Raw genomic sequence first — 72,089 nt, forward strand, 5'->3', positions numbered from 1 at the left:
TGTGCTCTCCACAGTCTGGATGGCTCAGAGATGTTCACAGAGTTATATGGAGAAGAGAAGAGGGAGGAAGGAGACAGAAGTGGCCAGGAGGATAAAAGGGGGGAATCAAAAGGAGAGAGACAGATCCAGCCAGTAATCAGTTCCTTAAGAGTTCTCCACCATCTGGAACACACAGAGATTCACAGAGTTGGGTAGAGAAGAGAAAGAGGAGGGAGGAGACAGAAGCGACCTGGTGGAGAAAAAGGAGAGTCCAAAGGGGGAGAGAGAGTCAAGCCAGTAATCTTGCTCCCAAGTGAAAATGGGTACTGAAGATTGGGCTCTTAAAGGTACAAAATTGATAACAAATACCAGAAAACAAAGATTAAAACTCTAGAGTAGAGGTTGGATTTTCAAAAATACAATATTAAAGAAAAGAAGGAAAAAATATATATTTATTATATATATAATATATATTTATTATATATATATTATATATATAAAGTTTGTTTTTAAAAAATGGGGTCTTTTTTTTGCAAAGTAATAGTAGGGTATAAAAATGAAAATTAAAGGAGTAATAGAGGACTTAAAAATTTAAAAAAACAGTTAAAAAATGATCATAAAAATAGTAAAAATAATAGAGGACTTACTCTGGTGGTATTGTGGGCAGTGTGGGGTCAGTTCATTTTCAGATAGTTCCTTGGTCCAGCTTATATTTCTCAAGATGTATAGGCTCCTTCCTATGTAGTCAGTACTAACTACAGGGTTTTAATCTATTGCACCTGTCACTTCCAAGGTGGTTCCCTCTGTTTTAGCTTCTTCTGTTTGCTGGTCTCTTCAGTGTCTGATTTCCTCCCTAACACAATGGGGGTGGTGGTGGACACTTTTTTTAGTCTCTCTTGTTCAGTCGCGCTGTGGGGAGGGAGGGACGCTGCAAACAAATAACACTGGCATGTGCTCGCAGTGTCTCAGCCACTCTGGGCCTGCCCCTGCTCATGTCGCAGGTGACCTCCCTGCCCACACTGCTCAGGCTCTAGGTTGCTCTACAGGGAACCGTCCAAGATCAGCCCTGGGCTGCCTGCACCTCCCAGGTCTAAGCCGCTCAGGTTCAGGCACTCTGGTAGTCCTCAGACGTGCAGACTCGGTTGGCCCTGTGTTTTGTGCCCTTCCCAGGTCCGAGCAGCTCAGGTGATGAGGTGTTTGGCGAGCACAGTTGCTGCGAATTTTGTCTCCCCCATCCCTGCCACTTGGTTTTCTGGTTGTACAACTGGGGCACTTTCTCAGGGGGATGTTGACTATCCAGAACCCAAGAAATCTTAGTTAGTGAAGAAGCCTGCTTGCAGTTTGGTAGATAACATCTCTCTGCGGCTGCGATTGCCCCCTTCAGGCTCTAGCTGCCTGTCACTGGAGGGGGGGATGGTCTGCAGCTGGCTGTCTCTGTTCAGTCCTTTGTTCTGTGCGCGGACCTGGTGGTGTCTTAGGTTAGGGCTGGCTTTTGCTTGGTAGCTATTCCATAGTCTGGTTTGCTAGCCCAAGTTAGTTCGCTCAGATTGCCCTTGGGGCATTCAGGCTTGGTACTTACTCTAAGCAATGCATCCCACGCCTCCCTGCCCAGCCCCCGCTTGCTAGTGGTGGCAGGTGTCTGCGTTGCTTCTCCTCTGGGGGAGTTACCGTTGGGCTCGTAATCTGTGGGTTTTAATTATTTATTTATGTCTCCTCCCTGTTATGTTGCCCTATGTGTTTCCAAGGCTCGCCACAGACTCAGCAGTGAGAGTGTTTCCTTGTGTTTGGAAACTTCTCTCTTTTTAAGACTCCCTTCCCTGGATGGAGCTCCATCCCTACCTTTTTTGTCTCTTTTTTTGTCTTTTATATTTTTTCCTACCTCCTTTCAAAGACAATGGGCTGCTTTTCTGGGTGCCTGATGTCCTCTGATGGCATTCAGAAGTTTTGTGGAATTTACTCAGCGTTTAAATATTCTTTTGATGAATTTGTGGGGGAGAAAGTGGTCTGCCTGTCCTATTCCTCCATCATCTTAGGACTGCTCACAAAATTATTTTCAATAGCCAAATATGGAAACAACCTAAGTGCCCATCAATGAATGAATGGATAAAGAAGAAGACATATATGTATATAAAATGTAATGCTACACAGTTATACAAAAATGTTGAAATCTTGAAGGAGAAGACTAAGATGGCAGAGTAAGAGGATGTGAAGCCCACCATGCCCACAAACACATCAAAAATAATCTACACGTGACATATACACACAACTGAGTTTAAAATAGATAACTAATACTGTATAGCACAGGGAACTCTATTCAATATTCTGTAATGGCTTACATGGGAAAAGAAGCTAAAAAGAGCAGATATACCTACATGTATTACAGATTCACTTCTCTGTACCCCTGAAACTAACCCAGCAATGTAAATCAATTATAGCACAGTAAAAAAACTGTAAAAAGTAGTTGCAGAAATAAAAACGTGTGATAAAGTTCAACATCCATTCATGATATAACAATCCTCATCAAAGTGGGTATAGAGGGAACATATCTCAACAAAATAATGGCATTTATGACATAAACACAACCAAAGTCATATTCTACAGTGACAAGTTGAAAGCGCTTTCTATAAATTTAGGAACAAAACAAGGATGTCTACTCTCTCTACTTCCAATATTCACTCCTAATACTTCAAAATACTTTCATTTCCCACAGAAATAGAATTAATATTCCTAAAATTCAGGGCTTCCCTGGTGGCTCAGATGGTAAAGAATCAGCCTGCAATGGTAATTGCAGGCTGGTATTGCAGGTTCATCAACCCCTGAGTCAGGAAGATCCTCTGGAGAAGGGAATGGCTACCCACTCCAGTATTCATGTCTAGGGAATCCCATGGATAGAGGATCCCTGGCAGGCTACAGTACATGGGGTCACAAAGAGATGGACACAACTGAGGGACTAACACACATACATGCCTAAAATTCATATGGAACCACAAAAGAACCTGAATAGCCAAAGCAATTGCAAAACAAAATCAAACAACCAACCAACCAAACAACCCCCTCCCCTCCATGACAACAAAGCTGGGCTTATCATTCTCCTAAACTTCAGACTATACTGCAAAGCTACAGTCATCAAAATGGCATGGTACAGACACAAACAATCAATGGAGCAGAATAGAGAGCCATGAAATAAACCACACACTTATGGCCAATTAACCCATGACAAAGAAGGTAAGAATAATAATAAAAAACAAAAAAGAGTCTTTCAACAAGTGGTGCTAGTAAAACTGGACAGCTATATAAAAAGAATTAGATTAAAATATTTCTCACACCATATGCAAAAATAAACAGAAACGAATTAAAGACAAATGTAAGACTGGAAACCATAAAAATCATAGACAATAACTAGGTAGAACAGTCTTTGAGCTAAATAATAGCAATATCTTTGAGATCAGTCTCCTAAAGCAAAGGAAATGAAAGCAAAAATAAACAAATATGACCTAATTAGACTTGAAAACTTTTGCAAAGCACAGAAAGCCACTGAGAGCTTATTGATACAACAGTCAAAATAAGCAAATGTGAAGGCAGTTGTAAAAAGCTGCTACTTCTTATTTTGGGCATTTACATCAATATTTGAGACAGCATTCATGCTCATTCTATTTTTCAAGTAATTTCAAAAGACTATATTAAAATGTGATCCTACTGAGGTTACTTTCCAGGAAACCAGGGAAAATTGTAATAAAATAAGTACTTGTGGAGAAAAATAGGTAAGCCTGAATTACAGACTGGGCAAGAATTCAACCTCTCTTGTCGGTTGCCCTTTGATCATAATAATGAAAGAGATCTCTGATTATAGTGAGGATTTATAATTAATGATATTCAAATGTACATTCATTGATTCTTTAATTTTTATAGATAATTTTAGAAAAAAGTGAGATATTTAACTTAGAGCTATGGAAAGATGCATGAGTGGGAATTACTGTAAATGTTCAAGGTGAAACAGGAATATAATACAGCACATCTCCTAGTTATAAATGAGTTCCTTTCCAAGAGTGTATTCTTCAGTCCAATTTGTTCACAAGTCCAACAAAGTTGGCCTAGGTACCCAACTAGCACTATCAGTTACATAGTACTGTCATCAGTTTCCCTGGAGAAATGGCAACCCACTTCAGTATTCTTGCCTGGGAAATCCCATAGAGAGAAGAACCTGGTGGGCTATAGTCCATTGGGTCACAAAGAGTTGAACATGACTGAGTGACTAAACCACAGCCATCACCGTAATAGGTTTACACTACTTTTCACACAAATAACACATAAAAAATAAGTACAAAACATAAAGAAAACCTTTTTAATTTTACTGTATAGTGCCTTGAAAAGTACAGTGGTAGAGTACAGCAGCTGGCATATAGGGGTTGGCATTGAGTGAACAGACAAAATTATTGAATGGAGGAGTGAGAGGAGATGGGAGAGGGCAGAGATGAAGGATCATTAACGGTAGGAGATGGAAGCTGAAATTTCACTCATGCCTGATGTTGATGGCACAGGTTCTGGTTCCTTGCTGGATTCATTAGATCTACCCTCTTGAAAAAACTTTTCAGTAGCTCCTGGGATACTCTGATACCTTAGTTGGTAAATAATCCAACTGCAATGCAAGAGACCCTGGTTCAGTTCTTGGGTCAGGAAGTTCCCCAGGAGACAGGATAGGCTACCCATTCTAGTATTCTCTGCCTTCCCTGGTGGCTCAGATGGTTAAAAAAAAAATCCACCTGCAATGCAGGAGACGTGGGTTCGATCCCTGGGTTGGGAAGATCCCCTGGAGGAGGGCCTGGTGACCCATTCCAGTATTCTTGCCTGGAGATTTCCATGGACAGAGGAGCCTGGTGGCTACAGTCCATGTGGTCACAAAGAGTTGGACATGAATGAGTTACTAAGCACTTGAAAAAACAATTTACTGATGTCCTGATGTAGCTTTTTATACTATCAGAGATGACATGGCAGCACTGGATTGCATTCTTAACAGCTGCTGCAACCTTCGTGTACCATTCTGCAATCAGGTTCTATGCCTCAAAAACTCATTCGTTGTTGTTCAGTTACCCAGTCATGTCCACTTCTGTGAGACACCATGGATTGCAGCACACCAAGCTTTCCCATCCATCACCATCTCCCAGTTTGCTCAGACTCATGTCTATTGAGTCAGTGATGCCATCCAACCATCTCATCTTCTGTTGCCCCTTCTCCTGCCCTCAATCTTTCCCAGCATCAGGATCTTTTCCAATGAGTGGACTCTTCTCATCAAGTGCCCTCTCAAATCAAGAAATTCCCTGGTTCTTTCCTGTGGTCTGGATCTCTCCTATTCTTCAGTTACATCTTCTTCCTCTTGTCTCTTATTAGTTTTGCTGGTCTTCCAATTGCTTCATTTCACCTCGCTCCAGTGTCTCAGTTATTTTTGTTTCCATCATTGTTACTTAGTGCTTTTTAGCTGTACCAGCAATATCACCACTGCTTTTATGCTTTCTTCCAGACATTGTGGGCTTGAAATAAATATAGAGTACTACTGTACCCTAAATAATACTCTACACACACACACACACACACACACACACACACACACACACACAATACGTCACCTAAAAGATCTTTTGGGCAAAAAGACCATGTGTGTGTGTATATATATACACATTTATACATATATCTATATAGAGAGAGAGACACACAAGTTGACATTGGAACAAGAGAGTTAAAAGCTCTAACTTTTCATAGTCAGAAATCCTCCTGTAACCTGACAGTTATTTTTCTATATCACTGATAAAAACCAATTGTAATAAAAATAATATAAATTCCCTTGGTTGTTAATTGTATTTTTAAATGATTAATGCAACTCAAAACTATTACTTCAGGGAAATAGGAGAAAATTTTCTTGGGATGACATGTGTCATTTAATAAGTAATTATGGTTAATAAATCTATGATGTCCCATCAATTAATAGAATCTCCGAACGTTTTGACTGAAAGGTAGGTAAAGTTTGAAGTAGGAAAATACAAAAACTGCCTATGCATAAGACTAAGGAAAAAACTTAATAAGGAGAGTTCCTAAAATTTCATAAAGATGCTGAATCCAAAGATAAAAAGAAAAATGGAAATCCCAGGAAACAAATAGGAGAAAATTTTATTCCACAATGATCAAAGAATCACAATTTCTGGTTTTGAGGCTTTGAGTTATGCAATCCAGGGGACTAGGGTATTTGGTCTTTTAAACTTGGCATAAAGTAGAATCTCTTCAGAGCTCCTTTAATATCTTCATTTCTCAGACTGTAGATGAAGGGGTTCAGCAGGGGTGTGACCACAGTGTACATCACTGAGGCAATTGTACTTGAATGTGAGGTGTGGGTAGCACCAGAGCTAAGATAAACTCCTAAGGCTGTAAAATAAAACAGGGAGACAACCAAGAGGTGGGACACACAGGTGGAAAATGCTTTATATTTCCCTTGAGCTGATGTGATTTTACATATGCAGGAAACTATTTTAGAATAAGAGTAAAGGATACCAGCAAAAGGACCACCACCCATCAGGACAGCTGAAAAATACATCACTATGTTATTAAGAAAGTTGTCAGAACTGGCAAGTTGAACTACCTGAGTGAGTTCACAGAAAAAGTGGGGAATTTGTACAACGGGATAGAAGGACAACTGCAGCACCATTAAGCTGTGTAACAAGGAATGCAAGGCAATCAGCACCCAGGATATCAGAACCAGCAGTCCACAGAGCCGGGGGCTCATGATGACCACGTAGTGCAGGGGGTGGCAGATGGCCACATACCGATCATAGGCCATCACTGTCAAGAGAATGTCATCTAATTCCGCAAAGAGAATGTAAAAATACATCTGGGTGATACAGCCTTCATAGGTGATAACTTGGCTCTGTGTCTGGATGTTCCACAGCATCTTTGGGATGGTAGTGGAGGTGAAACAGATGTCTACAAAGGACAGGTTGGAGAGGAAGAAGTACATGGGGGTGTGGAGGTGGGAGTCCAAGCTGACAGCCAAGATGATGAGCAGGTTTCCAAACACAGTGATCAGGTACATGGAGAGAAAAAGCCCAAATATGAAAGACTGTATTTCTGCTTCCTTTGAAAGTCCCAGAAGAAGAAATTGTGAAATTTGTGTATTGTTACTTGGTTCCATGGGGCGGAGGTGACTATCAGGAAAAAGGAAAATAATGACAATTTTCACTCATACTAATTCACATAACTGAAATACTGCAATTTCTATTTAGCCCTCAAGAAGTTGGTGTTAATATTTTATTTGCAGATAAGTTCTCTTTTGGAGATGGCAATGGCAACCATGTGTGTATGTTGAGCCACTTCAGTTGTGTCCAACTCTGTGCGACCTCAAGGACCATAGCACACCAACCTCCACTGTCTATGGGATTTCCCAAGAAAGAATTCTGGTGTGGGTTGCCATGCCCTCCTCCAGCAGTTATTTCCAACACAGGGATTGATCCTGCATCTCATGAACAGGTACTGCATTGCAGGCAGATTCTAAACCACTGAGTCACTGCAGAAGCCCCTTGAAGATATACTTCATTTCATTTATGACTAGGAATTTTTGTCCCATTCTCATCACATTTGCTAAGAGGTCATATATTCTAGAGTATTAATGTGATATTCCATCTATCTTTTGAGAAAAACATATTTAGTGCTAACCATGTTCCAAGAACATGGAGACAAGAAGTAGAAAATGCTGAAAAGCAAACCTCTAGCAATGCAAGGATGGTGAATGAGGTTATGCTAATAAAATATGGTAGAATATGTCAGAATGTGATAGATGCTATGATGAAACAAAGCCAGGTATAAAAGAAAGTGGTAGGAGGTGTTATTTTGCCCTGAGTGTTCAGGAAAGTCCAGCAAACTAGGTGATGTTTGAACAAATTCTTAAAGAAAGAGAGACAAGGAGCTAGTGTGATGTCAGAATTATGTGCCTGAAAGAGTGACTTGCCACTGCTAAAGACCTGAGGAAGAAAGATGCTTGTTCCACATGTTCAATAGCAAACACAAAAGCCAGTGGGGCAGAGGGATAAGCAGGAGGGGGAGTGATTAGAGATGGTGTCAGGGATGCTGAGGAACAAGGTGGCCTTCCTGCTACAGCTGAACCTTCCGTCCAGAGAATCTCTCTTTCCATGTGGTTCCTTACACATTATCAATTTAGCTATAAAACCATCCTATGAATTATATCCAATTCACTTCTTGGTTCAATCTGTTGCTCTGATCTGTGTCTATGTCATTTAGCATATGGGTGCAGGTGCCTCTGCTGTTGAGAACTGTTCTCCCTTTCAAGACAAGAGCATGCACACACACACACCATGTTCTATGCTGTGTCACCATCATACATTGGTCACCCAGATTCACCCTCTTTAGGCTGTGAGTGGTTACAGCTCAGCTGGTCAGGTCAAATAATTATTCTCCAAAAGAATATATAATTTTTACTGTGAAATTCCAGTTCATAAACTTCTCATGGAACAATAAATGTGGGGTTCATTTTTTGTATAGTCAATTTCTGCTTGGTATTTAGTGAAAAATAAAATGTATGAGTGAAGGAAACAGAAAGAAATGAAATGGATATATAGACATTAGGGAAAAAATATCCAATATACTCAGTAACCCCTGAGAAAATGCAATAAACAAGGTTTCCTTGCTGCATCAACATTCCAACTCCAGTGACATCTCCTTGATGTCTGGAAACATAATCAAGAAAAATATCTTTGGTCCAAGAACATTAAAATAATGAAAGATGTATGACATGGAACATCTTACAGTTTGAATATCCCAAAAGGAAAAGAAAAAATTGGAATATAAGCTACCAATTCAGTATCAGAGATAGACAAAATACAACAGAAGTTGGATATGTTTTATATGAAGCATATAAAGCAGAAGATTTCTTTTTCTTGAGGACTTCCCCCTATTTGTTTCCTCTTGTTCATAAATAAGATCCTTATACTTATTTTCTACTTTTACTGGATGCATTTTATGCCTTCTATTCTTTTTTTTAATTTTTTTTTAATTTTTATTTTTACTTTATTTTACTTTACAATACTGCATTGGTTTTGCCATACATTGACATGAATCCACCATGGGTGTACATGTGTTCCCTTTAAAGGGATTTTCTTGGTGGCCCAGAAAGTAAAGAATCTGCTTGTCAATGTGGGACACAGAGGTTCAATCCCTGGGTCTAAAAGATCCCCTGGAGAAGGAAATGGCAACTCACTCCAGAATTCTTGCCTGGGAAATCCCATGGACAGAGGAGCCAGGTGGGTTACAGTCCATGGGGACACAAGAGTTGGAGCAACTTAGCAACTAAACCACTAACATCATTCCTTCTGAGTTTCTACTATTACCATTTAATTGTCAAGATTGACACTTGCATTTTCAAGTGCAATGTTCACTTTGTTTTAGACCATAAATAAATACATTAATATTAGGAAAACCGGAAAACAGCCACAATGACCTCTGGCCCCTGGGCTATGCAAGATTGGTCCTCAGGTGACCTCAGGTCTACATTACGGGCTTCCATCATCACTGACACTCTCCTGCAGGGTCTGTGGTGTTCTCAGACTCACCTGCCTGCAGATTGAGAGAGAAAGCTTTTTCTGTAGAAGTCAAAATTCCTCCCTAAATGATTACTGATGCAGACAGAAAATTTGTCCCCAAATAAGAAAACAGGAAGTGATAAAAATCAAGCATTGGTTCCCAGACAGATGCAGAACTTCAAAGGCAAGAACCAGGTGATCCCCAATCAAAGTGGCAGAGGCTGAGCGACTACAGCAGAGGAGGTATTTGCAGCTTCCTGTGTCAGCTCATTAGGCGTGTTTCCTCTGGTTACTCCAACCTCTAACTACATGATTTCCCATAAGGACACTTTTCTGGACAGAATGGATTTTCCCCTCTGCTAATTCTCTGTACCTAAGACACTGCATTATAAGTTAGGTGAATTTTTTTTATTACCCCTCCCTCTTAATTCTCTTGCTTCTAAATCCCTAAGGTTCTCAGCATGTCATCACATCCCGGAGAAGAAAAATAATAGCAAATGAAGCAACTGACAAAGAATTAATCTCAAAAATATACAAGCAACACTTGCAGCTCAATTCCAGAAAAATAAATAGCCCAATCAAAAAATGGGCCAAAGAACCAAACAGACATTTCTCCAAAGAAGACATACAGGTGGCTAACAAACACATGAATAGATGCTAAACATCACTCATTATCAGAGAAATGCAAATCAAAATCAAATGAGGTACCATCTGATGCCAGTCAGAATGGCTGCTATCCAAAAGTCTACAAGCAATAAATGCTGGAGAGGGTGTGGAGAAAAGGGGACCCTGTTACACTGTTGGTGGGGAGGCAAACTAGTACAGGCACTATGGAGGACAGTATGTAGATTCCTTAAAAAACTGGAAACCGAACTGCCATACGACCCAACAATCTGACTGCTGGGCACACACACCGAGGAAACCAGAATTGAAAGAGACACGTGTACCGCAATGTTCATCACAGCACTATTTATAATAGCCAGTACATGGAAGCAACCTAGATGTCCATCAGCAGACGAATGGATAAGAAAGCTGTGGTACATATACACAATGGAGTATTACTCAGCCATTTGGGGATGACCCAGAGAGATGTTATGGGGAGGGAGGTGGGAGGGGGGTTCATGTTTGGGAACGGATGTAAGAATTAAAGATTTTAAAATTAAAAAATTTTTAAAAAAATAAAAAGAATATATTTCAATCAGTTCTAATGAGGTGGTTGAAACTGGAGCCGATTATACAAGTGAAGTAAGCCAGAAAGAAAAACACCAATACAGTAAACTAATGCATATATATGGAATTTAGAAAGATGGTAATGATAACCCTGTATGTGAAACAGCAAAAGAGACACAGATGTATAGAACTGTCTTCTGCACTCTTTGGGAGAGGGCGAGGGTGGAATGATTTGGGAGAATGACATTGAAACATGTATAATATCATATGTGAAACAAATCGCCAGTCCAGGTTTGATGCATGATATAGGATGCTTGGGGCTGGTGCACTGGGATGACCCAGAGGGATGGTATGGGGAGGGAGGCGGGAGGGGGGTTCAGGATGGGGAACACGTGTACACCCGAGGCAGATTCATGTTAATGTATGGCAAAACCAATACAATATTGTAAAGCAATTAGCCTCCAATTAAAATAAATAAATTTATATTAAAACAACCAAAATTTTCTTTAAACTGTAACATTCAGGATTTGTCTTGACTAGGTCCCTTGGGTCTTTAATACTTTGATTTGGGGCAGGGACAGAACCACTGAAATCTCGAAACATTGCTATTATCCTCTTCAAAAAAGGGGATGACTTTGCTACTTTGGAATAAAACCTTGGTCAATATACTCCTTGGATGCATGATAGTTTCTCCAAGTCAATTAGAAATCTCCCAGTTATATCAGAAGTTAAGAGCTATCCTTTACCCCCTCACTACTAAATGTTTGTACTGATAAGAGAGATATTTATATGTTGATATGTACCATGAACTATCAGAGTATTATATGTGTGTGTGTGTGTGTGTGTGTGTACTGTGCCCAGTTACATCTGATTCTTTGTGACCCCATGGACTGTAGCCTGCCAGGCTTCCTCTGTCTGTAGGATTTGCCAATCAAGAATACTGGAGTGGGTTGCCTTTCCATTCCCCTGGGATCTTCCCAATGAAGAGGTCAAACCCACATGTTCTGCATTGCAGGCAGACCCACTAGGTAGATCAGGCAGTAAAGAATCTGCCTGCATACACGAGATGCAGTATATATACATATACACATACATATACATATATATGTATATATAGAGAGAGATAGATAAAGATATAATGTGTGTGTGTATGTGTGTGTGTGTGTGTGTGTGCCACAACCTGAGATGAGTGGATGCTTGGGAACCTGGCTGTGAATCACAGCAGAGGCTCAGGCATGAAGCAATGTCTTAACAGGGCCACGACCTCTGCCATTACTGGCGCTTACATGGGCTTCACATCAGAAGCAACCCCAATCACTGACTACAGCCGTGTGCCACAGCTCACACCACTATCCATACCAGAAGTCCATGCAAGTCCCTGCTCCCTGGATTTGCACCTCATACCATAATAAGAACAGTAGCCATACTGTAGCGACAAAAGAGCTTCAGACCCAAGGATGCTTCTGAGCAGGGGAGGGACAACTGTTGGCAGTGCTTACAAAGACAGTGCATCAGAGGCAGTCTGCATCTCAAGCTCTGCCCAGGCCAACAGGTCCATGCCCCACCACATGTAGAGTGCCTCACACTAGCACTTCTTGCTCCAGCACTGCTCCCCTCTGGGTCGACCGAGCTGGTGCGGGAGTGGGGAAGCACACACGTAGGGGGAACAAGGTCAGCTCAGACCTGACCCTCAGGGCTTCTGCTCTAGCAACTTGGGAGCTGCCTCCCTCCCATTAGGCCAGTAATGGCCACAAGTCAAAGATGAAGCCATATCTCATACCTGATTCAAGCCCTAAAAACATGCCTAAAAAACAGGTAATGAAAGAGAAAGAAACAGTTTGCCAGATTTCGAATCAATGCATTAGTAAAGATGATATGAAACTCCATTTTCTCAAGCTAAAATGATTCAAGGAATCTTCCAAATGAAGTTTTATTTCCAGTATTCACCCTGTGCATTTTGTTAATAAGTGGAAGACCATAAAATATTTAATTCTCTGAAAAAAAAAGACTGATGAAACAGTGATCATTTTAATTGGGAACTATAAAATATAAACTAGTTAGAACTGAACACTACAATAAAGGAAATAGCCAACAACTAGAAGTAATTAATAGTATACCAGGTAATACAGAAGAATGCATAGGTTAACTGAAATATAGAATAATGGAAATGACTCTGTTAGAAAAGAAAAAAAAATAAAAATGAGAATATTTTGAGGGATGTTTGACTATATTAAGAACACCAACACTGGCATAACTGGAGTGTCCAGGAAGGAAAAGACAGAAGGAGAGATAGTCAAAAGGTATTTGAAAAAATTATGCCCGAAAACCTTCTCAAAGATGAATAAAAAACCAGAATCAGGTACCAGAAGATAAAAGTGTCCCCCAAAATGACAGCAACAAGAACCACACCAAGATCCATCCATGAAAACTGCAATATTAAATATATGGGTTTCTAAAGGAAGCAAAAGAAAAGAAGCATTATATTAAAAAGGTACCCTATAAGTCTATCAAATGATTTCCTTTTTTTTTTTTCTTTCTATTTGTAGAAACATTACGTGTCAGATGGGAGAAATCTGATATATTTAAAGTGATGAGTGGGAAAAACCTGCAAACTAGGGCATACTACCCAGCAAGACTATCATTTAGAATTGAAGGAGAGATAAGAACCTTTTCAGACAAGCAAGGACTGTAACAATTTATTAATTCTAAGCCTCAGTTCAGTTCAGTCACTCAGTCGTGTCCGCCTCTTTGCGACCCCAAGAATCGCAGCACGCCAGGCCTCCCTGTCCATCACATCTCCCCGAGTTCACTCAGACTCATGTCCATCGAGTCAGTGATGCCATACAGCCATCTCAGCCTCTGTCGTCCCCTCCTCCTCCTGCTCCCAATCTCTCCCAGCATCAGAGTCTTTTCCAATGAGTCAACTCTTCGCATGACGTGGCCAAAGTACTGGAGCTTCAGCTTTAGCATCATTCCTTCCAAAGAAATCCCAGGGCTGATCTCCTTCAGAATGGACTGGTTGGATATCCTTGCAGTCCAAGGGACCCTCGAGAGTCTTCTCCAACACCACGGATCAAAAGCATCAATTCTTCGGCACTCAGCCTTCTTCACAGACCAACTCTCACATCCATATATGACCACAGGGAAAACCATAGCCTTGACTAGACGGACCTTAGTTGGCAAAGTAATGTCTCTGCTTTTGAATATACTATTCAGGTTGGTCATAACTTTTCTTCCAAGGAGTAAGAGTCTTTAATTTCATGGCTGCAGTCACCATCTGCAGTGATTTTGGAGCCCCAAAAAATAAAGTCTGACACTGTTTCTACTGTTTCCTCATCTATTTCCCTTGAAGTGATGGGACCAGATGCCATGATCTTCATTTTCTGAATGTTGAGCTTTAAGCCAACTTTTCACTCTCCTCTTTCAATTTCATCAAGAGGCTTTTGAGTTCCTCTTCACTTTCTGCCTTAAGGGTGGTGTCATCTGCATATCTGAGGTTATTGATACTTCTCCCACCAATCTTGATTCCAGCTTGTGTTTCTTTCAGCCCAGAGTTTCTCATGATGTACTCTGCATAGAAGTTAAATAAGCAGGGTGACAATATACAGCCTTGACATACTTCTTCTCCTATTTGGAACCAGTCTGTTGTTCCATGTCCAGTTCTAACTGTTGCTTCCTGACCTGCATACAGATTTCTCAAGAGGCAGGTTAGGTGGTCTGGTATTCCCATCTCTTTCAGAATTTTCCACAGTTTATTGTGATCCACACAGTCAAAGGCTTTGGCATAGTCAAGAAAGCAGAAATAGATGTTTTTTCTGGACTCTCTTGCTTTTTCCATGATCCAGCGGATGTTGGCAATTTGGTCTCTGGTGCCTCTGCTTTTTCTAAAACCAGCTTGAACATAAGGAAATTCACCGATCACGTATTGCTAAAGCCTGGCTTGGAGAATTTTGAGCATTACTTTACTAGCATGTGAGGTGAGTGCAATTGTGCAGTAGTTTTAGCATCCTTTGGCATTGCCTTTCTTTGGAATTGGAATGAAAACTGACCTTTTCCAGTCTTCTGGCCACTGCTGAGTTTTCCAAATTTGCTGGCATATTGAATGCAACACTATCAAAGCATCATCTTTCAGGACTTGAAACAGCTCAACTGGAATTCCATCACCTCCACTAGCTTTGTTCGTAGTGATGCTTTCTAAGGCCCACTTGACTTCACATTCCAAGTGTCTGGCTCTAGATTAGTGATCACATCATCATGATTATCTGGGTCGTGAAGATCTATTTTGTACAGTTCTTCTGTGTATTCTTGCCACCTCTTCTTAATATCTTCTGCTTCTGGTAGGTCCAGACCATTTCTGTCCTTTATCGAGCCCATCTTTGTATGAAATGTTCTCGACAAGAAATGATGTAGAATCTTCTCTAAGGGAAAGAAAAAGGTATAACAAGTGGGAAGTAACTATACAAAAGGCAAAATCCCACTAATTAAGGCAAACTTGTAGAAAGACTGCAAATCAAATCACTTAAGCTAGAATGAAAATTTAATAGACAAAAAGAATTTCTAAAGTCAAGTATAGCTACAATAAGAATTAAAGGGATAAATAGTGAAGTGTTAAATATGACAACAAACACAAATGTAGCTCGGGAAATGAAAATATAGTGAATATTTGAAAGTGCAGGAACTTAAAAGACAGCCTGTTTTAAAAAGAAAATACAGCTGTAAGCCATCATATAAAACCCATTGTTTAACATACATCAAAAAAACTACACTAGATACACAAAAACTAGAGAGAAAGAAACACAAGCATTATTACTTTGCTGTCCAATCACTCAGTCATGTCTGACTTGTTGCTACCCCATGGACTGCAGCACACTAGGATTCCCTGTCCTTCAACATCTCCCGGAGCTTGCTCAAACCATACCACTCAATAAAACATCAAATCTAAAGAAACACAAAGAAGGAAAAAATAAGAACTACAGACAAGAAACAAAGAACATACTGGCAATAAGCACACCTGTGGATAATCTCCATCAGTGTCGGCAAACTAAATATTCTAATAAAAAAAACATGATTCTTAACAAATTATTCATCAATCTATGATACCCCACCAAAGAAATGAAATTTCCAAACATATTTTTCTTGAAAGGTATGTAAATTGTGGAGTAGGAACAAATAAAAATTTCCTGTGTATAACACTGAGAATAAAGCTTAATAAAGAAAGTGCCAAAATTGTATAAATATGCTGAATCCAAAGAAGGAAAGAAAAATGGAAATTCCAGAAAATACATACAAGGAGCAAATTTTATTTCACAATGATCAAAGAATCACATTTCTGGTTCTGAGGCTTTGAGATATGCAATCCAGGGAAATATTATAATTGGTCTTTTATACTTGGTGTCAAATATAAACTCTTCAGAGCCCCCTTTATATCTAGATTTCTCAGACTGTAGATGAAGGGGTTCAGCAGGGGTGTGACCACAGTGTGCATCACCGAGGCAACTGTACTTGAATGTGAGGTGTGGGTAGCACCAGAGCTAAGGTAAACTCCTAAGGTTGTAAAATAAAATAGAAAGACAACCAAGAGGTAGGACACACAAGTGGAAAATGGTTTGTATTTTCCTTGAGCTGATGTGATTTTACATATGCAGGAAACTATTTTAGAGTAAGAGTAAAGGATACCAGCAAAAGGACCACCACCCATCAGGACAGCTGAAAAATGCATCATATGTTATTAAGAAAGTTGTCAGAACTGGCATGTTGTACCACCTGACTGAGTTCACAGAAAAAGTGGGGGATTTGCACAACTGTACAGAAGGACAATCAAACAACATTAAGCTGTGTAGCAAGGAACACAAGGCAATCAACATACAGGATATCAGAACCAGCAGTCCACAGAGCCGGAGGCTCATGATGACCATATAGTGCAGGGGGTGGCAGATGGCCACATACTGATCATAGGCCATCACACTCAGGAGAATGTCATCTAATCCTGCAAACAGCATACAAAAATACATCTGGGTGATGCAGCCTTCATAGGTGATACCTTTGATCTGTGTCTGGATGTTCCACAGCATCTTTGGGATGGTGGTGGAAATGAAACAGAGGTCTACAAAGGACAGGTTGGAGAGAAAGTCATGGGGGTGTGAATGTGGGAGTTTGAGCTGACAGTGAAGTTGATGATTAGCTTCCCAAGCACAGTGACCAGGTATATGGAGAGGAAAAGCCCAAGTATGAGGGGCTGTAGTTGGCTTCCTTTGAAATTCCCAAAAGAAGAAATTCTGAAATCTGTGTATTGTTACTTGGTTCCACGGGGTGTAGTCGACTACCAGGAAAAAGGAAATAATGACAGTTTTCACTCCTACTGGTATAATTCACATAGCTGAAATATTGTAGTTTATATTTAGCCCTCAAGGAGTTGGTGTAATATTTTATTTTAAGATAAGTTCTCTTTGAGCATATGTGTGTATGTTTAGCAGTTTCAGTCTTGTCCAACTTTGTGCGACCCCAAAGACCATAGCACACCAGCCTCCACTGTCCATGGGATTTCCCAAGAAAGAGTTCTGGAGTGGGTTGCCTTGCTCTCCTCCAGGGGTTCTTCCCAAAACTGGGATTGAACCCATGTCTCTTCAATGGCTGCTGCATTGAAGGCAGATTTTAAATCGCTGAGTTAAGAAGCCCCTTTGAGGGTATATTTCATTTCATTTCTGACTAGGAATTTCTGTCCCATTCTTATCACAGTTGCTAAGAGGTCATATATTCTAGAGTTTTAATGTGATATTCCTTCATTCACTTGAGAAATATTTAGTGCTAATCATGATCCAAGCACATGGAGGAAAGAAATATAAAGTGCTGAAAAGTAAATTTCTCTCAATCCAAGGATAGTGAATGAAGATATTCAAATAAAATATATGTCAGAAAGAAGAATATGTCATATGCTGTATCTCATACCTGACTCAAGCCCAAGCCCTCCATGCCTCCTAACAAGATGATTGCAATCAGTACACCCCAAAGAAAGGCATGAATTGTAATAACATCAGATCTAGCTCTTCCAGTAAAGCCACTGGGCACACATCAACTGTATATGACTGTTCCCACAGAAAGACACCACTCTAAGACAGTGAGAGTTAACTGTGGCAAATAATTTCAGAAAACAGACAAAGGTAAGTAAAATGAAAATACAAAGGAATTTGTCCCAACTTAAATATCAAGATATCATGCCTAAAAAACAGCTAATGAGAGAGGAAAAAAAACAGTTTTCCAGATTTGGAATCAATGCATTAGTAAAGATATAAAACTCCATTTTCTCAAGCTAAAATGATTCAAGAAATCTTCCAAAAGAGGTTTTATTTCCAGTATTCACCCTGTGCATTTTGTTAATAACTGGAAGACCATGAAATATTTAATTTTGTGTAAAAATGACTGTTGAATCAGTTATAATTTTAATAGGGAACTATAAAATAAAAGTTAGCTTGAACTGAACATTACATTAAATGAAATGAACAACTAGAAGTAATTAATAGTTATCCAGGTGATACAGAAGAATGCATAAGCTAAATGACATATAGAATCATGGAAATGATTCAGTCAGAAAAGGAAAAAAAAATTAAAAATGAGAATAATTTGAGAGATGTTTGACTATCTTAAGAACACCAACAGTAGCACAATTGCAGTGTCCAGGAAGGAAAAGACAGATAAAAAGGTAGTCAAAACATATCTGATAAACTTATGCTTGAAAAGTTCCCAAACCTGAGTAAAAAAGCAAATTCAGGTATCAGAAAAAAAAGAGTCCCCCCAAAATGACAGCAATAAAACCTGCACCAAGATACAGCAATTAAAACCACAAAGTTAAAGATATGGTTTTCTAAAGCCAGCAAAATAAAACAGTGTCGTGTAAGATGGAAGCACATAAATCTATCAACTGATTCATTTTATTTATTTATTTATTGCATAAACTTTGTATGATATAATGGGGAGGCGTTATATATTTCTTTTTTTTCTTTTTTTAATATAAATGTATTTATTTTAATTGGAGGCTAATTACTTTACAATATTGTATTGGTTTTGCCATACATCAACATGAATCCGCCATGGGTGTACACGTGTTCCCCATCCTGAACCCCTCTCTCACATCCCTCCCCGTACCATCCCCCTGGGTCATCCCAGTGCACCAGCCCCGAGCATCCTGTATCATGCATCAAACCTGGACTGGCGATTTGTTTCACATATGATATTACATATGTTTCAATGCCATTCTCCCAAATCATCCCACCCTCACCCTCACCCACAGAGTCCAAAAGACTCTTCTATACGTCTGCGTCTCTTTTGCTGTTGAGAGGGAAAAACGTGCAAACTAGGGCATTCTACTCAGGAAGATTAACATTCAGAATTGAAGGAGAGATAAGGAATTTTTCAGCCAATCAAAGACTAATAGAATTTATCAATTCTAAACATACTCTACATGGAATATTATAGGACCTTCTCAAAGAAGGAAGAAAAAAGACATAACAAGTGTGGAGAAACTATAAGAAAGAGAAAATCGTGCTAGTAAAGGCAAACGTGTAGAAAGGCTGAGGATCAAATCACTTAAGCTAGTATGAAAACTTAATAGACAAAATAATTCGAAAATCAAGTATAGCTACAATAAGAATTAAAGGGGTAAATAGGGAGGTTTCAAATGTGACTTCAAAGGCACAAAATGTGGGGCAGGGACTGAAAATGTAGTGCTATTAATATGTGTATGAACTTAAAAGACAACTTGTTTTTAAAAGTAGACATCATTGTATGTCATCATATGAAGACCCTTTGTTTATCATATATCAAAAATCTAAATAAGATAAAATCTAGAGAGAAAGGAACACAAGCATATCACTAAATAAATCATCAAATCATAAGAAACACAATAAAGAAAAAGAATGACACTACAGAAAACAAATTAACAAATTGGAAATAAATAATACTTACCAAAAAACTTCTTTAACTGCCAGTAAGTTAAACGATCTCCTGAAGAGCTAACTTAGGACTAAATATTAAAACAAGTAAGATAATAGCATCTGGCCCCATTACTGCATGGTAAATAGAAGGGGGAAAGGTGGAAACAGTGATAGATTTCTTCTTCTTGGGCTCCAAAATCACTGTGGATGGTGACTGCAGCCATGGAATCAGAAGATGATAGCTTCTTGGCAGGAAACAGATGGCAAACCTAGACAGTGTGTTGAAAAGCAGAAACATTATTACTCTGCCAACAAATGTCCTTATAGTCAAAGCTATGGTTTTCCCAGTGGTCACATACAGTTGTGAGAGCAGAACCATAAAGAAGGCAGAATGTGGAATAATTGACGCCTTTGAACAATGCTGCTTGAGAAGACTCCTGATAGTCCCTTGGACAGGAAGGAGATCAAACCAGTCTGTCTTAAGTAAGATTAACCCTGACTATTCACTGAACGGCCTGATGCTGAAGGTGGAGTTCCAGTATTTTGTCACCTGATACAAACAGGTAACTCATTGGAAGAGTCTCTGCTGCTGGGGAAGATCAAGGACAGAAGGAGAAGAGCACATGAGAGGATGACATGGCTGGACGGCATCACCAATGCAATGAACATGAACTTCAGCAAGCTCTGGGAATTAGTGAGGGACAGGCAGGCCTGCCATGCTGCAATCCGTGGGGTCAGTCCCAAAGAGGTGGGAACAACTGGGTCACTGAACAACAACAGACTAAATGTTCTAATGAAAAGACATTACTCCTATTAAGTTCTTCATAATTCTATGATATTCCATCAGAGAAATGAAATTTCTAAATATTTTTGATTCAAAGGTTGGAAAATTCTGGGTAGGAAAAAATAAAAGATGTCTATATATAAGACTGAGAATAAAGCTTAAAAAGAGAGACTCCTAAAATTCTATAAAGATATTGAATTCAAAAAAGGAAAGAAAAATGGAAATCCCAGGAAATAAGTGCAAGGAGAAAATTTTATTTCACATTGAACAAAAAACAATTTCTGGTTTTGATACTTTGAGTTATGCAATCCAGAGCACTAGTATAATTGGTCTTTTACACTTGGCATCAAATAAAATCTCTTTAGACCCTCTTTTATATCTCGGTTTCTCAGACTGTAGACGAAAGGATTCAGCATGGGTGTGACCACAGTGTACATCACCGAGGCGACTGTACTTGAATGTGAGCTGTGGGAAGCAGCAGAGCTAAAGTAAACTCCTAAGGTTGTAAAATAAAATAGGAAGACAACTGAGAGGTGGGACACACAGGTGGAAAATGCTTTATACTTCCCCTGAGCTGATGTGATTTTACATATGCAAGAAACTATTTTAGAATATGAGTAAAGGATACCAGCAAAAGGACCAACACCAATCAGGACAGATGACAAATACATCACTATGTTATTAAGAAAGTTGTCAGAAGTAGCAAGTTTTACCACCTGACTGAGTTCACAGAAAAATTGGGGGATTTGTACAACTGGACAGAAGGACAATCACAACACCATTAAGCTGTGTAGCAAGGAATACAAGGCAATCTGCACCCAGGATATCAGAACCAGCAGTCCGCAGAGCCGGGGGCTCATGATGACCATGTAGTGCAGGGGGTGGCAGATGGCCACATACCGATCATAGGCCATCACTGTCAGGAGAATGTCATCTAATCCTGCAAACAGCATGTAAAAATACATCTGGGTGATGCAGCCTTCATAGGTGATACCTTTGCTCTCTGTCTGGATGTTCCACAGCATCTTTGGGATGGTGGTGGAGGTGAAACAGACGTCTACAAAGGACAGGTTGGAGAGGAAGAAGTACATGGGGGTGTGGAGGTGGGAGTCTGAGCTGACGGCCAGGATGATGAGTAGGTTTCCAAACACAGTGATTAGGTACATGGAGAGGAAGAGCCCAAATATGAGAGGCTGCAGTTCTTGTTCTTCTGAAAGTCCCAGAAGGAGAAATTCTGAAATTCGTGTATTATTCTCCGATTCCATGGGGTGGAGGTGACTACCAGGAAAAAGGAAAACAACATGACTAGTTTGCACACAAACTGGCATAGTTCACATAGCTGAAATATTGCAATTTCTATTTAGCCCTCAAGTAATTGATCTTAATACCTTATTTATAGAAAATTTCTCTTCCAAAGTGTACTCCATTTCATTTCTGACAAAGATTTTTTTGTCCATTCTCATCACATTGGCAAAGAACTCATATATTCTAGAATTCTAATGAGGCATTTCTTCATTTATTTGAGAAATACATATTTAGTGCTGACCACTAGAAAGTGCTGAAAAATAAACCTCTCCCAATCCAAAGATGGTGATTGAGGATATTCAAATAAAACATGATAGAATATGTCAGAATGTCACAGATGCTGTGAAGAAAACAAATCCAGGTATAAAGGAGAGAGTGGTAGGGGGTGTTATTTTGTCCTGAGTGTTCAGGGAAGAGCTTCAAACTAGGTGATGTTTGAAGATTCCTGAAAAGAGAGAGAAGGACCCTTTGTGATGTCAGAAGAAGTGTGTGCCTGGCAGAGGGAGCTGCCACTGCTAAGAACCTGACAAAGATGCTTGTTCCACATATTCAAGTGCAAACAAGAAGCCAGGGGCAAAGGAATAAGTAGGAGGGGGAGTGATTAGAGATGTTGTCAAGGATGCTGAGGAACAAGGTGGCCTTCCTGCTACAGCTGAACCTTCAGCACATAGAGAATCCCTCCTTCCATGTGGTTCCTTGCACTTTATGAATTTAGTTTGAAACCATCCTGTGAATTATGTCAGTTTCCCTACTTAGTTCCATCTATTGACCAACTTCTGACCTCTGCATTATAAGTCATCTTAACATGAGTACAGATGCCTCTGCTTTAAGAACTGGTCTCTCTTCACAAGGCACAGGCACACACACACACACACACACACACACACACACACACACACGCGCGCGCGCGCGCGATGTTTCTGGCTTGTGTTGCTATCATAAACTGGTCACCCAGATCCACCCTCGTTAGGCAATGAGTGTTTAACACAACAAGCTTGTCAGATCAAATTATTATTCTCCAAAAGAATGTATAACTTTTACTCAGAAGTTCCAAGATTTTTTAAAATTTATGTGTTTTTTAATTGAAGGATAATAGCTTTACAGAATTTTGTTGTTTTCTGTCAAACCTCAACATGAATCGGCCATAGGCATACATATATCCCCTCCCTTCTGAACCTCCCTCTTGTCTCCCTACACATCCCATCCCTAAATTCCAGTTTATAAAATTCCTATAGAACAATAAATTTGGGGATCAACGTTGGAAAGGCCAATTTCTTCTTGGTATTTTGAGAAGAATGAAAAGCATGAGAGAGAAGGGAAAAAGAGAAATGAAATGGACATAGGCAAATTGAGAGAAAATATGCAATAAACTCAAGTGACCCCTGAGACAATGCATCAACGAAAAGTTTCTTTGCTTCACCAATATTCCAATTCCAGTGGCATCTCCTTGATGTCCAAGAAATAATAATAAAGAAAAATATATTTTTCCAAGGACATAAACAAGGATATATAAATGACATGATATATCTTACAGTTTAAATATCCCAAGGGAATAAGAAAATAGATCATAAACTATCAATTCAAAATCAGAAATAGATGAAATACAACAAAAGTTGGATATAGTTTATATGAAGAAGCAGAATACTGCTTTTTCTAGAGGAGTTTTCCTATTTGCTTACTTCAGTTCATAAATAAGATTATTAGACTTATTGCCTACTTTTACTGAAAGCCTTTTTGCCTCCCATTCCTTCTCATGGGGCTTCCTTGGTGGCCCATTAATAAAAAAAAAAAAAAATCCGCCTGCAATCCAGTAGGCCAAGGTTCAATCCCTTGGTCAGGAAGATTCCCTGGAGAAGGGAACTGCAACCCACTCAAGTATTCTGGCCTGGGAAATTCCATGGACAGAGGAGCCGGGTGGGCTACAGTCCATGGGGTCGCAAAAGGATCAGACACAACTTAGCAATTAAACCACCATCACCATTTCTTCTAACTGAACTTTCTCTATTACCATTTGTCATCATTGACCAGTGAAGGGTTCACTTTATTTTTAGACCTAAATAGATACACTAATATTAGGAAAGCCAGAAAATAACCACAGTGACCTCTGGCCTCTGGATTATGCTAGATTGGTCCTCAGGTGACCTCAGGTACATGCTCCTGGCTTCTGTCCTCTCTGGCCCTCTCCTGAAACGTGTGCAGAGCTCTCACCTGCCTGCAAATTGAGAGAAAAGGCTTTCCCTGTAGAGGTCCAAGTTCCTTTCTAAATGATTAATGATGCAGACCAAATTTTTGTACTTAACAAGACAACAGGAAGGGATAAAATCAAGCATTGGCTCCCAGACAGATTCAGAATCTAAATTAAGGACTAGGTCCTCACCAACCAAAATGGTACAAGCTGAGGGGCTGCAGCAGAGGAGATATTTCCAGCTTCTTGGGTCAGCTCACAGGGCTTCTCCGGCGGCTCAGTGATTAAGAATCCACCTGCAGTGCAGGAGTCGCAGGAGATGGGGGCTTGATCCCTGGGACATGAAAATCCCCTGGGGGACTGCATGGCAACCCACTCCAGTGTTCCTGCCTGGAGAATCCCATGGACAGAGTTGCCTACAGGGCTACATTCCATGGGTTCTCAAAGAGTTGGACTGAATTGACTTAGCAAGCATAGACACATGTCAGCTAATTGGGCATATTTTCCTTTTGTTGCTCCACGCTCCAATACATGATTTCCCTTGGGGACACTGGGCTGGGCACAATGCAATTATTTTTCTGTTGATTCTCTGTTACTAGGTGATTGCATTATAAGTTGGGTGATTCAGTTTTTATCATTCCTTCCCCTTTAGTTATCCTGCTTTCAAAGAACTAAGTCTCCCAGAACATCATCACACCCCTGAGATCTAATTCTTTTTAAACTATAACACTGAGGATTTGTCTTGATGAGGTCCCTTGGGTCTCCAAAGCTTTGATTTGTGGTAGATTAAAAATAAAAACTATCAAAATCTATATTATTTAATTAAATTTTTATTTTTACTTTATTTTATTTTATAATACTGTATTGCTTTTGCCATACATGGACATGAATCCACCACGGGTGTACATGAGTTCCCAAACATGAACCCCCCTCCCACCTCCCACCCCATGTCATCTCTCTGGATCAGCCCCGTGCACCAGCCCCAAGCATCCTGTATCCTGCATCGAACATAGACTGGCGATTTGTTTCTTACATGATAGTATACATGTTTCAATGCCATTCTCCCAAATTATCCCATCCTCTCCCTCTCCCTCAGAGTCCAAAAGTCCGCTCTATACATCTGTGTCTCTTTTGCAATCTCACACACAGGGTTATCATTACCATCTTTCTAAATCCCATATATATGTGTTAGTATACCGTATTGGTGTTTTTCTTTCTGGCTTACTTCACTCTGTATAATCGGCTCCAGTTTCATCCATCTCATCAGAACTGATTCAAATTTATTATTTTTAATGGCTGAGTAATACTCCATCGTGTAAATGTACCACAGCTTTCTTATCCATTCATCTGCTGATGGAATCTAGGTTATTTCCATGTCCTGGCTATTGTAAACACTGCTGCAATGAGCATTGGGGTACATGTGTCTCTTTCATTTCTGGTTTCCTCAGTGTGTATGCCCAGCAGTGGGATTGCTGGGTCATAAGGCAGTTCTGTTTGCAATTTTTTAAGGAATCTCCACACTCTTCTCCATAGTGGCTGTACTAGTCTGCATTCCCACCAACAGTGTAACAGGGTTCCCTTTTCTCCACACCCTCTCCAGCATTTATTGCTTGCAGATTTTTGGATTGCAGCCATTCTGACTGGTGTGAAGAGGTACCTCATTGTGGTTTTGATTTGCATTTCTCTAATAATGAGTGATGTTGAGCATCTTTTCATGTGTTTGTTAGCCATCTATATGTCTTCTTTGGAGAAATGTCTATTTAGTTCTTTGGCCCATTTTTTGATTGGGTCATTTATTTTTCTGGAATTAAGCTGAAAAAGTTGCTTGTATATTTTTGAGATTAGTTGTTTGTCAGTTGCTTCATTTGCTATTATTTTCTCCCATTCCGAAGGCTGTCTTTTCACCTTGCTTATAGTTTCCTTTGTTGTGCAGAAGCTTTTCATTTTAATTAGATCCCATTTGTTTATTTTTGCTTTTATTTCCAGTATTCTGGGAGGTGGATCATAGAGGATCCTGCTGTGATTTATGTTGGAGAGTGTTTTGCCTCTGTTCTCCCCTAGGAGTTTTTATTTCCCTCTTCAGAACTGTGGATAACACTGCTCCTTCAGTATAAAAGTGTGGGTATTATACTGCCTGGATTCATGCTAGTTTTTCCAAGCCAATTACAAGTTTCTCAGTTATATCAGAAGTCAACAGCTGCCCTTTAGTCTCTCATTATAGAATGTTTATAACTATAAGAAAAAGATTTATATGTTGATATGATAAATGAAAATCACTCAGTCGTGTCTGACTCTTTGCCCCCCATGGACTAAACAGTCCATGAAATTCTGCAGGCAAGAATCCTGGAGTGGGTAGCCATTCCCTTATCCAGGGGATCTTCCCAACCCAGGGATCAAACACAGGTGTCCCACATTGCAGCCACAAGGGAAGCCCAGGAATACTGCAGTGGATAGCCTATCCCTTATCCAACAGATCTTCCTGACACAGGAACTGAACCAGGGTCTCCTGTGTTGCAGGCGGATTCTTTACTAACTGAGTTATCAGAGAAGCCTGATATGATATATGATTTATGACCATAAACCAGGCTTCCCAGGTAGCTCAGTGGTAAAGAATATGCCTGCCAATGCAGGAGATGTGAGAGACACAGGTTTGATCCCTGGGTCGGGAAGATTCCCTGGAGGAGGAAGTGGCAACCCACTCCAGTATTCCTCCCTAGAGTATCCCATGGATGGAGGAGCCTGGCAGGCTACAGTTCATGGGGTCGCAAGTAGCTGGAAACAACTGAGTGACTAACAATGACCATTAAACTCTCTTAGCATCTTATAGTGATTCTCAGATGCAATTTTTTAAATAGTGCGTTTTTTGAGGTAGCACTTTTATGAACTCCATTCTCTGTTATCAGATTGGAACTCAGAAGGATTTAATGTTCTACTTAAAAGTACAAACCATTAGAGCATTTAAACCTTTTGGAATCTTGTTCTTATAATCTCCTTTATTTCTTTTTCGTTTTTAATATAAAGTTATTTATTTTAATTGGAGGTTAATTACTTTACAATATTGTTTCGGTTAAATGCTCTAACGGAACTTTGAAAGTCATCTGGAAACAAACACAAAGAAACACATTAAACTATTAAACTATGACTCGTTATGTTTTGAGAATTGTTGGATTTTTGTTGAATAGCAAGAACACTTGAAGGAAAGGGTCCTAATAAACTTTCTCAGTAGGTGTAGTATGAACTGATGAAAGTAGGGGCATTGAGAAGGGAAAGGAGCAGATATATGGCAGATGCTTTCAGTTAGAAAATAACTGTGACATAGTTCATCCACTTCAAAGGTACTCAAAACTGTATGAATGGTACTGTATATTTGACGTCAATATTTAATAATGAACATTTGTCATTTTTATCAGACTTTTTGATAATAAATCTATTACAAATAAAATTAAAATAAAGAAAAAAAGTACAAACCAAGTAAGACTGGAGTCTGGATTGAGGTCTCTTAGTTCTGGAACTCTGTCCCAGTGATTCTCAACCAGTGATTTTGACACTGGAGATACTTGGCAATAGCTGAAGGGATGCTGCTAATCTCCTATAAACCACTGAACAGCACCCAATACAAATAATTTCCCTGCCCAAGGCAGCGTAAGAATGTGAGAAATCCTATTCCAGATAAGAATATCTATAAATTCACTGTTCATACAATTTGTTCACACAAATCACCAAGGTCTGTGGTTCAAATGCAGATTTGGATTCCTCAGGTCTCTAGTGGTCCAGGGACTGTGTTTCTGATCATTTGAGCCAGAATATCAGATTCCAGTTCAAATTCTTTACACTCTGAAAAGAAGGGAACTTCTTTAACACTACCACTGGTGGTACTTTGATACTTGCCACTGCACATAATCTTTTCGGAGCCCTGTGTATGTCTTCATACTTTAGGCTATAGATCAAGGGCCTCAGGATAGGGGTGATCACAGTGTACATCACCGAGGTGATTGCACTTGACTCTAAGCAGAAAGGCATGAGTATCCAAAGGGCTGAGGTACACTCAAAGCCCATCCCGTGAAACAAGGATACAAGTGAGAGGTGAGCTGCACAGGTGGAAAGCACTTGGTACTTCCCCCAAGCTGATGGTATTCCAGATAGAGAGGAAACTATCTTCAAGTAAAGGATCCCAGGGAAGACATTTGTTGATCAGTCACTCAGTTGTATCTGACTCTTTGCGACCCCATGGACTGCAGCACGCCAGGCTTCCCTGTCCCTCGCCATATCCTGGAGCTTGCTCAAACTCATGTCCATCGAGTTGGTGATGCCATCCAACCATCTCATCCTCGGTTATCCCCTTCTCCTCCTGCCTTCAATCTTTCCCAGCATCAGGGTCTTTTTAAACAAGGCAGCTCTTCACATCAGGTGGCCAAAATATTGGAGCTTGAATTCAGCATCAGTACTTCCTATGAATATTCAGGATTGGTTTCCTTTAGGATTGACTCGTTTAATCTCCTTGCAGTCCAAGGGACTCTAAAGAGTCTTCTCCAGCACCACAGTTCAGAAGTATCAGTTCTTTGGTACACAGACTTCTTGTTGTTCCAACTCTCACATCCATACATGACTACTGGAAAAACCATAGCTTTGACTAGATGGACTTTCTTCGGCAAAGTCCCTGCTTTTTAATACACTGTCAAGGTTTGTCAAAGCTTTTCTTTCAAAGAGAAAGTGTCTTTTAATTTCTTGACTGCAGTCACCAGCTGCAGTGATTTTGGAGCCTAAGAAAATAAAGTCTCTCACTGTTTCTTGTTTCCCCATCTCTTTCCCTTGAAGTGATGGGACCAGATGCCATTATCTTAGTTTTTTGAATGTTGCGTTTTAAGAATGCTTTTTCACTCCCTCTTTCACTTTCATCAAGAGGCTCTTTAGTTCCTCTTCACTTTCTGACATCTGAGGTTATTGCTATTTCTCCTGGCAATCTTGATTCCAGCTTGTGCTTCATCCAACCCAGCATTTCTCATGATGTACTCTGCATATAAGTTAAATAAGCTGAGTGACAATATACAGCTTTGACATACTCCTTTCCCAATTTGGAACCAGTCCATTACCAACCTGGAATATAACAGTTTCAAATTACATCATCGTGTCATTAAGAAAGGTGTCACAATTGACTAGTTGGACCTCTTATTTGCTTTTACAGGAAAAGTACAAAAATCCAAGAAGGTACAGAAGGACAGTTGCAACACTGTTAATCTTTGTAGCAAAGAAGGTAGGGCACTTATGAACCAAACACCAGAACCAGCAATCCACAAAGTGTGTGGGGCGGGGGGGGGTGTTCATGGCGACAGGATAGTGCAGAGTTTGACAGATGGCCATGAAATGCTGCTCAGTACAATGCTGCTCAAATCTACAAAGAGTAGGTAAAAGTATATTCACAGGTTACGGCTTTGCCTTCTCTGGGATAGTGGTGACTGTGAAACATATCTTAAAGGAACAGATTGGCAAAGAAGAATTACATGGGTGTGTGGAGGTGGGAGTCAGAGATGGTGACCAGGGTAATTAGCAGGTTTCTAAGCACAGTGATCTGGTACATGGTGAAAATATAAGGTGCTGCCGTTCTGGTTTCTCTGATAATTGTAGAAGAAGAAAATTTGAAATTTGTGTATCATTTCCTGGTCTCATGTGGCCCTCATCAACTTGTTGATTTTTTTCTCTTTGATAATAGCCATTCTTACTGTGGAAGGTGTACGTCATTGCGATTTTGGCTTTGGCTCACTTTTTTTTTAATACCTTTAATATTCTTTCTTTTTAATAACTTTTATTGAAATGTAATTGATTTACAATGTCATATTAGTTCCAGGTGTACAGCAAAATTATATATATATATATATTCTTTTTTAGATTCTTTTTCTAGTATAGATTATTATAAGATATTGAGTTTTTTCCCTGTATTTAATTCCCTAGGTCCTTGTTGATTGCCTATTTTATATAGATATTAGTATATAAAAACGGTATTCTTTCACTCACTTAAAAAAAATTATTTATTTATTTGTTTGTTTGTTTTGTTTCTGGCTGCACCGAGTCTTCCTTGCTTTGCGGGGGCTTTCTCTGGTTGTGGAGGTGGGGGCGCTACTCTTCGTTGTGGTACGAGGACTTCCCAGTGTGGTGACTTGTCTTGCTGCAGAGCTCAGGCTCTAGAGTACAAGACCAGAAGTTGTGGTGCCCGGGCTTAGTGACTTTGTGGCGTGTGGAATCTTTCCAGACCAGGCATCACCCACAGTTTCTATTCCCGCCTTGGCAGGCAGATTCTTGCTTGCTGCGCCACCAGGGAAGTCTTTTCATTCACTGACTTTTGACAGTTTAAATACATGTGTGTTGGAGAAGGTCTTTTGCATTGAAACATTTATGTGTCCTATTATACCTCTGTAGATGTGTGCATTCGGTTCCTTCCCCAGACTTGGACAATTCTCAGCTATTATTTCTATACATAATCTCTCTGTTCCTTTCTCCCTCTCTTCTGCTTTTGAGACACCCAATATCCTTCTTACCTGTTCTAGTAGAGTTAGAAGTTTCTCAGAGAATAACTTCATTAAAAAAAGAAATTCTTAGTTCTGTCCTCGCAGCTACCTGAATCATTCTACCTTTGAACTCACTATCTCTCTACAGCATATGGTCTCCACTTCCAGCGCTTTGCAATTCATCCTTCATCTCATTTACTGAGTTCTTCAGCACCAGAATTTCTGTTTACTTATGTTCAAGAGCTTTCATTATTTTAGAAACTGTTCCTTATGTTCATTATTTTTATTCCTTAGCTAAATGAAGTGTTTTGGGGAGTTTTCTCGTAGCTTGTTGAGCTTCTTCATGACACTATTTTGAATTCTCCACTTGCTTGATCACACTCTTGCACGACATTAAATTAGTTCATGGAAAACTGTTGTTTTCTTTCTGTGATTCCATGTTACTGTGGTTTTTCATGGTGCTCAGTGGGTTGCTCCTCTGTCCGTGCATTTGAGGAAGCAAACAGTGTTCTTATGTATGTAAAGCCTTGTATACTTTGATTCTAACCATTCAACAGATTGCTAACAGAGGTCCTTCTGCATTTTTCGATTAACTGACTTTGTGGCACAAGTTTTTGGTTTCTTTCTCATGAGCTGCTTCTTTCTATATTTGAGCTACATTTTTTGCATTTCATGGCCTCTTCCAGACACATTGTCATTGTCCTTGCCATCAATGTTTGTGCCTCCAGCATCACTGGTGACCTGGTGTTGTCAGTGTCCCTGATGTGGCTGGCATCTTTGCTGGGGAGGGGTCATAGAGTGGTAGGTGCTCTTGCCACATGCACAGTGACCTTGCGTGAGGGCCCCCCACTGATGCCTGGTTCCCTGGGGCTGCAAGTGCCGCTGCATCCAGGAGGCTGGGGTTACGCGCACCACCTCCAGTGGGACTCCCAGGTGCTCTGGGGCTGCAGCCTCAGCTGTCTTGGCCATGGGCTGGGATCAGCATCACCACCTCTGCTGTTCGCCTGGCTCCACCTCCTCCAAGTGAAAAATCTGCTCCCCTTCAGATGTACAGCTGTGTGTATCTCTGGTGTCCTGATGTGTTGGGTAGAAAAAAAAAATTTATTTATGCATGATGTTATCTACAAGTTGTAGATTGAGGGGAGAAACAGAGTGTCTTCTGCCACCATAATACTGACGTCACCAATGATAGACTTTCCCCCACAAGCTATAAGGTTAAAATTGGGGGTTCCCAGGGGGCTCAGTGGTTAAGAATCCACCTGCCAATGCAGGAGATGCAGGAGATGCAGGTTCGATCCCAGGGTCAAGAAAATCCCCAGAAGGGAAAATGTCAACCCACTCCAGTATTCTTGTCTGGAGAATCCCATGGACAGAGGAGCCTGGTAAGCTACAATCCATGTGTTCATGAAGATCAGACACCACTGAGGACACATGCATAAGCATAAGATTAAAATACACAAATAAATGGAGTAGACTATCACATGTTAGTGAGGAAAGAATTGCTACATGGCTCCATACAACCTCATGGATGAGCTTTAGAGTTCCACCATATAGAATTACTGAGAAACATAGACTCATGAGGAATCCAGTAGAGATCAGAACAACTCCTTAACATTAAATCTCATTTGATAATAAAGACATCACATTAGAACAGTTACTGTTAGGATGAGTGGTTATGCAGCAACAAGTAAATGAATAAAATAAACAATGGTATAGAACTGAGATCAACTCCTATAATCTCATTCTATGCATTTATTCTGATGTTTAAAGATAACATTCACTACTCTGTTTTTTTAATTATATTACAGATAATTATATTAAAAATTTATTTCATTGCAGTTTCCTCCCAGGTAAGCAGGATATTGGCAAACATGTTTGCACAAATTGTGACTTGAACCACATGACTGGATATGCAATCAAGCTCTCTAGTGAGTCATCTTTGATCATGAGGTATATATGCATGCTGAACATATAGAAAGATTTGACCCTTGAACAATGCAGAGTTTGGAAGCAATGGCACCTTGTGCAATTGAAAATCTGCCTGTAGCATTGCGATCAACCCTTCTTATCCGTAGCTCCACACCCTCTGATTCAGTCAACCCTTTTATAAAATTATATAAATTGCCTTGGATTTCACTTGTACAATTTTTTACATGAGTAATATATTTCATGACAATTTTTTTTCCAGAAAGCAAGGCAAAAATTACTCAGGATGACATTTGTCATTTAAGAAAGTATTATTCCTCATGTCACTCCATAAAAAATAGAAATGCCCAAATATTTCATATTCAAAGTTTTGAAAATTTTGAAATAGAAAAAAGCACAACTTTAAAAAAATACCTAAATAATAGAATGAAAAGAAAGTTTAATAAAGTGAGTAACTGAGATTGTATAGAAAAGTTGAAGTTTTATAAAAATGGATATCCAAGAAAATAAGTAGAAGGAGCAAATTTTATTCCACACTGAGGAAAGTGTCACAATTTCTGATTCTCAGGCTTGAGCAATGCAGTCAAGGGCACTTCATCTGCCCCAGGACAATTGGCCTTTCTATAGCTATTATTCCATAGCCTCTCTTCAGAGCCCTCTTTATGTCTTTGTTCCTCAGACTGTAGATGAATGGGTTCAGCATGGGTGTCACTACAGTGTACATCACGGAGGCTGTTGCACTTGAGTGTGAGCTGTGGGTAGCAGCAGAGCTAAGGTACACTCCCAGGCTGGTACAATAAAATAAGAAGACAACTGAGAGATGAGATGCACAAGTGGAAAATGCTTTAAGCTTTCCCTGAGTTGATGAGATTCTTCGTATGGCAGAGACTATCTTAGAGTAAGAGTAAAGGATACCAGCAAACGGCCCACCAGCTAGTAGCACTGATGCCACATACATCACCATGTCATTAAGAAAGGTGTTAGAACAGGCAAGTTGGACCATCTGACTGAGTTCACAAAAAAAGTGGGGAATTTCCACCTCTGTACAGAAGGTCAGCTGCAAAACCATCAAACTTTGCAACAAGGAGTTCATAGCACTCATCATCCAGGACACCAATACCAGCAGTCCACAGAGCTGAGGGTTCATGATGACTGTGTAGTGCAATGGGTGGCAGATGGCCAAAAAGCGGTCGTAGGCCATAACTGTCAAGAGGAAGTCATCTAATCCTGCAAAGAATATGTAAAAATACACCTGGATGATGCAGCCTTCATAGGTTATGGCTTTACTCTGGGTCTCAATATTCTGCAGCATCTTTGGGATGGTGGTGGAGGTGAAGCAGATGTCTACAAAGGACAGGTTTGAGAGGAAGAAGTACATGGGGGTGTGAAGGTGGGAGTCAGAGATGGTGACCAGGATGATGAGCAGGTTTCCAAACACAGTGAGCAGGTACATGGAGAGGAAAAGCCCAAAGATGAGGGGCTGCAATTCTGGATCCTCTGAGAATCCCAGAAGAAAAAATTCAGAAAATTGTGTATTGTTACCTGTTTCCATGTGGTGGAGGTGACTACCAGGAAAAATGAAAATAACGTGAATAATTTTCACACAAATTGGCATAACTCATGTAGTGCAATTTCTATTTTGCTCTCAATAAATTAATTTTAATATCTTGTGTTTAGAAAAGTTCTATTTCATCTCTACCTTGCCATTTATCTCCCATAACATAATTTTCCATATTTCCAAAGAAATCATGCATTCTACAGTTGTAATCAGAAATACTTTCATACATGTGAAGAATATATATTGAGTGTCAACCATGTTCAAAGCACATATTGTTTAGTCGCTAAGCCGGATCTAGCACTTTTGAGACTCCCTGGACTGTATGTAGCCTGCCAGGCATCTCTGTCCATGGGATTTCCCAGGCAAGAATACTGCAATGTGTTGCCATTTCCTTCTCTGGGTGATCTTCTCATCCCAGGGATTGAACCCTCCTCTCCTGCATTGCCAGATAGATTCTCTAACACTGAGCCACCTGGCAAGTCCCTCCAAACAAATACAGGTAATAAATAGATAGATGGTGCCAAAAAACAAAAGTGTTCACAATCCAGTGATGGTGAAAGATGATGTGTAAATATAATATATAATATGTCAAGTAATAACAGTTGGTATGAAGAAAACAAAACTAGATATAAAAGAGAGTAGTAGGAGGTATTTTCATGTACAGAGTGTTCAGGTAAGGCCAACAAACAAGGTGATAATTGAACAGAGAGCTCAAGAAAGGGAGAGAATGATCTAGTATGATATCTAGAGAAATATGTGCCTGGCAAAGGAATGGCCACTACAAAAGACCTAAGGAAATGTTTGTTCTTTGCACTTTATGAATTTAGTTGCAAAAGCATCCAGTGAATTAAAGCATCTCCCATCCTTAGTACCTTCTGCTGACTGAGGTCTGGGCTCCATGATATAGGGCACCTTAATATATGAGTCCAAGCACCTCTGCTTTAAGAACTGCTCTCAAGGCACAAGCACACACACACACACACACACACACACACACACACACACCACTCTCACACCATGTCCTCCTGGGCTATGTTACTACTACACATTTCTCACCCAGAACCACCCTCCTCACACCATATACCATTATAACTCAAGCTGATCATGGCAGATCATAGTTCTCCTACAGAATGTATAAATTGTACCCAGAAATTCTAGTTCACAGACTGCCGATGGATCAATAAACTTGGGGTTCATTTTTATGATCACTTTCAGCTTTGTATTTAAAGAAATATAAAAAGTATGTGTGTGTGTGAAAGAGAGGCGGAGGGAAAGAGAAGAGAGGGAAATGAAATAGACATTAGGGGGTAAAAGATTTAATAAGCTCTAATAGTCCCTGAGACTATGTGATGAATTAAAGCTTCCTTTGTTTGGCAACATTCCAATTCCAGTTATCTCTACTTGACGCCCAGGAAAAAAATTTTTCAAAAGGAAAAATACATGTTTACCTTGACAGAACAGTTATACTTTTTTTTTTTTTTTTTTACTCCATTGTGTATATGTACCACAGCTTTCTTATCCATTCATCTGCTGATGGACATTTAGGTTGTTTCCATGTCCTGGCTATTATAAACAGTGCTGCAATCAACATTGGGGTACATGTGTCTCTTTCAATTCTGGTTTCCTTGGTGTGTATGCCCAGCAGTAGGATTGCTGGGTCATATGGCAGTTCTATTTGCAATTTTTTAAGGAATCTTCACACTGTTCTCCATAGTGGCTGTACTAGTTTGCATTCCCACCAACAGTGTCAGAGCGTTCCCTTTTCTCCACACCCTCTCCAGCATTTATTGCTTGTAGACTTTTTTTTTTTTAAATTTTAAAATCTTTAATTCTTACATGCGTTCCCAAACATGAACCCCCCTCCCACCTCCCTCCCCACAACATCTCTCTGGGTCATCCCCATGCACCTGCCCTAAGCAAGCTGCACCCTACGTCAGACATGGACTGGCGATTCAATTCTTACATGACAGTATACATGTTAGAATTCCCATTCTCCCAAATCATCCCACCCTCTCCCTCTCCCTCTGAGTCCAAAAGTCCGTTATACACATCTGTGTCTTTTTTCCTGTCTTGCATACAGGGTCGTCATTGCCATCTTCCTAAATTCCATATATATATGTTAGTATACTGTATTGGTGTTTTTCTTTCTGGCTTACTTCACTCTGTATAATTGGCTCCAGTTTCATCCATCTCATCAGAACTGATTCAAATGAATTCTTTTTAACGGCTGAGTAATACTCCATTGTGTATATGTACCACAGCTTTCTTATCCATTCATCTGCTGATGGACATCTAGGTTGTTTCCATGTCCTGGCTATTATAAACAGTGCTGCGATGAACATTGGGGTACATGTGTCTCTTAAAGAATGAAACTAGATCACTTTCTAACACCGCACACAAAAATAAACTCAAAATGGATTAAAGATCTAAATGTAAGATCAGAAACTATAAAACTCCTAGAGGAGAACATAGGCAAAACACTCTCAGACATAAATCACAGCAGGATCCTCTATGATCCACCTCCCAGAATTCTGGAAATAAAAGCAAAAATAAACAAATGGGATCTAATTAAAATTAAAAGCTTCTGTACAACAAAGGAAAATATAAGCAAGGTGAAAAGACAGCCTTCGGGGAGAAAATAATAGCAAATGAAACAACTGACAAACAACTAATCTCAAAAATATACAAGCAACTTCTGCAGCTCAATTCCAGAAAAATAAACGACCCAATCAAAAAATGGGCCAAAGAATTAAATAGACATTTCTCCAAAGAAGACATACGGATGGCTAACAAACACATGAAAAGATGCTCAACATCACTCATTATTAGAGAAATGCAAATCAAAACCACAATGAGGTACCACTTCACACTAGTCAGAATGGCTGCGATCCAAAAATCTGCAAGCAATAAATGCTGGAGAGGGTGTGGAGAAAAGGGAACCCTCCTACACTGTTGGTGGGAATGCAAACTAGTACAGCCACTATGGAGAACAGTGTGGAGATTCCTTAAAAAATTGCAAATAGAACTACCTTATGACCCAGCAATCCCACTTCTGGACATACACACTGAGGAAACCAGTTATACTTTTATAACGAATGAAACTTGAAATATTTGACTACTCCAAAAGAAAAATGGGCAAAGTAAACAAAGTGAAGAGAAGTGAAGTGAAGTCATTCAGTCATGTCCAACTCTTTGCAACCCCATGGACTGTAGTCCACCAGGCTCCTCCATCCATGGAGTTTTCCAGGCAAGAGTACTGCAATGGGTTGCCATTTCTTTCTCCAGGGGATTTTCTTGAACCAGGGATCAAACCCAGGTCTCCCTCATCGCAGGCAGATTCTCTACCGTCTGAGTCACCAACAAAAATGAGTATCCAAAGGAAAACAACAAAAGCTAAATGTGTTTTATATAAAGCAATAGAAGACATTTTCCCAAAATCTTTTCCATTTCTTTGACCAATTTTTTACTGTTCTATAGGGAATGAGGCAAGCTCTTTCCCAGTTTTCTTATGGGGCATCGTGTGTTTGTTATTCTTGGAGTTTACGCACTGTCATATTTTTAAAATAAATCTGATGAGCCTACCCTAATGCTATTCTAGTCTTTGTTCGACATGCAAAAGGCTTTTCAAACTATATTTTGTAAATTCTATAGACACCATGTCAATCCATCCTTTTGTCCTGAATATGTTTTTTCATAGGATTCATGCTTGAAGACGTTATATTATATTATAATAGACGTTCATTGTACTATTACTTTACCATGACAATGCAAAATCCTAATCATTAGAGACTTCAACTGCTATGGTACTATTTTTTTCCATAATATCCCTTTATTATCACAATCTGTACATATCTGTAGTTGTTTTTCTCTTTTCATTCCTATTATTGTTGACCTATAGCTTTTCTTTTTTAATATAAATTTATTTTAAATGGAGGAGAATTACTATTGTACTTTCAGAAAGATATGTGAATATATGTGCACTTGTATAGAAATGGGCTTTCCAGGTGGCGCTAGTGGTAAAGAATGCAGGAGGCATAAGAGAGGCAGGTTCAATTCCTGGGTCAGGAAGATCCCCTGGAGAAAGGAATGCAAGCCACTCCAGTATTCTTGCCTGGAGAATCCCATGAACAGAGGAGCCTGGTGGGCTACAGTCCATACGGTCACAAACAGTCAGATACAACTGAAGCCACTTAGCATGTATGCAGGCAAACAGAAATGTATTTAAATATATGTGAAGTTACAAAATAAAGGGAATTGCAGGAAAAATAATTGAATAAATTATTCCCAAAGCAATTGTATTTTTTAAAAATTGAATGGAGTTTCACACACTAACTCAAGCAAAAAGTAATGATTTACTGATATCCAATGGAAAAAGAATTAAATTGGGAAATGTGTAAACATGAATATATTATATAACATTCCTGAAAATTATGACACATTAGATTCTCAGTTATTATATATTGAATGAATCAGGATTTACTTCTCAATTATAGATTTCATTAAATACATATAAGATTGTACTTCAATTTGGGAAGATTAGATTATCAATAAATCAGAGGGATTATCGATCTAATGTAAAAACCAGTCCTTTTTGGTGAATACTTAGAAAACTACACACTAAAATCCACAAGTGTGCTGAACTGCCTTAAAGCAAGATATCCAGCATAAGATAGACATATTTAACTAAGTAAAATAAAAAAGCTTTTTTATGGCAAAACAGTCCCCAAAAGGTCAACTGAGAAACAGCAATTCTTAAAAATCATTTCAAAAGCTGATGGTGGTAGAATAAAAGGTTTATATTATATGGGCATATAATAATAAAATCGACACATCAAAAAGACAATTCAAGGTATTATTTTTTATCAAGCTCAGTAACAGTTAAGGAAAGAACACTTTTTCACAACCATCCATCTGGGGAAATACTTACAGAGTTGTCACACAGTTTACAGTGGTACTTTGAAACAGGGAGCAAAGGTGCACTATCTGTATTTGCAGACAGAAATTTAAGATGTTACACTGTTGGGAAAGCCATCCGAACAACGGCACAGATATTAAAAGTACAGAAGTTCTTTAACTGGAAACTTCTCAGTCTCAGCACCTCTTGACATTCTCAGACAGGTTGTTCTCTGTGGTGGGGTCTGTCCTGTGCCTTGCAGGATGCCTAGAGCATCCCGGACCTCCACCCACTGTTCCCAGAGTAACAGACAGATATTTCTACAAGCATTGTTCAGTGTTCCCAGGGAAACAGAGTTGCTCTTGCTTAGAAATACAGTTTAAATTTAAGAATCTCAAATATTTTTGTAGGAATGATATAATAGCAACTTGAAGAGAAAGATTAGGAAAGACAGTCTGCAGTGTGAGTAGCACAGCCCCTTAGCTAAACAGCTATTGAAATAATGAACCTATATTACACTGAATACTAGTTGATTGGAAGAAAATCCCTGGGGCATTATTGACCAGTAAAGGAAAAGGTAGGAAAAAAAAAAAAAACTGCACTGAATCAGGAGTATCTGTGATGTGCATAGGATTCTATTCATACATTTGTGAAAAAGTGTATGAATAGGTGTTTGTACCTAATATAGAAAGAAAAGTTTAAAAGAAACCAAGCACATGTGGGACAATGTTACTGAGAACAAAGCTAGGTTGAGTGGTAGTGGTTTTAAAATAACTGAATGTAACAAGATTGAATGAATATCTATAACTAAGTTTCATAAAGACCTGAACAGTAATAACTTAATGATACCAACATTGGCCACTAATTCAATGTTAAATTGCCAAAGAATTGGAAATAAAATGAGAAGATATTTTCAATGCAAGGAGGAAGCAGTATTCAAGTTCAAATTTTTCTTAACTAAAGATACATGGATTCAAATATGTTCATGAAAGACAAACGTAACATTTAATCAAATGGTTAAAAAATGATTTCTATATGATGTCTAATGGTAATACAACTTTTAGAAATACATTTAACCACAAAAGATTGAAAGGAACAATGAAGAAGAAGAGAGTAAAAGTTAGAAATATGTTAATAGGTGGTTGTGTGTGTGTGTGTGTGTGTGTGTTAAGTTGTTACAGTCATGTCCAACTCTTTGCAACCCTGCGGACCGCAGCCCTCCAGGCTCCTCTGTCCATGGGATTCTCCAGGCATGAATACTGGAGTGGGTTGCCATGCCCTCCTCCAGGGGATCTTCCAGACCCAGGGATCCAGCTATTTCTCTTATGTCTCCTGCATTGGCAGGTGGGTTCTTTACCACTAGCATCACCTGGGAAGCTCATAATAAGTGATTAATTAGCACTAAAAAATATGCAGGAAAACAATGACTGGTATGTTTTTAAAACAAGTATTGCCAAGTGAAGAATATTACAGTGGTAGCTCAATTCATTCAATAAAGAATGTAAAAACCAATGGAGGGAACACCATATGACTGACTGACCACATAAATTTTATAAATTATCAAACATTCTCACAAATACATCTATATATACATAAAACAACTAAATGGCAAGTATTTTGTGGAAAGAAAATAAAGCCTCCAATTTATTTTGAATAATGTGAGCAAAGACAGGAATTAAAACACTCCAACTGCAGCATACAAAGGGTTCTCACAGACAGTTTTTGATTAACAGAGTAAATGTGTAACACAGAGATAAATATATACATGTGTGTGTGTTTGTGTGTGTTCAGTCATTTCCAACTCTTTCTATATGAGAATGCATATAAAACTTTTCAGCAAAGGTCTTTCCTGATTGCCCAGTGAGTAAAGAATCTGCCTGCAATGAAGGAGACACAGGAAATGTGGGTTTGATCCCTGTATGGGAAAATCCCCTGGGGGGCAGGGGGGGAATGGGAACCCACTCCAGTATTCTTGCCTGGAGAATCCCATGGACAGAGGAGATGGCAGGCTACAGTCCATAGGGTTACAGAGTCAGACACGACTGAGTGACTGAACATTGCAACAAAGAGAAGGTACTATCTGTCAAGAATCTTTTTAAATTTATTTTTAATTGGAGGATGATTACTTTACAATATTCTATTGGTTTCTGCCCTACGTCAACATGAATCAGCCATCACATACATGTTTGCAGGGATATATTTTCATGAAGCCCTTGGTTCAGATCTTACTCATTAATATGGAAACAGTCAAATATGACCCATCTTAAAAAAAAATCCTTACTTCACTGTACATCTGTCCACATCTAATAACTTATTTCTCCACTCTTGTTACTTCGTATTATCATTAGGCTTATGTTCAAATTTTACTGGAAACACTTTATGCCTCCCATTCTCTCTTCTACTTGAGCATCCATTTTTATCATTTAATTGGCAACACTGAGCCTTACCTTACTGAGGTCAGTGTTTGCTTCTCTTTTGCGTGCCTGCTCAGTTGTTCAGTGGTGTCCGTCTCTTTGCAAGCCTGTGAACTGTAGCCCACCAGGCCCCTCTGTCCATGGGATTCTCCAGGCAAGAATCCTGAAGTGGGTTGCCATGCCCTCCTCCAGGAGATCTTCCTAACCCAGGGTTCGAATCCGTGTGTCTTATGGCTCTTGCATTGCCAAGTAGGTTCTTTACCACTACGCCATCTGCAAAGCCCATGCTCTTCTTTATCCTGAGTAAATACATTTATTTATGAATTAGTGTTTCCTGAGTTGTGCTAGTGATAAAGAATCCACTGCCAATGCAGGAGATGCAAGAGACTCAGGTTCATTCTCCAGGTTGGGAAGATCCCTTGAAGGGGGAAATGGCAACCCACTCCAGTATTCTTGCCTGAAAAATTCCATGGACAGAGGAGCCTAGCAGGCTACAGTCCATGGGGTTGCAAAGAGTCAAACATGACTGAGTGAATGAGCCTGCACACACAATAATCTGGGTAGCAAACTACCACACTAATCTCTGGTATCTGAGTTAGGCTGGACTCAATCACAGGTGACCTCAGATAAATGTTCAAGGTTTGCATTCTATTTCTCTCCCACTGTGTCTGCTGGGCTCTCAGACTCACCTAGATGGAAACTGAAAGAAAGGTCGTTGTGTGGAAGTTCAAATGCCTCCTGGAGGGTTGATAATAGAGACTGAAGCTCTGTGCCCACAAGACAGCTGGAGGGAGTAAAGGACTGGTTTCCCAGCCAAACTCAGGTTTTCAAAGGAAACATGTTCTGTGACGTCCAAGATTTCTCAGGCTGAGGGGACCACAGCAGAGAGATTTTATAGCTCACCTGGCTTCTCAGTAGGCACCTTTCTGCTGTAACACCCATACTCTGTACCTGATTTCCCTGGGGGACAGGGGTCTGGACAGAAAGGAACAATTTCCAGTTCATTCTTTGTTCCTAAGAGACCAGTTTACAAGGCAGGTGAATTCTGTTTTTATTACTCCTTCTCGTTAATTGTCCTGTGTCCAGAGGTCTAAACCATCCCAGCATCTTATCCCAGTCTGAGCTAAAGTTTCCTCAAAGTCTAAGGTTAAGAATTCTCACTTAATTTAGTCCCTCAGATCTTTTAAGTTTTCACTAGTGGTGAACACATAACTCCTGATATTTCTAAAAAATATTTTATGAGTGTGACAACTTTGTCCTTTCATATAAAACCTTGGGCAGTACACTCCTTGGGTCCCCAACATTTTTGCCAACCCAATCAGGATTTTTATGCTTATATCAGAAGTTAAGAGCTGTTCTTTAGTACTTCATTATGAATGTTTTTAAATCTCAAACAAATTTAGATATTTTTATACACTATAACCTAACTTAGCACGTTATAGGGACTGTCTGCTTTAATTTTTATAGAAGTTGATTCTGTGATATAGTTTTCTTATATATTATGACTTTATTCTCTATTATAGAAATAAGACACAGAAGAGTTTACTGTTCTGCTCAAAGGTATGACCAAGAAAGGGATGGAGTCTTGCTTAGGTGTTTTAATTGTCAGAATGCTTTTAGTTCATAAATTCTGTGGCAGTGATTTGCAGTCAGAGATGACTTTGCAGCTGGTTATATTTTTCAGGATCTAAAAGGATTCTACACATGTATTGCATAGGACAGTATCCAATACTTATAATTGTACTGCCTCAAATACCATCAGTGAAAAAGTAGAAAATTTATTCTAGTCCAGCATTTTTCTAAATTGACTGTTCTTAAAAATTCCCAAGAACTATAGATCAAATAAAAACTGTGATTCAGCAGGTCTGATTCAAGGTACCAAAGATTCTGCTTTTCTAACAAGATCCTACATGTTCTTAATGCTGCAGGTCCTTGTCTGGGTAGCAAGAACATGGTTCTGTTACTAAATTCTGCAAATTTAGATATTTTTATACACCTAGTGGTTCAGACAGTAAAGAATCTGCCTGAATGTGTGAGACCTGGTTTCGATCCCTGGGTTGGGAAGATCCCCTGGAGGAGGGCATGGCAACCCACTCCAGTATTCTTCCCTGGAGAATCTCCATGGACAGAGGAGCCTGACAAACTACAGTCTATGGGGTCACAAACAGTCAGACATGACTGAGCAACTAAGCACAGCACTGCACATACACTATAACCTAACTTAGCACATTATAGGGACTGTCCACTTTAATTTTTATACAAGTTCATTCTGTGATGTAGTCTTCTTAATGTTCATTCTCCATTATAGACATGAGCCACAGAGGGGTTTAATGTTCTGCTCAAAAGTAAGAAAGTCTTGATTGGGAGTCTTGATTATCAAAACACTTTTAGTTAACAAGTTCTGTGGCAGTGATTCTCAATCAGAGATGACTTTGCAGCTGGTCATGTTTTTCAGTGTCTAAAGGGATCCTACAAATGTAATTCATAGGACAGTATCCAATACAATAAATATACTGTCTCAAATACCATCAGTGAAAAGGAATAAAACTTATTCTAGTATAGTACTCTCTTAAATTGACTAGTCTTAAAAATTACCAAGGACTATAATTCAAATGCAAATTATGATTCAGCAGCTCTGATTCAAGGTACCAGGGACTCTGCATTTCTGACAATGTCCTACATGTTCTTGACGCTACAGGTCTTCATCTGGGTAGCAAGAAAATGATTCTGTTAGATTCAGGCATAAACTGTTTTAGGTCTTCATCGAGAATCTTCCATGTATGTAATTTTGAACATCTCACTCACTTTGTAAGCAGTGGTAAATTCTGTTTGATTTTTTTAGTGGGAGAAGTCAAGAGTGGGATGGTTAGAGAGAATAGCACTGAAATATGTACATTACTATATGTAAAACAGATGATTATCTGTTGCAAGATCAATTCATGAAGCAGGGCACCCAAAGCCAGGGCTCTGGGACAACCCAGAGGGATAGAGCAGGGAGGGAGGTGGGAGGGGGGTTCAGGATGAGGAGGACACATGTATACCTATGGCCAATTCATGTTGATATATGGCAAAAAAAAAAAAAATCAAAAATACCATATGGTAATTATGCTCCAGTTAAAGTAATCTTTTTAAAAAGAACTTTTGAGTGACATCAAATGATATATATCTGAGAAAAGACACTTTAGTAGGAAGAATAAGATACTCAAAAGATAACCACACCCCATTCTCAAGACCTTTTGAATATCCTATCTAGGTAGCAAGGAAGACACTCGAGTGGGTAGCCTATCCCTTCTCCAGGGGATCTTCCCAACCCAGGAATTAACCAGGATCTCCTGCATTGCAGGCAGATTCTTTACCAGCTGAGATACCAGAGAAGCCTGAGATTATATTAGCAAATGGAATAAAGTGGATAATCACTGATCTTGATAATCAGATTAGCATGGATATTCAACTTGGAATAATGTAATCACAGTGCTCCTCCAAATGCGGAAGAGAAAGGAAGAATAATTAGAGTCAGATAGATATTTTTAAATGCTCTGCACCTGGGTTTGAAGGTGGAGGAAAGACCAAGAACCAAGGAATGCTGGCGGCCACTAGAAGTAAAACGGTGAAGGGAGCGCATTGTCCCCTGGAGCATTCCGGAAGATCATGGGCCTGCAGACATCATAATTTTAGCTCATACTTCTGAAGAGTTTTAAGATGCATGTATGTTTTAAGCCACTAGCATGGTAATTTGTTATAGAACTTCAAGACAGGTATATGTTTTAAGCCTCTAGTGTGGTAATTTGTTACAAGAGCATGCATGCACGTTAAATCGCTTCAGTGGTGTCTGACTCTTTACGACCCCATGGACTGTAGCCCTCCAGGGTCCTCTGTCCATGGTGATTCTCAGGGCAAGAATACTGGAGTTGAGTTGCCATGTCCTCCTCTAGGGGGTCTTCCCAAACCAGGGATGGAACCTGTCTCTTATGGGAGCAATAGGAATCTAATACAGATATGTGTCCAATCACATATTGTTCTTCGAGCTGAATTTAAACCTTTCAATTCAATCAGTGAGCTTCCCTTATCTAAAGGTATTTTGTGGTGAAATCCTACCTTAAACAAAAGGAGAAAGCTGAGTTCTTTTTGAGGTATTCTGACTCATTAGCTGCTAGAGAGAATTTCTCATTGCCTAAATGTAAATACGGTTCCAACTGTGAGGTCTTTGAGGATTTAAGATGAGAAACGTAAATCATAAATTAATATTACAGGCACACATTCTGCTTAAAAGCTTTCTGTCAAAATTTCTAAATTCTTTCTATTTTCTGTTATTTCAAGCGTCTGTTCACTTCCATCCCTCTAACTTCCTCTCAAGTTTTCTTCCAACTTGTGATGGGATTACAAATGAGACTGTAGGCATGTGCATACAAGTGTGAGTGTATTAATTTCAGAGAAAGGTGTATACAGATGCAGGCACATATATATATATGTGTATATATATATATATATATATATATACACATCTAACCTTGAACTTAGGCTGGAAAAGCCAGTGACTTTTCTAACCGAAACAACTTTTCTAAAAGAAAGGACTCAGCAAGGTGTTTCAATATATTTCATTCATTCTTCACAGCATCCGTGTGAAGCTTGGATTTGTCATCTCAATTTTTCTTCTGAAGTAAGTAAACCTGAGACTCAGGTCAGTTACATTATTAACAATAACTTTTAAAACTTGTGCATTTTTTGAACTATTAAAAAATGAACCAGGTGGTATGTACAGCTAATTTTTGCAATTCAGCAAATAGTATACTTTAAAACCTGGTGGTTTATTGTATGTAATTACTCTTCGAGGAATTAGAATTTTAAACTTCTGGTTTTGCATGGTTCAAGGTAACAAGGAAAGTCCATTCAGTTGAGTCACACATAACACTGGGAGATGTCTCTTTAAACGAGGAAGAAAGAAAAATGTTATATATGGATATAAGAATAGTGATAGTAATATGAAGAAATTACCATCTGATACCTTTTGACACTGAAATACCATTTCAGTGTTTTCTTGTAAACTAAAGACTAACCTGAGTATATAAAAAGAAGAAGTTGGCATAAAATGACTCAAAACAGAAGAGCACTACAACTGCACAGACCATCATGGAGGGAACATTAAAACACAAAATAGAGTCTGACAGCTGACAGCAGACACATGAAGAAGAGACTATCAGAACTCAGATCAAATCCTCATAGGGCATTCCTGTTTGAGAGTGAAGACATTATGTTAAACCATTTGCTTTTAGGACGACTTGTTATGCAGCAACCAACTGATAAAATAATCCAAGTGAACAGCTGAGTGAAATTATAATAACGTATGGCTTCTCATTCTAGACATTTGTTCTGATATTTGAATAGCACTTATAATTACTCAGTTATTCAAGTCTATTTCATATAACTGTATTAAAAAGTGATTCCATTGAGGTTTTCATGTAGGTAACCATCCAGGTTAAAAGGATATTCCTATTTGTTCAAAAATCTGTGACTTTGAATCACAGGACCAGAAGGAATTTAAGCTCCCTAGTGAGCTGGACTTTGGAGATATATATACACACACACACACACACACACACACACACACACACATACACACATATAATATTTATATTGCTCATTCAATGTCCTTTAGTGGTTATGATAAAATTTAGAACAGGAAAGATATTTCATTTAGAACAATGGAAGGAATCATATTTGTAGGTAACAATGTAAGTTTTCAAGCAGAAGAAGAAAGGTGATTCAATATAAACTATAATTATAACAATCTTTCATGCCAGTGATAAACCCCGTTATATATGGACACTGGTTTTACATACATTGGTAAGTAAATGTACATCAGAAAAAATAATTTTCATAGTTAAAATCTGGTATAAATATGTGCTTCATTTTAGTTAAGGTCATCTTAGACTCTAGACATTATTATGTCAAACTTTTTATTGAAATTGGTGTTTCACCTAGACTAGCATTGGAGACATGCCTTGATGATCAGCTTTTCTAGTGACTCTGATAACAACGACTCAGCAGGTAAAGAATCTGTCTGCAATGCAGGAGATGCAAAAAATGGAGTTTCGATCCCAGGGTCAAGAAGATCCCTTGGAGGAGAAAATGGTAACCCACTCTAGTATTCTTGCCCAAAAAATCCCACAGACAGAGGAGTCTGGTGGGCTACAATCCATGAGGTCATAGAGTCAGACACAACCGAGCAACTGAGCACGCACTGATGACAAGCATGCACATTGAGCTAAAGAACACGATCCTAGAGGGAATGAAATGGGATGCCTTGCTATGAAACACACTAAATGCTAAAGTCTACATTTTGGGGAAGAGAAATTATGGTAGTGATGTCAAAGAAATGAAGAACAAAAAGTGATAACCTGAGGTATCATACTTAGATTCATGAAACTATGCCACTGGATTTAGTCACCAAGGTAATTTTTATTTTCCGAAAAGGTAACAGAACTCACGATTATTCACTCACTAAAATGAAATCAATTTGATCTGTATATAACATTTCATAAGGAAATCATTGAGAGATATACCCAGTCTGTGAGATATATATTCACAACCTTATTTCACTTAAGGATGTGAATCAATTTGGGAGAGTAGAAAAATGAGAAAGATGAGGCACAGATGACAGGACAGAAAAGCTAATGGAGTAAGTTGCTGAAGCTGCATCAGTTCAGTTCAGTCGCTCAGTCGTGTCCGACTCTTTGCGACCCCATGAATCGCAGCACGCCAGGCCTCCCTGTCCATCACCAACTCCCGGAGTTTACTCAGACTCACGTCCATCGAGTCAGTGATGCCATCCAGCCATCTCATCCTCGGTCGTCCCCTTCTCCTCCTGCCCCCAATCCCTCCCAGCATCAAAGTCTTTTCCAATGAGTCAACTCTTCGCATGAGGTGGCCAAAGTACTGCAGTTTCAGCTTTAGCATCATTCTTTCCAAAGAAATCCCAGGGCTGATCTCCTTCAGAATGGACTGGTTGGATCACCTTGCAGTCCAAGGGACTCTCAAGAGTCTTCTCCAACACCACAGTTCAAAAGCATCAATTCTTTGGCACTCAGCCTTCTTCACAGTCCAACTCTCACATCCATAGATGACTACTGGAAAAACCATAGCCTTGACTAGACGGATCTTAGTCGGCAAAGTAATGTCTCTGCTTTTGAATATACTATTCAGGTTGGTCATAACTTTTCTTCCAAGGAGTAAGCATCTTTTAATTTCATGGCTGCAATCACCATCTGCAGTGATTTTGGAGCCCCAAAAAATAAAGTTTGACACTGTTTCCACTGTTTCTCCATCCAAGAAGTCGAAATCTAAGAAATGGAAATAGCAAACAGCAACTTGAAGGAGAAAGTGCTACTTTCACAGTTTGATCAAAAAATCACAAGAGGTGACCCCAGGGCTTTAGCTCTGCTATCAGGGGCATTTCTTCAGCCCAAGGACAAATAACCCTGATATAGTCTCCTTCCCAAATAATCTTTTCAGTTCAGTTCAGTTCAGTCACTCAGTCATGTCTGCCTTTTGTGACCCCACAGACTGCAGCATGCCAGGCCTCCCTGTCCATCACCAACTCCAGAGTTTATTCAAACTCATGTCCATTGAATCTGTGATGCCATCCGACTATCTCACCCTCTGGGAGCAAGCTCTGGGAGTTGGTGATGGACAGAGAAGCCTGGTGTGCTGCAGTCCATGGGGTCGCAAAGAGTCGGACATGACTGAGGGACTAAACTGAACTACATATAGCATTTATCTATCAATAACAAAGAAATTATTCTTAGATGCACCCAGTCTTATGAGATATATAGGCATTTCCATATATTTCACTTAAGGAGGTGAATCAATTTAGGAAAGTAGAAAAAAGATAATGGAGCAATTTGCTGAAATTTTATAGAGAAGTTTAAATCAAAGAAATGGAAATAGCAGGCAATCAGCAGAAGAAGCAAGTGCCATTTTCACAATCTGATCAAAGAATCATTATATGTGGCCCTGAGCCTTTAACCTTGCTATCATGTGCAACTTTTAGAATAGATTTAGAAGGAAAGGACCATGAGGAATAACAGATGTGGAAAGTAGTTCAAAATATGCAAAAGTGTGATGCATTTGCACCACGTATGAAGAAGAATATTCCTTTTCATTTTTGTTTAAGGCAAGGAGTTGCAAGTGAAGAATATTTGAGTGATGGCTCAATTCCTTCAGTTAAAAAAATATTGGAGAGAGCATAAGATGACTGACACAGATTTTACCATACAAAATTTTACATTCTCAGAAATTCTGCACAAATATTTGTATACATAATGACATATCTAAGGGCAAACAGTAATCTTGATCATAAAAATCCAATTCTTGGGTTGAAAGCATATAATAATTTAAAAGAAAAACAGGAGAAAAAACATGCTGAATTTCCTATATGAAAGCAAAGAAGTTGACTGGTCAGTTTTGAAAGAAAAACATCAATACAGTATACTAACACATATATATGGAATTTAGGAAGATGGCAATGACGACCCTGTATGCAAGACAGGAAAAAAGACACAGATGTGTATAATGGACTTTTGGACTCAGAGGGAGAGGGAGAGGGTGGGATGATTTGGGAGAATGGGAATTCTAACATGTATACTATCATGTAAGAATTGAATCGCCAGTCCATGTCTGACGCAGGGTGCAGCACGCTTGGGGCTGGTGCATGGGGATGACCCAGAGAGATGTTGTGGGGAGGGAGGTGGGAGGGGGGGTTCATGTTTGGGAACGCATGTAAGAATTAAAGATTTTAAAATTTAAAAAATAAATAAATAAATAAAATTTAAAAAAAAAAAAAAAGAAAGGAGGCAGTATGGGCTAACGATTCTACCAGATCAAACCAGTCAATCCAAAGGAAATAAGTTGTGAATATTCATTGGAAAGACTGATACTGAAGCTGGAGCTCCACTACTTTGGCCACCTGATGTAAAGAGCTGACTCACTGGGAAAGACCCCTATGCTGGGAAAGATTGAAGGCAGGAGAAGGGAACGACAGAGGATGAGATGGTTGGATGGTATCACCGACTTGATGGACATGAGTCTGAGAAAGCTCCTGGAGCTGGTGATGGACAGGGAAGCCTGGCATGCTGCAGTTCATGTGGTCGCAAAGAGTCAGACACGACTGAGCAACTGAACTGAACTGAATGATTCTACACATACATTTAATATTATAGGAAATGAAATAATTGCAAGGTAAGCTCTTTGGCCTGCAATTTTGATGTAATAATTTTTTTTTAGTTGAATATTAAGAGGGTGCTACTACTACTACTAAGTCACTTCAGTCGTGTCTGACTCTGTGCGACCCCATAGATGGCAGCCCACCAGGCTCTGCCATCCCTGGGATTCTCCAGGCAAGAATACTGGAGTGGGTTGCCATTTCCTTCTCCAATGCATGAAAGTGAAAAGGGAAAGTGAAGTCGCTCAGTCATGTCCGACTCTTCACGACCCCATGGACTGCAGCCTACCAGGCTCCTCCATCCATGGGATTTTCCAGGCAAGCGTACTGGAGTGGGGTGCCATTGCCTTCTCCTAAATCAAGTGCTACATACCATCATTATCAACAAAGGGAGAATAAGGTTTAAATTAATACATTAAAAGAGATTGAGTCACTTAAGTCGTGTCTGACTCTTGTAATCCCATGGACAGTAGCCTGTCAGGATCTTCTGTCCATGGGATTTTCTAGGCAAGAGTACTGGAGTGGTTTGCCACTTCCTTCTCCAATTAAGAGGGAGGAGACACTGAAATATATGCCTCACCAAGGGCTGTTGCAGGGGAAATGTTTGCCAGCATTCTAGGTCTGGATCTTATTCATCATAGTTAAACATGCTTCTGCTAGAAAAACTTGCTACGTCACTGTACATCCCTCCGCAGCTAACACCCTATAACTCTACTTCAGTTGACAACAAACGTACTTGGACTTAAGTTCTACTTTGACTGAAAATTTGTATTGTAAGTTTACAATATAAACTTACTAGCTTACAAACAGTTGGAAGACATTAAAATTGCTTGCTCAGATGATTAAGGCTTTACTGTTTGTAAGGCTTGGCTGAGGGAGCATTCCGAGCGGTTTGAATTTTAAAACTGCCTATTTCCCCTTGGTTTTAGGTCTTACCCAATTGAGCTATTAGGCTCAGTCTCAGGTCCTTGTGGAGTATATTGATGAGAATACTGGAACTGCTTTGAAAACCAGTTCTCAAATATTTTCATGTGCAGGTTGGTATAAGCTGATGACCAAGGAAACTTTTTTCATAGTAATGAAACCTATTTTGTTTCCTCAGAACTCTTTTCATGCAGTAGCTTTAGCATTCAATAAGATGATCTTATTTTTTGGATGATTTTTTTTTCTACTTATTTGCTCTATTATAATAAATACATTACCATTATGAAATGTTGGTTGCTTGCTAGAGTTAAATGTTACCTGGTCACAGTTTTGGTTTTCATGATAAATTGTTGAATATATTTACATTTTATTGCTATTTTCTTGGAGTTTTTAAAATAATATGAAAATTAGAGATTAGTCTTTGTGTTTTCTTTTTCTTATACCACTGCTATTGTAGAAGGCTGTTGGCTTTTGGTATCATGATTAAAATAGTTCTAGAAAATTCACTGGAACACTTATTTTCATGTGCCTTCAGATAATTTTTATATAATTTAAACAGGTTTTGTGAGATTTCAAAATTAGCAATTTTGAAATATTTTCTGGGAGATAAAGTTGGTTGATGACTCAATGTTGTACTTCATGATTGTCCATTGTACATTCTAATCAAGTGAGTAGAAAATACCATGTCATTAACTTAGCTTATGGAAATTATGCACGGAGTCATGCCTTTTTAATTAGTGTATTAAAACAATAATTTAAATAAAATAAATAATAATATTAATTGATTATAAATCAATATAATTTAAATAAAATGAGTAATGATTTAAATAAATAATTATTTATTATAAAGGCATTTAACAATAAAGTATAAATTAATTCAAAGGCATCTGGGAAAACTAAGCCTGGTGACCAGGGTCAAGCTAGTTAAACAAATGAGATCTTCTTTGGGTGCAAAATTAGTTTTCATGTGAAGCATTTCTAGCTAGTGGTTGCAACACAGGAGAAAATGATGGCATTAGGAGACCCCAAACTGACAGACAAGAGAGAAGAGACCATTAAGCAAAAGCATTGGTGATTTTTTTCCCAGTGATAAAATAAATATATTTCATTGCATTATTTTTTTCTTTCTTAGATTTTATTTTCTCTCTTTTTAAAAAAATTAATTTCTTTTTAATTGAAAGATATTTGCTTTACAATATTATGTTAGCTTCATATAACATAAATCAGCCATAGATATAGGTATCTCTCCTCTCTTTTGCACCTCCCTTCCATCTCCCACCCCATCCCACACCTCTAGGTTATCACAAAGCAGCAGATTTGAGCTCTCTGCATCATACAACAAATTTCCACTGGCTATTCTAATTTTACATCAGGTAATGTATATGTTAATGCTACTAACTCTATTCATCTCACCCTCTCCATCCCCTGATGAGTCCGCAAGTCTTTTATCTATGTCTGTGTCTCCATTGCTGCCCTGCAAATAGGTTCATCAGTACCATCTTTCTATTCCATACATATGCGTTAATATAGGATATTTGTCTTTCCCTTTCTGACTTCTTTTACTCTGTGTCATAGGCTCTAGGTTTAGCCACCTTATTAGACCTGAGTCAAATGTGTTCCTTTTTATGGCTGAGTACTATTCTATTGTGTATATGTACCACAACTTCTTTATCCAAGGAGTACTCAAACCCCATGGGCTTCAGTTTCTCTGTCTGTGAGATGAACCTAGATCAAGGTCAGCCTCAGAAGGGTGACAAGAGGATTAAATGGAATAAAATGGCAAAGCTTCTGCATAAGGAATGTAGGTGACAAGTCCTAAATAAATGTCAGCTGTTGTTACATACAAGAGTAATTTTTGTAATGCTCCAGCTTTTAATTCCCACATTATTAAGCCAATTTCTCTCCATATGCACTATCCTCTGTTAGGACTAATTCATAAAGCCCAGTATCCCCCAAGAAGAAAAAGGATGTATAATGTGGAGCGGAATTTCTAAATCTTGGCACCACTGATGTTTGGTTTGGGTCATTCCTTGCTATAGAGGCTGTCTTGTACATTGTAGGATGTTTAGCCATATCCCTGGATATGGATGCCAGTAGCATCACCAGCCAAGTTACAAGGACTAAAAACTTCTTCATATACCCCAAGGGGCCAAGTCACCCCCACTTGAGAACCATGGGAATGTGTCTTCCAAACAGAAAGAGAACATATGGAAATTTTCCATGTGCAGAATCCCCGGGGGAGTGAGCTAAAGCAGGGGTCCCCAAGCTCCAGGATCTAACGCCTGATGATCTGAGGAGGAACTGATATTATAATAATAGAAATAAAGTGCACAATAAATGCAGTGTGCTTGAATCATCCCGAAACCACCCCCTCTCCCCCCGCCACCTTGTGCATGTGTATGTGTTCAGAATACTGGAATGTGTTCCCTTTCCTTTTCAGCAAAACATTTTTTACACATGATAAGAATAGACCATAAATCCCTGTACAAATAGAATAGCAGAGTCCCAGATTTAACTCTATTTTGCATAACAGCCATAAGAAAGAAGGGAGACTGGATCAATTACAAGATTGATGACATTGAAAAGCTAAAATCTATTACCCAAATGATACATGGACAAAGAAGACACTTGGCCACATCATTTTTAAGACTCTTTAAAAATGTATTTATTATCTTTGGCTGCACTGAACTTCCCTATTACACTCGGGCGTTCTATAGTTGTGGCAAGTGGGGGCTGTTCTTCATTGCATTGTTCAGGCTTCTCATTGGAGCGGCATCTCTTGTTATGAAGCATGAGCTCTAGAGAGTGCAGGCTCAGTAGCTGGGGCTACAGTCATCTTAAAGGGGGATGCCCTAAGTCCATACTTCCTAACACCATACACAAATATAAACTCAAAATGAGTTAAGACCTAAATGTAAGACCAGAAAGTATGAAACTCTTAGAAGGAAACAGAGGCAGAACTGCTACTGCTACTGCTGCTGCTGCTGCTGCTAAGTCGCTTCAGTCGTGTCCGACTCTGTGAAACCCCACAGACAGCAGCCCACCAGGCTCCCCCATCCCTGGGATTCTCCAGGCAAGAACACTGGAGTGGGTTGCCATTTCCTTCTCCAATGCATGAAAGTGAAAAGTGAAAGTGAAGTCACTCAGTTGTGTCCAACTCTTAGCGACCCCATGGACTGCAGCCCACCTGGCTCCTCCATCCATGGGATTTTCCAGGCAAGAGTACTGGAGTGGGGTGCCATTGCCTTCTCCAAGAGGCAGAACACTTCATGACAAATCAAAGCAAGATCCTCTATGAGCCACCTCCTAGAGTAATGGAAATAGAAACAAAAGTAAACACTTGGGACCTAATTAAACATAAAAGCTTTTGCACAGCAAAGGAAACTATAAGCAAGGGGGAAAGTCAACCTTTAGAATGAGAGAAAATAATACCAAATGAAACAACTGATGAAGTATTAATGTCCAAAATATACAAGTAGCCCATACAACTCAATACCAGAAAAACAAACAACCCAATCAAAGACTGGGGGAAAAAAAAAAAAAAAACCCTAAACAGACATTTCTCCAAAGAAGACATATAAATGGCTAACAAACACATGAAAAGATGCTCAACATTGCTCATTATTAGAGAAACGCAAATCAAAGCTACAATGAGATATCACTTCACACTGGTCAGAATGACCACCACCTAAAAGTCTACAAACAATAAATGCTGGAGAGGGTGTGGGAACACTCTTGCACTGTTGGTGGGAAGGTAAATTGTTATAGCCACTATGGAAGATGATATTGAGATTCCTGAAAAGACTAGGAATAAAACCACCATAAGACCCAGGAATATCATTCTTAGGCATATACCCTGAGGAAATCAAAACTGAAAACGACACACATATCCCATCGTTCACTGCAGCACTACAATAGCTAGAACATGGAGGCAAGCTAGATGTCCATCGACAGATGAATGGATAAAGAAGTTGTGGTACATGTACACAGTGGAATGTTACTCAGCCATAAAAAGGAACACATTTGAGTTAGTTCTAATGAGATGCATGAACCTAGAGCCTATTAAACAGGGTGAAGTAAGTCATAAAGAGAAAGATAAATATCATATACTAATGCACATATATGGAATCTAGAAAAATGGTACTGAAGAATTTACTTACAGGGCAGCAATGGAGAAACAGACTTAGAGAATAGACTAATGGGCATGGGGAATGGGGAGGAGAGGGTGAGATGTATGAAAAGAGTAACATGGACACTTACATTACCATATGTAAAATAGATAGCCAATGAGAATTTGCTGTATGTCTCAGAAAACTCAAACAGGGATTCTGTATCAACCTAGTGTGGTGGAATGGGGAGGGAGATGGGAAGGAGGGAGGTTCAAATGGGAGGGAATATATGTATACCTATGGCTGATTCATGTAGAGGTTTGACAGAAAACAGAAAAATTATGTAAAGCAATTATTCTTCAATTAAAAAATAAACTTAAAAAAATCCACAAACAACAAACACTGGAGAGAGTATGGAGAGAAGGGAACCCTCCTACTCTGTCAGTGGGAAAGTAAATTGGTACAGTCACTATGGAGAACAGTTTGGAGGTTCCTTACAAAACTAAAAATGGTGCTACCATATGACCCTGCAATCCCACTCCGGGGCATATATCCAGAGAAAACAATATGAAAGGATACATACACTCCAATGTTCATTGCAGCACTGTTTATAATAGCCAAGACATGGAGGCAACCTAAATGTCCATCAGCAGGACTGGATAAAGAAGAAATGGTACATACATACAATGGAATATTACTCAGCCATTAAAAAGAATGAAATAATGCTGCTTGCAGTAACATGGATGAACCTAGAGAGTGTCGTACTGAGTGAAGTAAGTTGGACAGAGAAGGAGAAATATTGTATTGCATCTCTTATACGTGGAATCTCAAAAGAATTGATACAAATGAACTTACTTACAAAAGAGAAAGACATTCACAGACTTAGAAAGTGAATTTATGGTTGTCAGGGGGAAGGGATAGTAAGGGAGTTTGGGAAAGTCATGAACACACTGCCATATTCCAAATGGATAACCAACAAGGACTTAGTGTGTAGCGCATGGAACTCTGCTCAATGTTATGTGCCAGCCTGGATGGGATGGTGGTTTGGAAGAATGGATACATGTATATGTAAGGCTGAGTTCCTTTGCTGTTCACCTGAAACAACCACAACATTGTTAATTGACTATATCCCAAAATAAAATAAAAATGTTTAAACTTTGCGAAAAACAAATTTAAGTTTCAGGTGTAGTCACATACTGAGTCACAATTTTTACAGATTATAGTTCATTTACTGTTAGCATAGAATATTGGCTATATCCCTTGTGTTCTACAGTATATCTTTGTGGCTTATCTAATGCAGGTAGTTTGTACCTCTTAATCCCTTGCCCCTGTCTTGACCCTCTCCCTTCCTTCTTCCCACTGTTGGCCACTGGTTTGTTCCCTATGTCTTTGAGTCCAGACTTCCCTGGTGATCCAGTGGTTAAGACTCCTCACTTTCAGTGGAAAGAGCATGGGTTCAATCCGTGGTCAGGGAAGTTCTACATGCTGAGCAATGTAGTCAAAAAAAGAAAAAAAATTCTATGTCTGTGAGTCTGTTTCTTTTCTTTTTTATTATATTCACTAGCTTGTTTTATTTTTTAGATTTCACTTATAAAAGATATGTACACCTATGGCAGATTCATGTCGACGTTTGACAGAAAAAAAAAAATTCTGTAAAGCAATTATCCTTCAATTAAAAAATAATTTAAAAAAAAGAGAAAGATATATAGAAAACAAAGTCACTCCCTTGTGAATTATTTAAGACTGCCCATTCTCTCTGGACTAAAGTGTTGAGGGCCATCCAATGAACTTGACCCTGAAGTCAAGTTTTGACCCTGAAAAGCCACATATTCCCTTGGAGTGTGCCTGAACAGCCAGCCAATCCCCTTCTCACACTATTTCTCCTATTGTATTCCTGGAACCTTCTCCAGAATGCACTTTCAACAATAAGAGCAGAAGTTGGGGCAAAGTTATTGGCCTGGTTTTGCTGATAGTCAGGTGCGACCCATATCCTTGATCACAATTCAAAGTTAAGATGTTTGACATTCACATGGTCTTGAAAAAACATGCTATGATGCCCTTGATAGACAAAGAAATTCCACCTCAAATGTTGAAGAAATGCTTGTGGGAAAAGATAACGGAGATCAGATCCTGGAGAGAAGAGCATTGTGACTAAAGTGCATGGGGAGAGTTAAGCATCTCTTACATCCAAGATGTTCCCAAGGGAACAAAACTAGCAGAAGCTCCTTTCTAGTTTGGCTTCCTCACTAGTGGGAACCAAATTGCTCAGAGAACAGAGTAACAATGGAACAATTAACTTAATGAGCACTTGTGAGAATTCAACCTTGGAAGCCACAGAAACAGTAAAAATGCCCCTTAATCCTCTCACTACAGTTCAACTGTCCCAGAAAGAAGGAAGTTCAGCGGTGTCCTTTCAGAGAATGGATGCCTGACGCCACCTCCTTGCACTTCACTGGAGCTAAGTTGAGCATCCATTACCCAGGAATGAAAGGATCCAAGGAGCTAGAGGCTCATTGAGGACATTACCTCCAAACAGGTATGGAGGCAGGCAGAACTCTCAGAGTATTAACTTGGATGGCACAAATGAGCATAACACAGTTGGTAAGAGTCCATTTATTTAAAACACTCTGCACATTTCAAGTCTATTAAAATCTCTGTTCCACTCAGATTCCTTCCTCTCTCTTCTGAGGCCCAGTTTTTGAGACTCTCTCACCTTCCTGATGGAAACCGACCTTGTTTCAGCCCCCAACATCTCTCCAGGTTTCTTATGCAACCGTCTTAGTTGTTTTTTAGGAGTCAAGTGCTTCTATTCTCCATCAGATTCTCCTGTTTCCTTTTATCTATCATATCTTACTGATTTATTCACTCACTCAAACAAGAGGTGTTCTCAGGGGTTCTTCCTAGTTAGCACGTACCTACGTGCATGCATGCTTAGTTGGGTCCAACTCTTTGCGACCACATGGATTGTAAACCATCGGGCTCCTCTGTCCATGGAATTTTCCAGGCAAAAATACTGGAGCAGGTTGCCATTTCTTACTCCAGGAGATCTTCCCAACTGCCCGGGACTGAACCCAGGTCTCTTGCATCTGCTGCACTGGCAGGCAGACTCTTTGCCACTGTACCTTACAAGCCCATTCAAACAGCTTTGTGATTCCAAAAGCTTACTGACTATTTCTCTGCCTCAGTTTCCCCATCTGTGAAAAGAGGATAATAATAGTATCCACTTTGTGAGGTTAACATGAAAATTAAACTAAAGGAGATAATGCACAAGAAGTTTTTCAATTACCCCCATCACTTTGTGAGCATCTATACATGTTAATCATTATTATTGTATTACTGTTCACATATATTCATTTGTTAAATCAAAGCAGCAATGATCATGATAAAATGAACTAAGGCATATAAAACTGAGCACAAATACTTGACACGTGGAGGTACTCAAGTCATTTGACTTATTTAGTAAATGTATCACTTTCATTTATTGTGTATTTGCAAGTTTCCAGCCCCTGTTCTAAGAGGCTTACATTTTTGTTCATATGTGAAATGATTGTGATCTATTTTCTGAGAGGCTTAACTGCGCATACGAAAACTGCTGGGCTTTTTTTTCCTCTTGCACCCACTTTTTATGTTAATTTTTATTTTTGAATAGTTTTAGAGAAATTTTAAAGAAAAGTTACAAAGATAGTACAGAGAGCTCCCATAGTGGTGAAAATGTTTTGAAACTAGATAGAAGCAACGGTTGCAAAACATTTGAATGCCACTGAATGTTAGTTTAAGGTGACTCTTGGTTTTTACTTTCTTTTTTTGGTATCAGTTGCCTTACTAAAATCATTTTCAGTCCAAAGAGGTTTCCTCCTCCAATAAAAAATACATTTAAAAAGAAGTTTTCCATTGCAATTTTTTTATCTTCAGCCAATCTATCATCTTCAAACAATAATTGCTTTTTTGATACTTAATATATTTTGTATCTTTTTCTCTTTGTATTGCATTAGCTAGAACTTCCTGGGAATTCATAATAATGATGATAAACTTTTCTTCTTTAATATTTAAAAGGGAATTCTTCTATTGTTCCTGCCTTTAGGTCCGACGAAGGCTTTTTTTGGAAGTAAGCCTTGTTGTTTGCTAAATTCCTTCCTTAATTATTGATCTATTATCCTCCATCCTGAATCAACTTTGGACACATATTTTCTCAGAAATAATTTCTTAGAGATTTTCTAATTTTAGCATGAAGTTTTGATTAATATGTACTTGCAAAGTTGAGCATCTCCTTACATCTATGTTTATTTTTCTCATTTCTCATTTTAGGCTCATCTGTTCTCTTTCTTTCTTTTATTTCATTCATCAAACTAATTTTGCTTGTATGTTTGCTTTTGCCAGAGAATTAGCTCTGGAATGTCTCAGTTCTAGAAATTTTCTGCTTTTTAATTCATTAACTCTGCGTCTATCTTAACTTTCTGCTCTACTTAAGTTTGTCATGTGTAACTTTCATTAATAACATCTTCCAAATCTTCACGGGTTTATTTCTTGAGGATAGACTACACATGTGGTCATCTGTAGGTTTTTGAAATATGTAATAGAAGAAAATGAATGTAAAAATCAAGACTCATTTTATCACTCCAAGGTGATTCTTGTCCACATTTTGATATTTCTTGTAGATCATTTTCCTTGGATAAATGCAAGGAAACATAAAAGATCTGTATGTGGATTTAAGTTCTCCAGTCCAGAAAAACAGACCAATTATCATCTCAGAGAAGTAGATGAAGTGCTATTTCTCTTTCCACTTAATGAAATTTTGCATTCTGAGTCTTTATTTTTCCCAATGGCTTCTTAATTACCTCAGTGAAAAGTGTATCTTATTTTACTTTCACACTCATGGATTAATACTATAAAAAAATTTCTCAAACCTTTATTACCCTTTTTATACTCCTTATAAATATTTAATATCTTATGCCTTTTTCCCAGCTAAGACATAAATGTTTCTATGATTTATAATTAAGGTTTTATAGGTTAAAGATACTAATTTTTATTAGTCAAATACATTATCTTTTGCATTCCAACTTTCTGCATGCCACATTTTCTCATTAATAATATTTCAATTTATGGTACAATTATTGATCTTTTCTCCCCTTATTTCTATCAAAGACTTTTTATTCAGAGAGAACATCTACTTTTAAAAATTACATATATTCATATATAAATTATATTATCTATGAATTTTATTTATTTTCCTCTGATAGTCTATATGGTCCCTTGCTCCACACTTAACATTTCAAATTCATTAGGAAATATGGAGATAGCGATTAGACCTGAAGACAAACAGACGTTGTAAAATATTATTAGGGGAAAGTATATAAATAATAAAGAAAATCCTGAAGTTAATAAGGAAATCTAGAAAATACCCGTTCAGTTCAGTTCAGTTCAGTCGCTCAGTTGTGTCCGACTCTTTGCAACCCCATGAATCACAGCACGCCAGGCCTCCCTGTCCATGCTGCTGCTAAGTCGCTTCAGTCGTGTCCGACACTCTGTGCAACCCCAGAGACGGCAGCCCACCAGGCTCCCCCGTCCCTGGGATTCTCTAGGCAAGAACACTGGAGTGGGTTGCCATTTCCTTCTCCAATTCATGAAAGTGAAAAGTGAAAGTGAAGTCACTCAGTCATGTCCGACTCTTAGCGACCCCATGGACTGTATAGCCCACACGGCTCCCCTGTTCCTGGGATTCTATAAATATAAAAAATAAAAAAAATAAAAAACAAAATCTAAAGTTTTCCTAATATGAAGGCAATGTCAGAGATATAATGGCAAAGACTAAATGTCATTATTAACGACATTAAACCTAAAACACATTAAAATACCATGTAGAAATCCTGCTGCTTGCAGCACTTTGGATTAACCTGGAGGACAAATGAAATAAGCTATACAGAAAAGAACAGATACTGTATAGTATGATGTATGATTCCACTCACATGAGGCATCTAGAATCATCATTTCACACAAGCAGGGACTATAATGTTGATTGTCAGCAGCTAGAAGGCAAGGGAAACAGGGAATTCTCACTCAGTGTATAAAGTTTTCATTATGCAAAATAAATAAACTCTAGAGATCTGGCATATAAGGTAGTGGTGGTGGTGGTTTAGTCGCTAAGTCGTGTCCAACTCTTGCAACCCCATGGACTGTAGCCTGCCAGGTTCCTCTGTCCATGGAATTTCCAGGCAGGAATACTGTAGTGGATTGCCATTTCCTTCTCCAGGGATATAACATAGTAAATAAAGTTGATAATATGGTATGAGATAGTCAGAGGTAATCACAATTCGAGAACTGCTGAACTCAAAGACAATTTTTGTAGGTATCAACAGTAACCACAATTTGTCGTCAAATGAAGTCAATCCTTAGCCAAAATGAATGACTTAATTATCTCCCTGGATCTGGAGTAAGGACATTTCTGTCTGTCTGGGGACTATTTATTTGGGGTTAAATTTTGTGTTCCTTTTCCCCTCCTTGTTGGCTAGCCCGGCATACCCATGGAAAGAGGAAACCAAACAGGAGTCAGAAACTTTCTCCTCCTAGGATTCACAGAGGACCCAGACCTGCAGCCTCTCCTCTTCGGGCTGTTTCTGTCCATGTACCTGGTCACATTCACTGGGAACCTGCTCATCATCCTGGCCGTCATCTCAGACTCCCACCTCCACACCCCCATGTACTTCTTCCTCTCCAACCTGTCCTTTGCAGACATCGGTTTCACCTCCACCACCATCCCAAAGATGCTGTGGAACATCCAGAAACAGAGTCAAGTTATCACCTATGCAGGCTGCCTCAGCCAGATATTTTTTTTCATTGTGTTTGGATGCCTGGACAATTTACTCCTGGCCGTGATGGCCTATGACCGCTTTGTGGCCATCTGTCACCCCCTGTACTACATGGTCATCATGAACCCCCGGCTCTGTGGGCTGCTGGCTCTGGGGTCCTGGAGCCTCAGTGTCACAGGCTCCCTGCCTGAGACCTTGACTATCTTGAGGCTGTCTTTCTGCAGAAGCAGGAGGATCCCACATTCTTTTTGTGATCTTCCTGAAGTCCTGAAGCTTGCCTGTTCTGACACCCTCATCAATAACACAGTGGTGTATTTTGTGACTATTATACTAGCTGTTTTTCCTCTCTCTGGGATCCTCTTTTCTTACTCTAAGATTTTCTCCTCCATCCTGAGAATTTCATCAGCCAGGAGCAAATACAAAGCTTTTTCCACCTGTGGGTCTCACCTCTCAGTGGTCTCCTTGTTCTATAGCACAGGCCTAGGGGTCTACCTCAGTTCTGCAGTCACTTCATCCTCTAGGACAAGTCTGGTGGCCTCGGTGATGTATACCATGGTCACCCCCATGCTGAATCCCTTTATCTACAGTCTGAGGAACAGGGACATGAAGGGGGCCCTTGTGCGGCTCATTAGCAGGGCACCATCTCTCATTCACAGGGCCTTCAGAGGACTCTCATAAGTAACTGGGCGATTCATGTTGATGTATGGCAAAACCAATACAATATTATAAAGTAATTAGCCTCCAATTAAAATAAATAAATTTATATAAAAGAAATTTTAATGGAATTTAAAGCATGCTTCCAAAAAAAAAGTAACTGGGCATATAATATTGAGTACCAGACATCCTGGCTTCCTTCATTTAATGTTTTTATCTTTCCTAATACTCATGTTTTCAAGAAAAACTTTCCTTGGGTCTTCACAGCCCTCTCTATTTTCCTTCATGCTATATCTTTGGTTCCCTTTTTCAGTTTGTAACCATATGAATTTTAACTTCATATGAATTGAACCTGATATTTTCTGTTACACTTAGTGATGATTTAAATTTCTTAAAAAATAAATTGAGTCTCATGTTTTTAATATATATCCTCAAAGTGATGGGATGTAGGCCTATTATGGAAATGTTGCCCTGCAAACTCATTTACAGAGATGTTTTCTGAGGTTGTATGAATTAAATGAACTGGAAGAAGTGCCCTTTTTTTCTGAATAACTTTCAGTCACACCAAACTTAATGATATTTATTTCATTCCTGATACGTGAATTCTGGAGCTGAATAGTTCAGAGCTAGCTGTCAAGTACTCAGGATCCTTCTGCTTTTCTGCTCTATCTCTAGATTGACCGTGGGTCTTCTACCCTTATGATCACAAAATGGCTTCTACACTTCCAGCAGTTGCAACTGCATCCAGGAAGGTGGAATAGAGAAGTATAATATAGAAGGTAGCCCTTATCATTGACCACTTTAGTGTATTCTGTCTGGCTTCAAACTTTCATATCTGCATCCGTTACCTAAGAAATTTCTCTAGTCTGCTCTGCCCATGTTTAGAGAATTAATGTCTCAGGAATCACTCCTTAACCAAAGACCAACAAGAATTGGTGTATAAATCACTTGCCCATTGAGTGAAATAAGTCTGCAGCATACATATTTTACTGGCTCCCATCTTTCTCAGCAGAAGTCCCAGTTGATCATGGTGGTAATTGGCTGGATAAACACACCTTTCATGGTTGTTTCCTCTTGCCTGACTCATGATTCTTTTTCCTGAGACCAATAAAATCTTTGTCTTAACTAGACTGAGCTACATTTCCTGAAACACACAGTGACTTGACTGGCAACACCACAAAAGATATGCCTACTTGGAACCTGTGAATGTGACCTTTTTGGAAAAAGCATCTTTGCCAATTTATTTAAGGTTTTAAAATGAGATAATTATGGATTGCTTGGGTGTGCCCTAAATCCAATGTCAGTTGTCCTTAGAAGACACAGGAGAGGGAGTTCCTGCTGGTCCAGTAGTTAAGAATCCACCTTGCAATGCAGGGGACTTGGGTTTGATCCCTGGCTGGAGAACTACGATTCCACAAGCCTTGGAGCAATGAAGGCCTGAGCCACAACTACTGAGTCTGTGGGCCACAGCTAGAGAGACCCCATGCCACAAGAAAGATCCTACAAGCCACAACTAAGACCTGACACAGCTAAATAAATAAAAATAAACTTTAAAAATGTTTTATCAAAAAATAAAGATACAGGAGAGGAGACAAAACAAACAAGAGAAAGTTCCAGACATAAAGGCAGAAATTAGAGTGACGTGGACACAAGGCAAGGAGCTCTTGGAACCACCAGAAGCTGTTAGAGGCAAGAATGGATTCTCTCCTAAAGGAGGGGTCTGCAAGCCCCAGACCATGGATCCGTACCAGCCCATGGCCTGTTAGGAACTGAGCCACCCAGCAGGAGGTGAGCTGCAGGCCAGCAAGTGAAGCTTCATCTGTATTTACAGATGCTCCCCACTGCTTGCATTGCCACCTGAGTTCCACCTCCTGCTCAACAAACTCAACAAAAATAATGTGCTTGAAGCATCCTGAAATCCCAGGTCTAGGAAAAGTTGTCTTCCACAAAACCAGTCCCTTGTGCCAAAAATGTTGGTGTACATGCTAGGTTGATTCAGTCACATCCAGCCCTCTTTGCAATCCTATGGACCATAGCCCATCAGGCTCCTCTGTTCCTGCTGATATCTTGATTTGGGGTTTTTGGTCTCCAGAACTGTAAGAAAATAATTTCTGTTCCTATAAGGAACCTGTGTGTATGTATTCAGTTGCTTCAGTCATGTCCGATTCTTTGCAACCCCAAGGATGTTAGCCCACCAGGCTCCTCTGTCCATGAAATTCTCCAGGCAGGAATACTGGAGTGGGTTGCCATGCCCTCCTCCAGGGCATCTTCCCAACCCAGGAACTGAACCAGAGTCTCCTGCATGGCAGGCAGATTGTTCACCACTAGGCCACAGGGGAAGCCCTATAAGGCACCCACATTGTGGTAATGTGTAACAGCAGCCTTAGGGAACTAACACAGATTGTAAGAAAGATTCTTAGTGTACTCGGAGAAATCAGCTGTCATTTGTGGACATACACACACACACATACACACACACACTGCTGATGGCCTGATGATTTGCTCACTAGCATGAAGCTGCAGGGGCTTTCCAGTGGTAAAGAACCTGCTTGCCAATGCAGGAGACAGAAGAGACATAGGTTTGATCCCTGGGTCAGGAAGATTCTCCCAGAAGAAGGGACGGCAACCCACTCCAGTGTTCTTACCTGGGAAACCGCATGGACTGAGGAGCCTGGCAGGCTACAGTCCATGGGGTCACAGAGTTGTACATGGCTGAAGCAACTTAGCACACACTCACATGAAGCTGCAGGTGGACCTACAACTGTTCTACATCCCCAGAGAACCTCTTTGAGTCTCTCCGCCTCTTGGGCCAAGTATGTCCATTTATCTCCTTGACTAAGGGCTCTGGGTTCTGCAGGATCCCTCATCACTGAGGTCAGAAGCAACACAGGTGAACACAGGCTTTATTCCATCCCCATGAGTTTCCATCTCTTGCTTGTGGCTTCCAGCCTGCCTTTGATAACTCCCCAGTCCATCTTCTCATCTCAGGATAAACCCAGAAAGCAGGTTGCATATTTTACAATACATAACTTCAGAGGTCATAGATAAATTTGTCTCATTCTGGCTGGCATGAAGGATTGAAAGAATGAAAAGATTATCTAATCCAATCCAAAATTCCCCCCACACACAAAAAAATGATTTATATTTCCAATGTGGGGGAGGGGTAGGGAGTTTGGAATGGACATGTACACACTGCTATATTTAAAATAGATAACCAACAAAGACCTACTGGGTTGGGAAGATCCCCTGGAGAAGAGAATGGCAACCCACTGAAATATTCTTGCCTGGAGAATTCCATGGAGAGAGGAGCCTGGCAAGCTGCACACCAGAGGGTCACAAAGAGTCAGACATGACTGAGCAACTAGCATTATATATATATGAATATATATATATATATATATATATATATATATGTATGTGTGTGCATGTTCAGTCACTCAGCCATATATAAATTCAAAAACCTGTACCTGAATTTAACATAAATTCAAGTTCCTGTACCTGAAGTAAACACAGAACCAGTGTTTTGTCACTGAAAGTGTGACCCTCACACTCAGACCTGCATCAACACACAGCCCAGTAGCTTGCTAGAAATGCAGGGTCCCAGGGCCCACTGAGGACCTATTCAATCAGAATTTGCACTTGAATTAGAATTCCTGCTGGCTTGTTGGCACAAGGAGGAAAGAGAAGTGCCCTTGTAAAGGGTTTATCTCCGGTACTACAGCAACTCACTCCGGTATTCTTGCCTGGAGAATCCCACGGACAGAGGAGCCTGGCACGTTACAGTCCATGGGGTCGCAAAGAGTCAGAAATGATTGTGTGACTGAACACACAGGAGGCATAAAGTTCTTCCAGTAAAAGTAGAACTTATGTCCATGTATCTTATTAATCGTTTGAGTAGAGAATTAGTGTATTAGTGATGTAGGAATATAGAATATAGTCAGGGCATTTCTTTCTAACGTTTCGGTGGAATATATTTGACCACATTTCATATTGATTAGAAACATACATACTGGGCTTCCCTGGGAGCTCAGAGGTAAAGTCTCTGCCTTCCAGTGTCGGAGACATGGGTTGGATCCCTGGTCCAGGAAGATCTCCCTTGCCTTGGCGCAACTGAGCTTGTGCACCACAACTACTGAGCCTGTGCTCTAGAGCCCAGAACAACAAATATGGAGGTCCTCACACCCTAGATCATGTTCTGCAATAAGAGAGGCCACCTCAAAGAGAAGCCCATGCACCGCAAACAAGAGTAAACCCTCCTCACTGCAACTAGAGAAAAACTCACTGAGCAACAACAACCTAGCACCACCAAAAAGATAAATAAATATGCACACCAAAGAATGCTTGTAAATACATCATAGCAATAGTATTTGTCGGAGATATACACTTCACAGCATCTTCTGTGAAAAAAAATTCACATGTAAAGAGGGGTGTGCTAATGAGCTTGTTGTTGTTTAGTTGCTAGGTTGTGTCCTACTCTTTGTGACTGTAGCCCGTCAGTCCATGGGATTTCCCAGGTAAGAATACTAGAGTGGGTTGCCATTTTCTCCTCCAAGGGATCTTACAGACACTGGGATTGAACCAGTGTCTCCTGCATTGGCAGGCAGCTTCTGTACCACTGAGCTTCCGGGGAAGTGCTAATGAGCTTACCTTGCAATTGCTTCATTATCTCTGAGGCTGAATGTGTGTGTAGATGTGTTAGCCATTTATTTTCTCTATCTTAAATTATGTGCTTGAGTCCTTTGCTTTTCTTTTTCTTTTTTCTTCTTTTTTTTTTTAGTTTTTTATTTTTTAAATTTTAAAATCTTTAATTCTTACATGCATTCCCAAACATGAACCCCCCCTCCCACCTCCCTCCCCATAACATCTCTCTGGGTCATCCCCATGCACCAGCCCCAAGCATGCTGTATCCTGCGTCAGACATAGACTGGCGATTCAATTCTTACATGATAGTATACATGTTAGAATGCCATTTCCCAAATCATCCCACCCTCTCCCTCTCCCTCTGAGTCCAAAAGTCCGTTATACACATCTGTGTCTTCTTTCCTGTCTTGCATACAGGGTCGTCATTGCCATCTTCCTAAATTCCATATATATGTGTTAGTATACTGTATTGGTGTTTTTCTTTCTGGCTTACTTCACTCTGTATAATCAGCTCCAGTTTCATCCATCTCATCAGAACTGATTCAAATGAATTCTTTTTTACGGCTGAGTAATACTCCATTGTGTATATGTACCACAGCTTTCTTATCCATTCATCTGCGGGATGGACATCTAGGTTGTTTCCATGTCCTGGCTATTATAAACAGTGCTGCGATGAACATTGGGGTACATGTGTCTCTTTCAATTCTGGTTTCCTCGGTGTGTATGCCCAGCAGTGGGATTGCTGGGTCATAAGGTAGTTCTATTTGCAATTTTTTAAGGAATCTCCATACTGTTCTCCATAGTGGCAGTACTAGTTTGCATTCCCACCAACAGTGTAGGAGGGTTCCCTTTTCTCCACACCCTCTCCAGCATTTATTGCTTGCAGATTTTTGGATCGCAGACATTCTGACTGGTGTGAAGTGGTACCTCATTGTGGTTTTGATTTGCATTTCTCTGATAATGAGTGATGTTGAGCATCTTTTCATGTGTTTGTTAGCCATCCGTATGTCTTCTTTGGAGAAATGTCTATTTAGTTCTTTGGCCCATTTTTGGATTGGGTCGTTTATTTTTCTGGAATTGAGGTACATAAGTTGCTTGTATATTTTTGAGATTAGTTGTTTGTCAGTTGCTTCATTTGCTATTATTTTCTCCCATTCCGAAGGCTGTCTTTTCACCTTGCTTATATTTTCCTTTGTTGTGCAGAAACTTTTAATTTTAATTAGATCCCATTTGTTTATTTTTGCTTTTATTTCCAGAATTGTGGGAGGTGGATCATAGAGGATCCTGCTGTGATTTATGTCGGAGAGTGTTTTGTCTATGTTCTCCTCTAGGAGTTTTATAGTTTCTGATCTTACATTTAGATCTTTAATCCATTTTGAGTTTATTTTTGTGTGCGGTATTAGAAAGTGATCTAGTTTCATTCTTTTACAAGTGGTTGACCAGTTTTCCCAGCACCACTTGTTAAAGAGATTGTCTTTACTCCATTGTATATTCTTGCCTCCTTTGTCAAAGATAAGGTGTCCATATGTGTGTGGATTTATCTCTGGGCTTTCTATTTTGTTCCATTGATCTATATGTCTGTCTTTGTGCCAGTACCATACTGTCTTGATGACTGTGGCTTTGTAGTAGAGCCTGAAGTCAGGCAAGTTGATTCCTCCAGTTCCATTCTTCTTTCTCAAGATTGCTTTGGCTATTCGAGGTTTTTTGTATTTCCATACAAATCTTGAAATTATTTGTTCTAGTTCTGTGAAAAATGTTGCTGGTAGCTTGATAGGGATTGCATTGAATTTGTAAATTGCTTTGGGTAGTATACTCATTTTCACTATATTGATTCTTCCGATCCATGAACATGGTATATTTCTCCATCTATTAGTGTCCTCTTTGATTTCTTTCATCAGTGTTTTATAGTTTTCTATATATAGGTCTTTAGTTTCTTTAGGTAGATATATTCCTAAGTATTTTATTCTTTTCATTGCAATGGTGAATGGAATTGTTTCCTTAATTTCTTTTTCTACTTTCTCATTATTAGTGTATAGGAATGCAAGGGATTTCTGTGTGTTGATTTTATATCCTGCAACTTTACTATATTCATTGATTAGCTCTAGTAATTTTCTGGTGGAGTCTTTAGGGTTTTCCATACAGAATAGGATTCCTATCTTTGAGTGCAATATTTCAAACAAAGAACCGGAGATGTTTTTTAGTTGTTAAGATGTTTCGTTTTTAAATCATATCCAACTCTTGGCAACCCCTTGGACTGTAGAACACCAGGCTGCTCTGTCCATGAGATTTCCCAAGCAAGAATATTTGAGTGAGTTGCCATTTCCTCCTCCAGGGTATCTTCCCAGACCAGGGATTAGACCCATGTTTCCTGTATTTGCAGGTGGATTCTTTACGACTGCACCACCAGTACAGTCTTTGTTCCTACCTTTTGTCCCATTTTCCTTTTTTCCCCGTTTTCCTTCTTACTCAATAATTTCTCATAGACCTGCCTTAAATCACAAGTCTAATGATGAATTCATTAGTTTTATGGCCGTACAACAGGTCATGGTGTGCCTGTACTACTGACACCTTCATGGTCTTTCATATCCTTTATCATTAAGTTGCTATTATACCAAAGCTACACAATACATAAGATAGTGAAGTTCAAACTCTGATTCTAACCATGGATGGTTTCATCCCCCAGGGATTCTTGTCTGTCACACATACAAGGCTCTGTAGGTCAAGGACGCTCTATATATCCTTCAATGCACAGGAGAGACGCCACCACAAAAATTATCTGGCTCAGAATGTCAATGGTGCCAACACTGGAGGACTCTGAGTTAAAGCCTATCTGTATTTTGAAGGTTTATAGCTATCTTCATCCAAGGTCAGGGGCGGCAGCCGAGAGGAGCTACCCCATGCATGAGGCCAGGGGCTGCAGCTGAGAGGAGCAACCCCACATCCAAGGAGCAGCGGCCGCGCGGGTGCAGGAGGGCCGAGAGGAGCTACTTCACATTCAAGGTCAGGAGGGGCAGCAGTGAGGAGATACCCTTCATCCAAGGTAAGGAGCAGCGTCTGCACTTTCCTGGAGCAGCTGTGAAGAGATACTCCATGTCCAAGGTAAGAGAAACCCAAGTAAGATGGTAGGTGTTGCAAGGGGCCATCAGAGGGCAGACACACTGAAACTATAATCACAGAAAACTAGTCAATCTAATCACATGTACCACAGTCTTGTCTAACTCAATGAAACTAGACCATGCCATGTGGGGCCACCAAAGATGGGCAGGTCATGGTGGAGAGGTCTGACAGAAAGTGGTCCATTGGAGAAGAGAATGGCAAACCACTTCAGTATTCTTGCCTTGAGAACCCCATGAACAGTATGAAAAGGCAAAATGATAGGACACTGAAAGAGGAACTCCCCAGGTGAGTAGGTGCCCAATATGCTACTGGAGATCAGTGGAGAGATAACTCCAGAAAAAATGAAGAGATGGAGCCAAAGCAAAACAATATCCAGTTGTGGATGTGACTGGTGATAGAAGCAAGGTCCGATGCTGTAAAGAGCAATATTGCATAGGAATGTGGAATGTTAGGTCCATGAATCAAGGCAAATTGGAAGTGGTCAAATAGGAGATGGCAAGAGTGAATGTCGAAGGACTGATGCTAAAGCTGAAGCTCCCGTACTTTGGCCACCTCATGCGAAGAGTTGACTCATTGGAAAAGACCCTGATGCTGGGAGGGATTGGGGGCAGGAGGACAAAGGGACAACAGAGGATGAGATGCCTGGATGGCATCACCAACTCGATGGACGTGAGTCTGATTGAACTCCGTGAGATGGTGATGGACAGGGAGGCCTGGCCTGCTGTGATTCATGGGGTCGCAAAAAGTAGGACACGTCTGAGCGACTGATCTGATCATATGATTCAGCTATTCAACTCCTGAGTATTTACTCCCAAACATGAAAGCACTAATTTTTAAAGATGCATGCACCCTTAAATTGATCACAACAGTATTTAAAATACCCAAGATATGGGGGAAAATATATGTAAATGTGTGTGTGTGTGTGTGTATACGCATATACACAATGGAATACTACTCTGAATGAAAAAGATGAAACCTTTCATTTGCAACAACATGGATAAAATTTGAGGGTGTTTTGCTAAGTAAAATAAAACAAATAGAGGAAGACAAATACCCTTTGATTTCACTCATATGTGGAACAGAATGAACAAACAAAGCTAGTAAATGAGCACTCCAAAGCAAACAAGATCTGACAGGTAGGGTGAATTGCGTAAAGGGGATAGACTTCATCATGAAGAATAGAAACTAAAGTTTTGCTTGTGAGTGCTCTGTCCCATGTACAGAAGTAAAAAAAAAAAAAAAGGAGTTTGTATACATGAAGCTTATATGATATTATCTCAACAAATGATATATCAATAAAAATAAATGAAAACAAAAACCCAAAGACACATATATATTGGTGTTTTCTAAGATCATTCATCCTTTGAAAATGGAAGAAAAATAAAACATTACTGAATTAAAATTACA

At 39.5% G+C, this 72,089-nt stretch overlaps 3 protein-coding genes and 1 pseudogene across 3 annotated transcripts; 1 reads left to right on the forward strand and 3 right to left on the reverse strand.

The window, feature by feature from the left end:
• LOC102184333 (olfactory receptor 7A10-like) lies at window positions 6,206-7,153 on the reverse strand. Its single transcript, XM_005701488.2, has one exon. The coding sequence runs from the start codon at window positions 7,151-7,153 to the stop codon at window positions 6,206-6,208; it is 948 nt and encodes a 315-aa protein (XP_005701545.2).
• Window positions 20,753-21,700, reverse strand: LOC108636445 (annotated as a pseudogene).
• LOC102183782 (olfactory receptor 7A17-like) lies at window positions 32,935-33,903 on the reverse strand. The gene has a single exon (XM_013976928.2). The coding sequence runs from the start codon at window positions 33,901-33,903 to the stop codon at window positions 32,935-32,937; it is 969 nt and encodes a 322-aa protein (XP_013832382.2).
• Window positions 61,986-62,948, forward strand: LOC102184898 (olfactory receptor 7C2-like). The gene has a single exon (XM_005701489.2). The coding sequence runs from the start codon at window positions 61,986-61,988 to the stop codon at window positions 62,946-62,948; it is 963 nt and encodes a 320-aa protein (XP_005701546.1).

The sequence above is a fragment of the Capra hircus genome, chromosome 7 (assembly GCF_001704415.2).
Source record: "Capra hircus breed San Clemente chromosome 7, ASM170441v1, whole genome shotgun sequence".
Classification (NCBI taxonomy): Eukaryota; Metazoa; Chordata; class Mammalia; order Artiodactyla; family Bovidae; genus Capra; species Capra hircus.

Excerpts from the sequence above, each read along its gene's own strand:
- LOC102184333 (XM_005701488.2), bottom strand. The coding sequence starts at position 7,153 with ATGGAACCAAGTAACAATACACAAATTTCACAATTTCTTCTTCTGGGA.
- LOC102183782 (XM_013976928.2), bottom strand. The coding sequence starts at position 33,903 with ATGGAAACAGGTAACAATACACAATTTTCTGAATTTTTTCTTCTGGGA.
- LOC102184898 (XM_005701489.2), top strand. The coding sequence starts at position 61,986 with ATGGAAAGAGGAAACCAAACAGGAGTCAGAAACTTTCTCCTCCTAGGA.